The following is a 72,089-nucleotide window of genomic DNA, read 5'->3' on the forward strand; positions in this document are numbered from 1 at the left end:
TGAGGTTAAACTTGGGTTAGCCCTTGATTGTATAATTCAAAATACATGTATAATGTTTTTTAATAAAAAAAATTTATATACTTATATCAAATTTTAAATAGTAAGTAGGACAAAATTTTAAAATAACAAAAAAAATAAAAACAAAGTTATATATCTTTTTTAAAAAGTAAAAAAATATATTATATAATATAATTTGATTTTTTTTTATAAAAATTTAGAAAGAATAAAATTATTATATAAAATAACATATATTGGAAATATTATAAAAGCATTAAAAGTTTGTTCAGTAGTTATTCAAATAAGTGTTTCTATCCCTAATTTAAACTTTGGTTTCAATCTAACTCGAATTGAATTTGAGTTGAAAAAGTTTAACTTGAATATTAAAAATAATTGTCTAAACCAAATCAAATATCAGATTGGATTCGACTAATCTGCCAAAGTTACACTCCTACCAAGAACCATACACAATAAAAAAATTTTAAGATATTTTTTGTTCTAGGAAAGTACTCAAAAAGGAGAAATAAAGAAAAAAAATGATTTTATATGTATAATTAAAATTAGTTAAATTTTATATATTTTAAAATTATTTAATTTTTTTTATATGGAAAAGAAAAAAAAAAAGAGTGAAATAAGTTTGAAAAAACAAGTAAAAATGATTTGTTAACTTTAGTATTTTTTTCTTTTCTTTTCTTCTATTTTTTTCTTTTTAGTTTATTTTTCTCAAATTTTTCAAAAAATAAACATAGAATTAAAAAATAAGAAATAATTACAGAATTGGAAAATCAATTTTAGAAATTGCTTATATGATTGCATTAGTTTGTGTAAATAATAATTTTATTGAATGTTAAAAGAGTGGTATTAAATGCACATTATTTAATATTTTTATATGGATATTTTTATTTCTAAAGAAAGTAATCTTTACATGGATTGGACCACTGTTTATTTATCCATGTGGGCCAGCCTATTAAAAACATCAAACCAACAACTCAAGGGACGACCCTGGTCATTCTCGGGGGCCCACAACCTTCATCTCAAACAAAAGCCCATGGGCAGGATCACCTTCCACACACATCTTCATACCAACCACCACACTACCAACAATCCTCCTCCATGAAAGCCCACCTCCATCACAGCAAGCAGAAAATCCAACACGCCAACTATAAGGATTGCACAGACAATTTGGCAAGAAAGAAAAGCATCTGTATTCTTATTATAACTGGACTATATACAATACAATGCTGTGACTAATTAAGGAATATACATATATAAACAGAAGATAGAAAGAGTGATTACAAATCAATTTACAAAGATAATTCTAGAATGAACGTAAATCATGGAATTGCCGTTGTTATGCAGATTCCCTTATACGGCCCCTCAAAATTAAGGTGCCATCAGCAACATTGATTTTGCTACGCAGTTGTTGAAAGCGAGATCGTGCAAGGGGCTTGGTAAGTAAATCGGCAAGCTGATCATCTGTATGTACATGTGCTACACGCAACTGGCCTCTTTGAACAAAGTCTCGTACAAAATGAAGATCAATGGCTATGTGTTTCATCCTGGAATGCATGACGGGATTGAGACTGAGTTGTGTGGCACCAACATTATCACTTAGCAGTAGTGGAGTGTCACGAAGCTTGACACCAAGTTCATTGAGAAGAGATTGAATCCAGGCCATGTTAGAGGCAGCAATTGCGAGGGCTCGATACTCTGCTTCGGTGGATGAACCAGCAACGACCTTTTGCTTACGGGTGTGCCAACTGATGGGGTTGTTACCAAGAAATATAATGTAAGCAGTTGTAGACTTGCGATCATCAAGATTAACCCCCTAGTCAGCATCGGAGAAGCCACGAAGAACTGGATTGAGTTGCCGTCATAATAGAATACCAAAATGAATGGTATGTTTGAGATATCGTAGGAGTCTTTTAACTTGCTACCAATGGAAGACTGTAGGTTGATGCATAAACTGAGCAAGTCGGTTGATAGCAAAGCCAATATCTGGGCGTGTAAGGGATAGATATTGAAGAGAACCAATGGTGCTGCGATATTCAGTGGCATTATAGCTCGTAGTGCCATCATTAAGGAGAAGTTTGGTAGACACGGACATAGGTGTTTGAACTTCTTTGGCACCTATCACCTTCAGTCGACGGAGGATATCATGAACATATCGATTTTGGGAGAGAAACATACCTTACTTTACTAGTATGACTTCGACTATTAGGAAGTAATGCAGATCACTTAGTTCCTTTAAAGAGAACTTATCACCCAAGGTTGAGACTTTGGTTGGAGCTTGTTTGTTCGGTAAGGAACAAGCCAAGGGTAACATTGGCAACCAAAGGTCCGCAATTTGTGATAGTTAGGGGTACGACCAGAGAGCACTTCAAAGGGACTTTTGTACGAGAGCAAAGGAGTGGGGAGATGATTGATGAGATAGACCGCAGTGGCTAGAGCATAAGTCCAATAAGTGGAAGGGACTGAGGCATGATGGAGCAAGGTCATCCCTGTTTCAACAACATGACGATGGTGACGCTCAATCGTGTCGTTTTGTTGAGGGGTGTGTGGAGCAGTAGTGTAATGGCTAATACCGCGAGTAGTAAGAAAGGATCGTAGTTTGATGAATTCGCCACCGTTATCTGAGTACAAGTTTTTAAGCTTGCATGAAAATTGATTTTCGACCATGGTAGTGAATTGCACAAATGTGGAGTGAACATCAGATTTATGCCGTAAAGGATAAAACCAATAGTACTTAGTGAAATGATCAACAAGCAGTAGATAATAGTGATAGCCATCAATAGAAGAAACCGGTGAAGGTCCCCACACATCAACATACAAAAATTCAAGAGTGATAATACTCTTGAGAGAAGTTGAACTAAAGGGAAGTTTGTGTGACTTATTCCATTGACAGGAAATACAAGACAACGTAGACTTAGAAGAGGCAACGGGTAAATCATGACTTCGAAGTAACGATGACAAAATCTTTGGAGTTGGATGCCCCAACCGATGATGCCAGCAATCAAAGGTGACCCGAGTTCCAGCTAAGCGAATTTGATTTGCTTGAGGTGAGGAAGATTGCAATGCCACAGGATACACACCATTTTCACACCTTCTGCGCATGAGCACTGCCCCTATCATCCGATCCTTCACAAGGTAAAAGAAAGGGTGAAACTCAATGGTAACATTGTTGTCATGAGTGAATTTATGAACAGATATTAAGTTTTTGTTAATAAGAGGCACATGTAATGTTTCTTTTAACATAAGAGAGTGGGACGGAGAAGAAAGGGTTGTGGAACCAATGTGGGCAATTTGCAAACCTGTACCATCTCCAAGAACTACCTCATCTTGTCCCTCATATTCGGAATGAATAGAGAGATTGGCCAAGTCGGAGGTGATATTGTGGGAGGCTGCGGAGTCAAGAAGCCATTTTTTGTTTGTCGAAGTGGCACAGTTCGCAGTAGGGCGTGACTGCAATTTGGCACATGTTTTGGCAGTGTGTCCAGACTGATCACAGATTTGGCAAACAACATGGGACTTTTGTGATCCAGACTTGTTGTTATTAGAGTTTTGCTTGGATCGGGATATGTTGTTTTTGAACCAACCATTGGATGACTTTCTTTGAGAGGAATTTGCTGTGACGACTAGAGCGGAAGCATTGTTATCCATACATTTGATGTAATGCTCATGACCAATGAGCAAATCATGTAACTCAGCAAAAGAGAGAGCAGTTTCTCTAGTGCGAATGGGCGCAACCATATCTCTGAATTCCGAACCAAGACCATTAAGCACGTAGAGCATCAAATCATCATTCGAAACTGGTGCATCAATAAGGGAGAGCTCATCGGCAATCACCGTGACCGCATGAAGAAACTTAGACACCGTGCGAGAACCTCGTTGGATAAGGGTTAAATCCTCCTTCAACTGCATAATCCTAGCTCGAGATTTGTTTGCAAACAAACGGGCTAGATGCTGCCAAGCATCACGACTCGTAGTGGTCATTGCGATGAGAGGCATCACGGTTTCAGAAACCAAGGAGAAGATCGCGTTGAGCAGCAACTGGTCCTGTCGATACCAGTGTGCATAGTGAGCCAAAGCAGAGGGAGAAGACTTCTCAGTGAATGTGGGAGGACACGGGAGGGTGCCATCCAAGTATCCCATTAAATCATAACCAAACAAGATGGTTATGAACTTTGCACGCTAGGAAGGGTAATTTGATGCGGTAAGCTTGTAAGGAATTTGGCTGGAGGTGTTGATGGTGACTAGGGGTAAGTAAGAGGAAGGACTGGAGTCACCCGAAACAGAGTGGGGAGTGGAGTGGACGCTGGACGACATAGTGCAAAGGAGGATCGCTATGGTCGTGAGAGAAGAAGACCTTCTAATACCATATAAGGATTGCACAGACAATTTGGCAAGAAAGAAAAGCATCTGTATTCTTATTATAACTGGACTATATACAATACAATGCTGTGACTAATTAAGGAATATACATATATAAACAGAAGATAGAAAGAGTGATTACAAATCAATTTACAAAGATAATTCTGGAATGAATGTAAATCATGGAATTGCCATTGTTATGTAGATTCCCTTATACCAACCATCAACCTCCGCACAGACCTAACACTGCATAGCCGTGTTTTAGGAGTGTTAGGACGTGATTAGAGAGGATCTACTTTGAGTGTTCATGGAGTTTCGCTATAAGAGGAATCAGTTTACCAAAAATTCTTCATGAAACCATCCATTTATCTCAGGGAACATTTATTAAGTAGAGTCAAATAGATTTACAAATAAGAGATGATTTATTCATTTGAAAGAAATAACCTTATTTCAAATTGCCCTAATGTGGCCTAATAAGCAAAATTACTGGTTATATTTTGGACACATCTCAGTAGAGGTTCGGGGGAGAAAATAGAAGAAGCAGAGATGCTTACTTACTTCAGAGGGGCCACTGCTCGCCACCACCACTTCATGGCTGTGCCCATTTCACTTGCCCAAGCCACTCTCTTCTCCAAACCCTCCATTTTACTCCACAGAAATGCCATCAATGGCTTCTCCTTTTTCATTCCTTTCTCCTCTTCTTCTGCTCAGAAGATTCAGACTCACAAGTGGAGGCAACCGGTGGTCTCGGTTCTGGAGCTTGGTGGAGTCAAGATTGGTAGAGATGGTAACATACACACATCCCAAAATTGCGTTTAAAAAGGATCTTTAGCTTGAATTTTGTGTGCCCAATTTGCGTTTTTGCAGGCATTTGCACTCGAGTCGTGTCGTTTGTTTGCAATTTCACAATCTGATTTCTTTTCTATTGTGCGTTTTTTTTTCCTGCTAGGTTCGAATTCAAGCATCCAATTTGCGTTTTTCTGGGTATTCTTATGCCCAACTTGTGTCATTCAATTTGCAATTGTCGTTATCAGACTTCCTTCTCTCTTTTGAGACTTACATAGTTAGAGACGTCATTTCAGTGAAATTAAGAATGCATGTTCCAACTTTCACTTCTTTCTCTCTTTCCTTTTTTTTAGCATTTAAGAATCCATGAATGTTAAATAATCTGCATTAGCAGCTTGGCTTTCAAGGGAAGCAAGGTCCCACATGCCCATACCAACTGAATATTAATATTTAAGTTTATCTGGCTTGTTCCAATTCATTTTAATGCCATTGAGATTAGTAGTTTCAAGGGAAGCAAGGTCCCACATGCTACTACTTCTTCATGATTTTTTTTTTAAAAAAACAAGTAGAACTATAAATCAATACCCTAAATACAGTTCCATTTATAAAAAATCTTGAGAGTGGGTTGCTCCGTGGCCTGTAACGAGTCTAGTAATAATGTCACACCTCTTTTAAATCTTATTTTCCTATATTTAATCCACATATTTTTTTAAAAGAAGCCAACACAATCCACATACTTGTGAAAGATGACAATAACTTAGTTGCAACTGCAATATTTTACTTAGATATTCTCCCAATATTGCCATTTTTATCATTTGCTCTCCCTTAACAAAGTTTCATCACCATCCACCAACACAGCATTTTAAGATTGCAAAACCAAGTAATAAATCATCACCTATCAAGAAATTAAATAAAATAATAAACCATCACAGAGAGCCACAAAATATATTTAGGATAGAAGAGAAAAATTCTAGCAAGGTGGACTTGAGACCATAACTCAATCAGTTGACTGTCTTGGCATTTGAGTTTGGTTGTAAGGTGGGTGTCCTTCCTTTCTTTTACTTAGCTCTTCCTTTGAGTGCCCCATTGAAATCTATGATGGCTTGGTATGGGGTGGAAAAGAGGCTCTGTAAAAGGTTGACCATATGGAAAAAACAATATATCTCTAAAGGAGTGAGAATTACTTTGATTCGAAACACTTTTTTTAGTATGCTTATATACTTTTATGTCTTTGTTTTGCATGCCAAAGTCAGTCAAATTCAGGTTAGAGCATATTCAAAGGAATTTTCTTTGGGGCGACGAGGCTCTCATTTGGAAGCCACACTTGGTAAGGTGGGCAATTGCTTATTTAGATAAAGGAGGGGCTTGGGAGTTAGGTGTCTAATCAACACTAAACAAGGCTCCCCAATGCAAATGGAGTTGGCGTTTTACTTATGAAAGGGGGGCCCTTTGGAAGCAAGTTACAAAATCTAAGTAGGGAACCTAGTATCCAAACTTCCATCCAAACTTACATATAAAAAAAAAGTCCAGAACAGGCATTCAGTTTACCAGGTTTATCAGTTCTCTCCACTGTTTATTCAACTCTTAAATGCAGTATTCTGGACGTACTCCAAATTTGAAATTCCTTTGGTAAAATAAAGGCATGGTACTTACAGTGGTCTATTAAGGAAAAGGTTTGTTTGACCTAGCTTTTGTACAAAAAATTCAAGGATAGTCTTGCAAATATGTATTGTATGGGTGTATATTTCTCTATCATGATACAAGTGAGAAAAAATTCAGGAAAGTTGTTTTGTTTAAAAAAAAATTGAAAGTTAATTTATGTTTTGAGAGGGATATTAGACAACCTAGGATTCAAAGGGACATGTTGTCTCTTAGGAAAATATAATTCATAGCATTCTCAATCACTTACAGGTTATTTTAGTCCTTTTAAATTGATTTATTTAATTTTTTTCTTTGTTGTAGGCAACCAACGAATATATTTACAACACCTACTATTATCATTATTTTGGTAATTAGCATTGATGGAGATTGTAAAAATTCTCTAATGGTATGCAGGAGAAAAATAATATTTATGAATTTTTGTTAAACACAATTGTCATAATGATAATAATTAATTAGAATAATATAAGTTTGCAATTGGAAAATTTTTAAAAAATAAAAGCTTTTGGAAATAGTTTGAATAGGAGTAGAAATTCTTGGATTTCATGGAGAGCTTAGGTGGGATCTAAAGCATGGGGCTGTTTGCTATCTATTTTAGTATTTGCTGCTCTTCTCTCTTATAGGTGTTCAGTTGCAACTTGTATTCTCTGAGCGTACTTGGGTTGTGCCCCCTTTTGTGTTCTTCAATATAATCTTCAGGCTCATGATTAGTGCAATTTCTACTAATTGAACACTTTTCACTTCAAATAATATTCAGTAATCTAAATAGCATTCATCAAATTATTTTTAACTCGCCTTTAGATTTATAAAGAACCCAAATATGAAATTTTCTTCTTAGGCATGAGAAATTGTCATTGTTATAAACCCCATGTTTGTCTTGTACTTACAAGCATAATTATAAAGCATGATCTGCATGTCTTATCATGAAATATAATAATGTCATAAAATAGATGATTGATAAAATATTAGAAGTCCATTGCAAATGCTTAATGGAACTGAAAATTATTACAAAGAAAGTGTGTATTTCACTCAAACTTTTATGCAGTAGTGGTAGCTTATAAACTCACAACTTTGTAATCATGTGCTTGAATCAAGCAAACGTAATGGATCTCAGCTACAACTGCTCTACATTTTAACCATTGTTTTATGTTATGGGAATAGTGACTGAATTACATTTGTGGGACTTAGTTTTCACATGTGTTCACATGTCATAACTGTAATTTCCCTAATTTTATGAGTAAGAAAAACTCTTTCATTTTCCCTATTTTGACTGAAACTTTTGGAACTTGGACTTTATACGGTGCAAATGTATGTTATCAGCTATTGCTTTTGACTAGTCATGAGTAGATATTATTTATAAAAGGACACCAAAGAGGATATAATCCAAGTGCATTTGTAGTCAACAAGTTACTCTTGGCATCAAAATTGAAAGAAACAACAATGAAGAAAAGCAGCAAGAAAGTGCCCCTACCTCCCAAACTCTCAATGAACTACTGGAAGGATCTACTACTATTCAAGATAACTTCTTCTAAGCACAACTACATGTAACAGTACTTAGCCCAATTTGCGTTTTTCTGGGTATTCTTATGCCCAACTTTTGTCATTCAATTTGCAATTGTCGTTATCAGACTTCCTTCTCTCTTTTGAGACTTACATGGTTAGAGACGTCATTTCTGTGAAATTAAGAATGCATGTTTTAACTTTCACTTCTTTCTCTCTTTCCTTTTTTTTTCCCTGTTATACTCCTCGTTCTGTTTGGCGATAGTAGAATTCAGGAATGGTTTCCCTTTTCTTTTTTCTTTTATTTATTTATTTTTTAATTTTTGGGTTTCTTTTGGTTATATGAATTCTACATTTTTCCTTTCTTTTTTTTTTTTTTTTTTTGTGAAATTGGAATTGAAGAACTTATTTTGCGTTTTACAAGCTTAGCGGGTTACGTTTCTGTTCTATTTGTTGTACTGTTGGAGGTGTTTGGTGCATTTATATAACTAGGTTTGCAATTTCGCCTTCTAATAAAGGTTAAATTTTCTCCCTTTTTATTTTTTATTTTTTTAATGGTGTATTTGTGTTGGGTATTTGGTGAAATGGGGATTCTGTACTGGGTTTATGGCATTTTTTCATTTGGTTTGATATTTGTGAATGCGGGTTTTGTAGGGAAGATGTGCAAACTTTTTGAAAGTAAGAATGCAATTACAACTTTGATTTCCTTTATATTTATATTTAAATTTTTTATGCTTATTTGCGTATTGGTTGATGTCAAAATTCATCTAATGGGTTGTTTTTTATTGCTTTGGATTGGTTTAATGTAGTTGAATGGTGGATTTTGTTTCTAAAACTTGGGGTCAATTTCAATTTTTTTATTTATTCAACTTGAAGACCTGGGAGTCTATGTGATTGGAATTGATCTATCGGAGTGCGACTCTAGGCTGTTTTTGTATGCTCCTTGTATACTTTGAGGGCACTGTTTTTGGTGCTTCCTCATTCTCGTTTAATATACTTACTTTTATCTATCAAAAAAAAAAAAATTTGATTTACTCGAGTTTTTGGATTTTTCTGATTGCTTTGATAAACTTGGCTTGCAGAGCCTTAAAAAATAAACTATACTCACTAAGCTATATCTCAAATAATACTTCGTCAGGGCGTGTAATGCAACTTGGAGTCTTTTTATTTTTAAAATTTTTTGGGTTATTCTATTCTGAATATTTGGTAAAATTAGAATTCATGTACTCAACCTTTTTCAAGTTCTTTTGGTTGGCTTGATATATTTGGTTGTGGGGTTTGTAGATGTGGTGAGGGATGATCCTACAAACAATGTCCCGGATGCAATTTTTTTGAAACTTGGAATGCAGCTTCACAGGAGGGATTAACACCCAATTGGAATTCTGAAGAATGCAATATATGATTATTTCAATGCCAATTACTCAAACAAATTTGATAAGTTTGACAACCTTTGCCCAATAGTCTCCACAAAAGAGGTTTGACCATTAAGAAATAAAATAGAAATTGTATGCATGTTTTTTTTCACTGTTTTGAGCTATACATTGCACTATTTGGAACTTGTATTATCTTGCTAGGACTGGTGCTTGACATTTTGTTGTTGTTTATATTTATTTTGCTACCCATTTCCTGTTGGTTTCTGTCCTGCCCTTGGTGTTTTAACATTTAAGAATCCATGAAAGTGGTATTTGCATTTGTTACCAATTATTCCATCGACGATGTTCTAAGTACATATTAAAAAAGTCCAGAACAGGCATTCAGTTTACCAGGTTTATTGGTTCTCTCCAGTGTTTATTCAACTCTTAAATGCAGTATTTTGGACGTACTCCAAATTTGAAATTCCTTTGGTAAAATAAAGGCATGGTACTTATAGTGGTCTATTAAGGAAAAGGTTTGTTTGACCTAGCTTTTGTACAAAAAATTCAAGGATAGTCTTGCAGATATTTTTTGATAGATAATCATAAATATATTAAAGGGCAAAGGCTACAAAGTATACAGGGAGTATACAAATTAGCCTAAAACAAGAACACAAAAAACAAGCACCCTCACCCACCCTTAAGTGGCCGCTAGCCACTCCAAAAAGCCTAAGAGCGAAGAGGACTCCTCTTTAATATACACCCTAGCCCAACTCCACAAGGTACATACAAAAGAATTTTTGAGTTTCCGTATATCTAAAAAACCACCCCTAAAAGCTAATCTATTCCTCTCCTTCCAAACCGTCTAAAAAATACACAATGGGATGGAATTCCAAATCTTTTTCCTTTTTTTCCCCACAAAAGAGCCTCTCTAACTAAATAACGCCTCTTTAACTAATTTCGGGAACACCCATTGAACCCCAACAAGGGCAAGGACGATCTCCCATAGGCCCCTTACCACTATACAATGTACAAGAATGTAATTTACATTTTCCTCTTCACAACTGCACAAAAAACAGCTATTAGGGAGCTGTCATCCCCGTTTTTGAAGCCTATCCAAGGTGAGAATCTTCCCCCACGACGCTTCCCAAGCAAAAAAGGCCGCTTTGGTTGGGACCTTGTCCACCCAAATGCATTTAGTCGGAAAGGCGCATGCATTAGGAACAGCCAGCAAATTGTAGGCATCCTTAACCCCATATTTTCCATGACCCCCACCTTTCCATAGCACTGAGTCCTCCTCTGAAGATATCCTGAAGTCCCTGAGCGTATTAAGCAATCCTCTAATCAAGTCCAGCTCCCAATCATTAAAATCTCTATGAAATCTAAGATCCCAACCTCCTTGATCAATGCTTGGGTCCAACATCTCATTAACCGTTGCATTCTTGTGAACCGCCAAATAAAAAAGCTGGGGGAAAGTTTGGGACAGCGCTGCATTGCCACACCACTGGTCAGTCCAGAATTTAACTCTAGTCCCCTTCCCCACCTTAAACTTTATGTTATCCCAGCACCACTTTGCCTCCTTCATAATCTCCTTCCAAACCCCCACTCCATAAGTCCTACGGGCTTCTTTAGCTCTCCACCCAAAATCTTCCTGACCATATTTCACCCCAATCACCATCTTCTAGAGATTATCCTTTTCAACGGCAAATCTCCATAACCAATTACCCAACAACGCTTTGTTCAAGGGATCAATCTTCCGAATGCCAAAGTCACCCTTCTCCTTTTGAGTGCATACCACCTCCCAATTAATTAAGTGGACTTTCCTCTCCAAGCTTCCCCCTCCCTAAAGAAAGTCCCTTTGTAATTTTTAGAGTCTATTTGCAACACTCTTTGGCATTTGAAAGAGGGACATATTGTAAATAGGCAAGCTGGTCAGAGTGCTCTTGATTAAGGTGATACGCCCACCCTTCGATATATATTGTCTTTTCCACTAGGCTAATCTTCTCCTCATTCTCTCTTCCACCCCATCCCATATAGAGATAGCTTTGTGATGTGCTCCAAGGGGCAACCCCAAGTAAACAGTGGGCAGAAACCTCACTTTGCACCCAATTTCCACAACCATTTCCTCAATTTCTTCCACCTCACCAACCGGAATTAAGACGCTCTTATCTAGATTAATTCTGAGACCGGAAGACACCTCAAACCAAGCCAAAATCCAGCTTAGAGCAAATAGTTGCTCTTTCCTAGCTTCACAAAAGATGATTGTATCATCAGCAAAAAGAAAATGTGAAACTATTATCTCCGCTTCCCCTTTCCCCCGAATTCTACAGCTTGACAAGAAGCCCCCATCAACCGCCCTTCTTATCAGATTGCTTAGCACTTCCATGCCCAACACAGAGATATAGAGAGAAAGGATCTCATTGCCTTAGCCCCTTGGAATTCAAGAAGAAGCTAGCTGGCACCCCATTGATCATGACTGAAAATTTGGCGGTTGAGATGCACCACCAAATCCATTCCATTGACCCAAAGCCCATTTTAAACAAAACTTTCATGAGAAAATTCCAGTTGATGTTGTCATATGCTTTTTTAATGTCCAATTTACAGATAAGCCCTTTCTCGTTCCTTTTGTGCCAGAAATCAATCACCGCATTGGAAATAAGTGATGCATCCAAAATTTGTTTGCCTCTCACAAAGGCATTTTGATTCTCATAAACCACCTTGTCTAACACCTTCTTCAGCTTATTCACCAACACCTTAGCCAAAAGCTTGTACAAACTCCCTAACAAACTGATTGGCCGAAAATCTCCCAGGTCTTTAGCCTCTCATTTCTTAGGGATAAGGACTAAGAAAGTGGAATTGAGGCTTTTGGCAAAAGATCTCTGGTCATAGAATTCTTTAAACAGGTCCACAATCTCCTCCTTCACAAGCTCCTAGCTTGATTGCCAAAAAGCAACTGTGAAGCCATCTGGGCCTCGAGCTTTATCACCCTTCATTTCCATTAAGGCAGAGTAAATTTCCTCTTTAGTAAAAGACATCTCCAAGACTTCAGCTTCACAGGAATTGAGGCGATTAAGGTGCAGCCCCTCAATATTCGTTCTCTAGCCTGACTCTTTTGAGAGCAAATGCTGAAAAGCATTCACTATCCCCTTCCTCACCTCCTGGTCCTCAGTCATCCACTCCCCATTAATTTTAATTCTATCCAGGGAATTATTCCTTCAGTGGGCATTTGCCATCCTATGGAAAAAGCCAGTGTTCCTATCCCCTTCCTTAAGCCATAGCTCCCTTGACAATTGTCTCTAGTGGGTCTCTTCCATTAGCACCCATTTTTTAAAGGAGTCTTTGGCTTCTTTTTTCAGCTCAGTTTCTCCTTCAGACAGGCTTCTCTCACTTTCCACCCCATCCTAGAACTCCACTTGTTGAAGAGCTGAGTTCTTATTGGCTTCCAGCCTACCAAACACCTCCCTGTTCCACACTTTGATTTTTTGCTTCAGCTCCTTCATTTTAGTGGCTAACCTGACACTGGCCCTCCCTCTCACCTTAAACCCTTGCCACCAACCCCGAAGAAGGTCCGTAAAACCATCAGCTTTAAGCCACATATTTTCAAACCTAAACGGGAAAGGACCCCTCCTTAACCCACCCTCCCATCAACAAGATAGGAAAATGATCTGAGGTAGGTTTGGGCAGCCTGCTTTGCATGACCTCATTGAAATGATCAAGCCAATTTTGGGTCACCAGGAACCTATCGAATCTGGCCCAAGCCTGATTAATCCTCCCCCCACTCCAGGTAAGCACACCCCCTTGCAATGGAAGGTCAATGAGCTCTAACTCATCAACAACCTGGGCAAACCTTCTCATTGCACTCGTTAGCCTTCCCTGATTACTTTTTTCCCTCTAGGACAGGATGACATTGAAGTCACCCCCTAGACACCAAGGATCATCCCAAATGCCTCTAATTGTTCCTATCTCCTCCCACATCCACTCTCTTTCCTCTCTAGAGAAAGGCCCATACACACTAGTAAACATCCAAACTAGCCTATCTTCCACGTTCCTCAGCCTACAAGAGATTGAGAAGTTTCCTACTTCCATTTCAATCACTTCTAGGGTCCTCTTATCCTAGCAGATCAATAAACCTCCCGTAGAACCATGGGCATCCAGGGTACCCCAATCGAGAAATCTACCAATGCCCAAGCTTCTCACCAACCCCTCTGTCATTGCTTGAATTTTGGTCTCCTGAAGACCAAACAAATCCACCCTTTGAATCCTGATCATGGCCTTAATCACCTTTCTTTTAGAGCTGTCGTTAGTTCCACGAGCATTCCAACTCAAGAGTCTTAGCTTCATTTAACCACCATGATTTGACATCATCTTCCTTGCATTTCACACTTCTGTTTCTTCTCCCCCTCGTAATTAATTGAGCACTCTAGTCTTTTCAATTCCCTTTCGAACTTAGATTTTTCTAGAAGGTTTTTATTATGGACTCTTTCCTTTCTATTTCAGATTTTAACCAAAAAATCCAAAATTTCTTTCTCCAGACCTTTTGTCGAAAACCCCAAAAACTCACTAAATTTGGCCAAATCACTCTCCTCCAAACTATCCTCCTCCCATCTCTTTCCTTCTCGTGGCATAGATTGAACTAAACACAACTCCTTTCCACAGTTATCTTTGTAGCCATTAATAACCTCCGTCAATTCCCAATGCTAACATTCTCCTCTTCTAGGGGTCCCGGAGTGAGAAGCATGCGTAAAGGGGTTTCCCTCTAGGAAGTCTCCCTATCATCCCTAGAAAGGTTGCAATACTCCCCCAATGGAGTCCGACCGAAAAAGAAAGAAGGAGAAGATGAGGACCCAGATGCCAACAAACCACTAGGGTTAGGAGCACACCCATACCTCGATGCTTCCTCAATTAGGGCGCTGTCAGTCCTTGATCTCTCCATGGAATAGAACTCCTCCTCAATTTGCTTCCGCCGGCCATCATTTTCCCAGAAGGAAAAGCTTTCAGCATCTGGATCCCTCAGAGGACTTGGGCCAGCCCACACTAGTGGCAAGGCCACCCTAGAGCAACCCACCAAAGATTGGGGTGGGCCTCGACATATTTCCATCCTATCCGGCCCAGGCGCCCCAATGGTCTCCAAGGTATTTAACTTCCTAGAGCCCTTTAAGGACGAAAGCCCAATAGGAGACGACCCAACCTTAGGAGATGAAACTGGATCAAGCCCAATGGGCCCAGAGCCCAAATCGGAGCGTCGAGAAGCCCCAGTAGGGCCAAGCTTAATGGGCTCCCCTTGCAAGCCTTCCTGGTCCCCCACTGATGGCCTAACGAGGCCCCAAGACCGAGCCCAAAGGAGCCCCGACCCACCTGTTTGCCCCCGTGTCCCATCAGCAGACTGCAGATGGGTCTCGATCCTTGCATCGTCCACCTCTTCCAGCACGCGCTTGCCCGCACGTGTAGAGACGTCACCCTCAACCTTTCCTTCTGCTCCGCTGTTCTTCCCCTTTCTCGCTGCCGACAACACTCTCATTATCGGTCTTACCTCCTACCACAAGGTTAGCAAATAACACACCCCTTCGACCCCAATTTCTACCATGCTAGGGATCTCCTCGCCGTTTAGCTTCACCAGGATTCTTGCCCATTGCAGCTCCTCCAGGTTCTTCTTCTGAGATTCAATGGCTAAAAATCTCCCACACTTCTTCCCTACCTTTCTAAGGGTGGCCCGATCTCATAACGAGATGGGTAGCCTCACGATTCTCACCCATGCCTCATTCTTCTTCTCTCCTTCCAACAGACACCCCGTCCTAGGGCTCCATTTCTCTAGTCGCAGAAGTGTCTTCCCTACCAAAATTCCTCCTAGATTTAGAGTTTTTTCGGCTTCCACTACCATCTCAAACTCTAGTAGCACCTTTCCCCATTCCAACTTAGCCAAACCTAAGTTGCCCTTCAACCCCCAACTTCGTGCCATTTGGGTCCCCCAACTTCTCAAGTCATCCCCCTTCACTGACTTTGGATCCCACGAGGCAACAAGGCAGTGATCCAACCTCTTTAGATTTCGACTGAGGTCCTTGTGGCTTACTTCCACCCTAGCCACTAACCTACCATTGCGATTTTGCAGCTTAACCACTTTCGTAAAACTTTTCCCTAAACTGGGCACAGACGACATCATCTCGTCCTTCTGACTCTCCTTCCTCTCCGTAGCAACACCCAAAGCCCTAAGCGTCTCCACCATAGAAACCCAACCCTCTTTTCCTCTTCTTCCTTTGGGGATAAAGATGTTGAACATTTTCTTCTCTAGGTCCTCGACACCTAAACGGATGAAGAATCCCCCCTTATTTTCATCATGCAACAGTGAGTAGATCTTCCATCTTTCCCTCCAATTTCTTACCCATTTGCCTGTTCGTGTGTCCTTAATGCAAAGAGCCAAACTTTCCACAAAAATCCCTAGACTATCTGGACCCATTTTAATCCACGAAGACACCCCTCTTTTTCTTTCCACAATAATGACTTGCACTTTGCCCTTCTTCTTTTCTACATCGATCTCGAAGGTCTTCGACTCCACCTCAAAGCTGCTCTTCCCCCGGCTGTTCCGAGGCTCCAAGCAGACGATGTTTTCTGCACCATCGCTCGCACACAGAACCACTCGCTCTCTCTCTCTCTCTCTCTCTCTCTCTTTCTCTAGCCCTCTCTACATTGTATAGGATTACCATTTGGTCCTTGGACAAAACCCTAGTCTTGCAGATATGTATGTATGGGTGTATATTTCTCTATCATGATACAAATGAGAAAAAATTCAAGAAAGTTGTTTTGTTTTAAAAAAAATTGAAAGTTAATTTGTGTTTTGAGAGGGACATTAGACAACCTAGGATTCAAAGGAATATGTTGTCTCTTAGGAAAATATAATTCATAGCATTCTCAATCACTTACAGGTTATTTTAGTCCTTTTAAATTGATTTATTTAATTTTTTTCATTTTTGTAAGCAAGCAAAAAATATATTTACAACACTTACTATTATCATTATTTTGGTAATTAGCATTGATGGAGATTGTAAAAATTCTCTAATGGTTTTGCAGGAGAAAAAAATAATATTTATGAATTTTTGTTAAACACAATTGTCATAATGATAATAATTAATTAGAATAAGTTTGTAGTTGGAAAAATTTTAAAAAATAAAAGCTTTTGGAAATAGTTTGAATATGAGTAGAAAATTCTTGGATTTCATGGAGAGCTTAGGTGGGATCTAAAGCATGGGGCTATTTGCTATCTATTTTAGTATTTGCTGCTCTTCTCTCTTATAGGTGTTCAGTTGCAGCTTGTATTCGCTGAGCGTACTTGGGTTGTTCCCCCTTTTGTGTTCTTCAATATAATCTTCAAGCTCATGACTAGTGCAATTTCTACTAATTGAACACTTTTCACTTCAAATAATATTCAGTAATCTAAATAGCATTTATCTAATTATTTCTAACTAGCCATTAGATTTATTAAGAACCCAAAATATGAAATTTTCTTCTTAGGCATGAGAAATTATCATTGTTATAAACCCCATGTTTGTCTTGTACTTACAAGCATAATTATAAAGCATGATCTGCATGTCTTATCATGAAATATAACAATGTCATAAAATAGATGATTGATAAAATATTAGAAGTCCATTGCAAATGCTTAATGGAACTGAAAATTATTACAGAGCAATTGCATATTTCACTCAAAACTTTTATGCAGTAAGGGTAATCATGTGCTTGAATCAAGTAAACTTAATGGATCTCAGCTACAACTGCTCTACATTTTAACCATTGTTTTATGTTATGGGAATAGTGATTGAATTTCACAATCCCATCATTATAATTTATGCATTGTAATTTCATTTGTGGGACTTAGTTTTCATATGTGTTCACATGTCATAACTGTAATTTCCCTAATTTTATGAGTAAGAAAAACTCTTTAATTTTCCCTATTTTGATTGAAACTTTAGGAACTAGGACTTTATATGGTGCAAATGTATGTTATCAGCTATTCCTTTTGACCAGCCATGAGTAGATACTATTTATAAAAGGACATAAATGAGGATATAATCCAAGTGCACTTGTAGTCGACAAGTTACTCTGGGCATCAAAATTGAAAGAAACAACAATGAAGAAAAGCAGCAAGAAAGTGCCCCTACCTCCCAAACTCTCAATAAACTACTGGAAGGATCTACTGCTATTCAAGATAACTTCTTCTAAGCACAACTACATGTAACAGTACTTAGCCTGCGCTATGGTGTCAAGAGGTAGGCTCATTGGAACATGCCTATTTTGATGGATTTTAGTTTGTGGGGATAGTTAAAGTGTAAAGTGTTTGATAAAATAAATTTGCTAGTTTTAATAAATTGGAATTACTACTGAATGAAATGTGAAGCTAGATATTAGGAGAAAGAAAGATAATTAATTTATTTGTATGACACTATGACTTACACATTGTGAAGCTTACTGGTTGGGAATTGTTGAACGGGGGAACTTACTTAATAGGGGAGAAAGAACCACACATATTTCTTAATGAGAAAATATAATTACATTAGCAAAAGGCCAAAAATACATGAGTAGTTCACTAATTGCATATTATTGGAAAGAAAGCTGAGCAACATATGATTCATAAACTTTTTACAATTTAAAGGCCTGGGTCCAATGAGATATGTTGCATCATATTACCTAATGAACCAATGAAGTTTATGGATTTCCAAAACTTCTTGGAGAGGTTCATTATTTTATGGTTCTTTTTTTCTTTTTTAGGGTTCTTTATTTTCTTTTTGCCGAGATATCTAGAATATGGCATGGTAGGTATTTTTGCTCCATACCTCTTTGGAGCTCAATTATTTGGCAAAGTAGGAAGAAAACAAATTAGCATCAACTTTGGCTTGACTTGAGATCACAAATCTGACTAGAGATTTTGCAGTAGTGTGTTGAGGTCTAATTCGAATCCAGGTTGTGATGTGTGCATCAAAGAGTCTTTCCATAAGCCATTAAGCTTTGAGGTGTTTTGTGATGGCATGACTGGATAATGAGCTGCATTTTGGTCTGGAATTTGGAGTTCGGTTATGCATTTCTGTATCTATATCTCCAAAATTATTAACTAATTTTAATTATTTTATCTATTTTTCAAAATAAACATTCAAAATTGAAAGTTTGTGTCACGAGTCTTCAGGCTTATCCGTAATAGAATGCCCTACATTAACTCTTACTGTTAATGCATATAATACCAGGTCAGTCATCACAACCATTTGCTTGCTTATGTTGACTTTCAATGGCTTAAAATTCATGGCTTCAATGGTTATTACCATGCTAACACTCAAACTAATTCTTTTTTTTTTAGGTAAATAAGAGCTTGTATTAGAAGCGCCTAAAAGTGGCAAAAACAGTTCACATGAAGTATGCAAACAGATTGCCCAAGAAACTAGGCAAAGAAAACAAAAAACCTTTCCCTTAATTAGACATATGACCACTCTATAAAATCAATCATAGACGAAGTATGATCCTCTATAAACACCCTAGCCCAATTTACAAGAGTATACAAAAAGGAATGTTTTAAAGCTTGGTGGGACTATTGATATCATTAAATGCTCTTTCATTTATTTCCTTCCATAAAGTCTACATTAAGCATAAAGGGGCAACCCTCCAAGACTTCTCCCTTCTCTTACCCACAAAGGCACCATACCAACCACCAAATTCCTTTTAATCAAAGAATGCAAAACCCACTGCACACCAAAAAGGGAGAAAATCAAACTCCAAAGCATTGTAGCCTTTCTGCAAAACAAGATTAAATGGTCACTGGTTTCCTCTTTCTCTTTACACAAGCATATTCAAACTAATAACTAATATTTGCTGGATTTAAAGCTTGTTTGTTAGTGTTCTTCATGGTTGTGCTTCTATTTTTAATTGATTCTCTTGGCCATCACCGTTTCCCCCTTATTAAGATTGGATATTTAAGTTTCAACGAAACAGCCTACTAAATCCTCAAGATAGATCCTATTTATAAGGCATGGGAGTTTTGGTCAATGTCTGCTTCCAAGATTCTTATCCATATTTCTATGAATTCTTATGCCAGAAAGTCTACTTCTTGCAGAATTTTGATGATGTCTTGGTTCCTCCTGATCACGTCGGTAGGAGTTACAATGATACATACTACATTGACTCTCAAACTGTCTTGAGGTGCCACACTAGTGCTCATCAAGCAGAGCTGTTGAGGAGGGGACACACTCATTTCCTTGTGACTGGAGATGTTTATCGTAGAGATTCCATTGATTCAACTCACTACCCTGTTTTTCATTAGGTTTCTTATCTCTGATTTTATCAATGATTGTTTTCTATTAACAAGTTTCTTAATGTTTTCTTCAGTTCAATAACTTATCATGCAGATGGAAGGTGTTCGTGTCTTCTTTCCAGGTGATTGGGAGCATGGTTCAAAGTCGCGGTATCGGTCATTGACTCGGAGGGTCATGAAGCATATCGGTCTCAATTCGGTATCGGACGATACGTAAAATAAGATAATTAGAAATTTCAAAAAATTATAAAAATATTATATAAATTAAAAAATAGATATAATTGAATAAGTTGAAAATTTTAAGAAAACAATTTTTTTTTTTTCACATGTAGCTCAAAATTATTTGTGATAATATTCAAAATTGAGGATTTAATTCTTACCTTGCCATATAAACACTTTAATTTATCATTAAACCTCATTCATACCTTTCATATCATTTTACTTTAGCAAATCGGGACCCAATTCTCCTAATATGTTACTATTAAATCATATCTCATAAATCCATATAAAATGCATTTTTTACTTTACTAATTTTAGCTTCTCCCACCCTCGCACGCCACCATTGCTATCAAGAGTCAAGACCCACAACACCACATGCAATTGCAAATTTGCAACCGTGCAAGACCCAACACAGGAGGGGGAGCAATTTGATTGTGAGGGGGTTGTCTTGTCGATGTCGCTGGTGAAAGATTCAATCCACTTTATGAGTCACCACCGTTGACACCAAAGCTCCACCCTCCGGTAATGCTCGATTTTGAGGAAAATCAGGTAAGTAAATCCTAAATCATGCCCTCATCCTTCAATGGTTTCTCTGCTTATTTCCGAACGGGTCACGGGTTGGTTTTTTCTTCTTCGTCTTCTTTGATCTTCTCATTGATGGTTTAAAATTTCATAATAGGTGTTTGCTTTTGAAAGGGCAATCTTTGATTTTTTTATTCTCTATAACCTAACTGAGTCAACCGAGTTAACTCGGAAAATCAGATTAGTCAATCGAGTCTTACCGATTCCCAGTCGAGTTCATGCATAATACCGTATCTGGTATCGGTCTCGTCGTGGCAGGTGTCGAGGCCGATACGACTTGGCTGAGTTGTATCAGACTCGGCCGATACTTTGAACCCTGATTGGGAGACATCTGGAATGGATGACATGTCTTATGCGGCTGAGGATTTAAAGAAATGTCTTGAGGGTTTGGTGCAGCACTTGTTTGGTAAACTTAGATCAGGAGATTGTCTTAATCAGATGCGAACTTAATACTATCAGTTGATGCTACAGTGAGAAATATGGGTTAAGGAATTATTTACCAGGTCTAATAATTCAAAATCTGGGAAATACTTCAAGTAAAAGGGGGAAAAATAATGAAATAATAAAATAATAAATTTAAGTGGGGAAAGCAATTCATGTTATGCAAAAGCAGTACAGGTTGGTCATTTAGAAGTCAAATCAAGATAGTCCAGAATAATATAGGGAATTATTTGCGATTCTCAAGGTACTTGTTAAAAATCATTGACAAATTACCTAAAGAAACATTTAAGAGTGCTATTATTCTTGAAATTTCTGAAATCTATCAGAAAGGTAGTTTTCATCTTGGGGTTTACAATATACTGTATAGAATCTGCGTGGGCTAAATCTGTTGAAATTTGCAGGTAATCTGGAAATGCGCTGGATTGATACATATTTCCCTTTCACCAACCCATAATTTGAACTTGAGATATGTTTTCAGGTATGCTTTTGATCTGGCTGGTGGTTACATTTTAGCACTATATATTTTGAATTTCTTTAAAACTTTGTTTTTGAACTAATTTTAGTAGAAACAGGCTCCATTTCATTTTTCTGTTTTCATCTTTTGCAAGAAAGGGTAAAAATCATTTCAAAAATGTGAACTTCAGTTTATTCCATTGCTGGCATGTGTGGCTTTCATCTGTTATTGAAGACACTAAGATTCATAGACTGATAATATTCCAATGCTTATAATAACAGTAATGTTGATGATAAAATAATATAAAAGTAGAAACAAAATTAGTTGTCTCCCTTTTTTTTCTTTTAGTTTCTTTGTTCTTCTTACCCCTCTGATGTGGGGAAGGGGTGTGGGGCTCTTTGTTGTCGCCAAATGTGAAAAAAAGATGCATTATGTCCTTTTATTTTGGACTTACAGGACCTATTATGAAGGCATTGCTTTCTTCAATGTATATTTATGACTTCAAGACATTTTTGTATTTTATTTTATGGCAGCATTTTTATATTGAAGGAGAAATTCATAAACATATATACACACATGCTAGTGAGCATACACAAACACTGATGTTCCACACAGTAATTAAAAAATTCTTGCTTTGAGGAGTATTTTTTTCCAAAACTCATTTCCATGTCAGATGGCAACATGCCAATGACTATTTGCCAGCAAATGGAATGCTGGCAACACTTTTATGGATTGAATGTTTTCCTTTCCCTTTTCCTTGTAGTGAATGATGTGTACACTTTAGTTGCTCTTACATATTTGATGCATTGTGCTTCATGCCCTAACTGATGCAGAACAGAAAAGTACCAGAAAAAATGATGGGAGTCTAGGAATTACTTCCAAAAACCTTAGGCTTCACATATAGGTTTGGTTTTCATCACACAAAAAAGAAAACATTGAAAGTTGGAAGGTTTTGTGTTTTCATTCATTAATCCTTTTAGAAGATAGAGTGATCAGCTTTGTTAACTACAACCCTAAGACTCTTAAGACCCCTAACACTCTTTGGAACCAATCACAGTAATGATTAGGCTGAGAAATCAGAAACTTGAACTGATAAATAAAAATTAAAAGGCACTTGCAAATATAAAGCAATACCCCCCACGCCCTTCGGAAAACTCAACCTTGACAAGTTAAAGGCATGAAATTTCTCATAAAGATCACAATTCAACTGCTGAAATTCATTGCTTGTGATCCACATACAATCTCAAAGTGGCCTTTCTCTCCATTCCACATGATACTTTTGATAACCTCCTCTTTTGGTTGAAACAATTTAGTGACCAACAACTTTTCAATCTTCTCTTTCAATCAAGGGGCTGGTAGAAGATGACCATTTGGACCATTAATTGATGTAGCAGCTTTAGGATTAGGATAAAGGGTGTGGTCTTCAATATTAGAGATCTTATTAATGCCCATATTTTCTGGCAAGTCAAGCACATAAGCGTTGGGACTTGTTTTCCTGAGAATTTTATAGGGACCAACATTCTTTGAGTGGAGTTTCTTATTGGCACCTCTAGGATATTGTTCAGGCCTTATTCACACAATAACCATGTCACCTTCAATAAGTTCAGCAAATTTTCTTTTCACATAATCGTATGACTTGTTTATTTATTTGATAGGCAAGCGGGAAAAACATGTAATCCATATGACTTATAATTTCATTGATGAAAACAATTTTCATTGAACATGATAATGTATGTCATCTATATGCGCACTAAAAGCATCAGCTTCAATGCTAGGTCATGCATCCATTGGTAAAGGAGCCAAATCCATAGGCTTTCTAGGAAGCGATTCAGTCACAATCTCAAAAGGACTGTGACCAATAGACCTGTTCAGTAGGCAATTGAGGCCTTGCCATAAAATCTATAAGCTTGCTGAATGTTGCACAGAGAGGAAAGTTTTTGAGCAACATCTATGGTAGGTCTTTTCGAGCAACATCTATGGTAGGTCTTTTCGAGCAACATCTATAGTCATCAGGATCATAGGCTCTATAATCAAATGAATTTCGGTTTCTTCATCTTTTTGTTGTTCTTGTTCTTCTTCAGGCTCCATTCCGATGTACAAATTGTTCTTTGGACAATTTAGGTTATTTGGCCGGGTTGTTGACACTTAAAACACCTATTAACCTTACCCTTAGGATCAACAGCATTAAAAGAATACAACTTAGATCCTATAGGTTGGATAAATGGCTTGAATTGGCCTATTCTTGCACTGCAACCTACATCAGTGAACCTTCTCTGCACTGGTTCTATGGATGAAACTCACATCCCAAGTACTCCTCCATATCTAATGCAAATTGAAAAGCATGTTCTAGGATGTATAATGGCTGATTCATCAACTCTCTTCTCATTTTAGGTCTCAATCCAGCTTTGAATCATGCAAGAGTTTGCCCTTGGGTCTTCTACTATTTGACTCCAAGTCTTTAGCTCATGAAATCTTTGCATGTACTTTGGTCTCTGCAACAGACATGTTGTTCTGATTCATAGTAATGAGGTGATTACATAACCTATTACAATAATTGGTCCTGCATGTATTTTTCACATAGCTTATCCTTCATCTCCTGTCATGTGCTGACAGGTGGTAGCCTCATCTTCCCATCTTCCTAGTATCTCTTTCAATTTCTGTCCACTAATCTTTTGCTAAGCCTACTAGTTTCATTTTAGTAAACCACCCTCTTTGTTCATCATTCATGCATACCAATCAAAACGGTCCTCAATTGTAGCTAGCCAATCAACAAATTGAGTAGCATCACCCCTCCTTCAAATTAGGAACTTCTCCTTTTACTTTCCTTGTGATATCTTCAGCAGTTTCACAAGGTTTACACCTTGTTTCAGGTAGTTCTCTAGCCCATTCAGATATAGGATATTGTGGTGCATGTCCGATGTTCCTCCAAGTTTTTGTTATTAATTTGAGATAATTCTCCTTGCACAACACGTGCTAAATCATTAGTGGGCTGAGATATTTGTGTCTCAATGTTGCTTAGTCGAATATGCAGGCTATCAAGCTGTTCCATCACCAAAATAGTATCTCGTCATTTTGACTATTAGATAAATCTATTTTGAAACTCCTAGGTCTTGTAATCATGCTCTCAGCTTGCTCTGATGCCAAAATTGATGCCGAACAGAAAGGTAAAAGAAAACATGTTGGGACTTTAGGAATCACTTCCAAATTTTAGGCTTCACACTTAAGTTCAGTTTGCATCACGCAAACAAGTTGAACTATCACAGTACGATTGGTTCATAATAAGGTGTCATCTGATTGGTTCTCGTGGAGACAACCTGTGATCGTTCAAACTAGGGGCTGCGCCTGATTGATTGCATTGAAAGTTGGAAGGTTTTGTATGAGATAAATGAACCAACTTTATACACTATAACTCTAGACCTTAGACTCTTTTGGAGCTAGTGGCAATACTAATGAAGTTGGAAAATCAACAATGTGAACTGATAAAAAAAAATGAAAGACTCTTGAAAATGTGAAGCATTAATGATTTTGGAAATAAGAACACTTGTGATCCTTTGACTAGACTCATAAACAAAACTTAGACTGAAATCCACATTGAAGTATATAAAATCCCGATTAGGCCTATTATCATCCAAAGTATGCCAAATCATAATTTGGGCCTTAAGAGTCCAATCTCTATGCATTTGTTAACCTTTCATAGGTGATTGCCACTTGTCTTCATCGCTAACAAACACGATTATAGCATCAAAGAAGGGCCATGTCCCCAAATCTGGCAATAAAAGTTCTTTTTACAAGCTAACCTTAGGGGTCCAATTACTACATTATTGTGTTAACCATGAACATTGGTGCTCCTGTTCTGCTTGCATGGTTACACTGAACCTGCTATCCAAATATGTTGGTTGACCAAATAAGAAACTCTAGGAAAATGAATGAATTCATAGCGACATAGCTACATTGAATGCAACTTGTGTGTTTGTGTGAACAGGATTGGGTGAGTTAAAGAGAGTTTTTAGAAGGGAGAATACCTTTTTAATTGGTCTTAGTGTTCAGTATGCAGCTGGTTCAGTGATCATGAGGCCAGTTTATAATACAATTTTCTTGAGATTTTTATTGAAGTGATCCCTTGAAAAGTCAGGCTACTTTTTCAAGAAGTAAATGTTTTATCTGTTGGGCTTTGTGGAGCCTAGTTTTGTTTGATCCGGTCTGACGACTCAACCCCGAATAATATTGCATGGTTTTTTAATGGGAGATTTACTGAGGCCTGTTAGACCCGTTTAGCCCATTGTGGAACCACCTTTTGTAATTAGGGTTTTTTTTAGTGTGAGTGTGGTTGCCGTGTTATATATAGAGAGAAAATACTGTAACCGCCGAGGTTGTACTTTGTATTCTTCCCTGATAATAGTGATATCCCTGCAACTCCGTGGACGTAGGCAAATTGTCGAACCACGTAAATACTATCTTGTGCGTGTGATTGTTTTTCTTTGACGTGTGTTTTTCTCTATTTTTCGTTTCTCACAGGTTGGGAATTTGGTTTAATTCCCTACAACTGGTATCAGAGCCTAGGGTTAGGTTTGAGTGGGAGCAATGACAGAGGAAGCAGGAAAGGCGTCTGGAATAGAAAAGTTTGATGGCACAGACTTTGCGTGTTGGAGGATGCAGATTGAAGACTATCTCTATGGGAGGAAATTTCATTTGCCTCTTTTGGGGACAAAACCTGAGAGTATGAAGGCTGAGGAATGGGCGCTTCTTGACAGATAGGTTCTAGGAGTTATTAGGTTAACTCTATCTAGGTCTGTTGCACATAATGTTACAAAGAAGAAGACCACAGCAGATTTGATGAAGGCTTTGTCCGGTATGTATGAAAAGCCGTCAGTAAACAATAAGGTGCATCTGATGAAGAAATTGTTCACTTTGAAGATGGTAGAGAATGCATCAGTAGCACAACATCTTAATGAATTTAATACAATCACAAATCAATTGTCGTCTGTAGAAATTGATTTTGATGATGAGATTCATGCTCTGATCATCTTGTCTTCTTTGCCAAACAGTTGGGAGGCAATGAGGATGGCAGTAAGCAATTCTACGGGAAAGGAAAAGCTCAAGTACAATGATATACGAGATTTAATTCTGGCTGAGGAGATTCGCCGAAGAGATGCAGGTGAAACCTCAGGATCTGGTTCTGCCCTAAACCTTGAAACAAGAGGCAAAGGTAATGACAAAAATTCAAATAAGGGTAGATCAAATTCCAAAAATTCTAATCGGAACAGAAGCAAATCTAGATCAGGCCAACAAGTACAATACTGGAATTGTGGGAAAACAGGTCACTTTAAAAGGCAATGCAAAAGTCCTAAGAAGAAGAATGAAGATGATTCTGCTAATGCTGTAACAGAAGAGGTACAGGATGCATTACTTCTTACAATAGATAGTCCACTTGATGATTGGGTTTTGGATTCAGGAGCTTCATTTCATACCACTCCACACCGAGAAATCATACAGAATTATGTTGCAGATGATTTTGGTAATGTGTATTTGGCTGATGGTTTAGCCTTGGATGTTGTGGGTTTGGGAGACGTCCGGATATCATTGCCCAATGGGTCTGTTTGGTTACTGGAGAAGGTTCGACATATTCCTGACCTGAGGAGGAATCTGATTTCTGTTGGACAACTTGATGAAGAAGGACATGCAATACTATTTGTTAGTGGTACTTGGAAGGTTACAAAGGGAGCTAGGGTATTGGCTCGTGGAAAGAAGACTGGTACTTTGTATATGACCTCATGTCCAAGAGACACAATTGCAGTTGCTAATGCAAGTACTGATACAAGCCTATGGCACCGCAAACTTGGTCACATGAGTGAGAAAGGGATGAAGATGTTGTTGTCAAAAGGAAAACTACCAGAATTGAAGTCCATTGATTTTGACATGTGTGAAAGTTGCATCTTAGGAAAGCAAAAAAAGGTGAGCTTCTTGAAAACTGACAGGACACCGAAGGCTGAAAAATTGGAATTAGTACACACTGATTTGTGGGGGTCTTCTCCGGTTGCATCCCTAGGAGGTTCAAGGTACTACATCACTTTTATTGATGACTTAAGTAGAAAGGTATGAGTTTATTTTCTGAAAAATAAATCCAATGTATTTGAAACTTTTAAGAAGTGGAAGGCCATGGTTGAGACAAAAACAGGTTTGAAAGTAAAATGTTTGAGGTCAGATAATGGAGGAGAGTACACAAATGGAGGGTTCAGTGAGTATTGTGCTGCACAGGGAATTAGGATGGAGAAGACTATTCCTGGGACACCACAGCAGAATGGTGTGGCTAAGCGCATGAACAGAACTCTCAATGAGCGTGCTAGAAGTATGAGGTTGCATGTTGTTAGCACTGCAGCTTACTTGATAAACCGAGGACCATCAGTTCCCATGGAGTTCAGACTTCCTGAGGAGGTTTGGAGCAGTAAAGAGGTGAAGTTTTCACATTTAAAAGTTTTTTGTTGTGGTTCTTATATTCATATTGATTCTGATGCTCGTAGTAAACTTGATGCAAAGTCAAAAATATGTTTTTTCATTGGCTATGGTGATGAGAAATTTGGCTATAGGTTTTGGGATGAACAAAACAGAAAAATCATCAGAAGTAGAAATGTGATATTTAATGAACAGATTATGTACAAGGACAGGTCAACTGTAGTGTCAGATGTTACAGAGATGGATCAAAAGAAATCTGAGTTTGTCAACTTAGATAAATTGACTGAAAGTACTGTCCAAAAGGGGGGGTGAAGAAGATAAGGAGAATGTAAATTCACAGGTAGATCTTACTACACCTGTAGCTGAAGTTCGCAGATCTTCCAGGAACATTAGACCTCCACAACGTCATTCACCTGTTTTAAATTATCTCCTATTGACTGATGGTGGTGAGCCAGAGTGTTGTGATGAAGCCTTGCAAGATGAGAATTCAAACAAGTGGGAGTTAGCCATGAATGGTGAGATGGATTCTTTGTTGGTGAATGAGACATGGGAACTGACTGAATTGCCAATAGGAAAGAAGGCTTTGCACAACAAGTGGGTATACAGAATAAAGAATGAGCATGATGGTAGCAAACGTTACAAGGCCAGATTAGTTGTTAAAGGGTTCCAGCAGAAGGAGGGCATTGACTACACAGAGATATTTTCTCCAGTAGTGAAGATGTCAACAATCAGACTTGTACTGGGAATGGTGGCTACAGAAAACTTACATCTTGAGCAGTTAGATGTGAAAACAACATTCCTTCATGGTGACTTGGAGGAAGACCTTTACATGATTCAGCCAGAAGGGTTCATTGTTCAGGGACAAGAAAATCTAGTCTACAAACTGAGAAAGAGCTTGTATGGCCTTAAACAAGCTCCTAGACAGTGGTACAAAAAGTTTGACAGTTTTATGCATAGAATTGGGTTCAAGAGATGTGAAGCTGATCACTATTGCTATGTTAAGTCTTTTGACAATTCTTACATCATATTACTGTTGTATGTGGATGATATGCTTATTGCAGGGTCTGGCATTGAGAAGATTAATAATCTGAAGAAGCAATTGTCCAAACAGTTTGCAATGAAGGATTTGGGAGTTGCAAAGCAAATCCTTGGTATGAGAATCATTAGAGACAAGGCTAATGGTACATTGAAGCTTTCACAGTCAGAGTATGTGAAGAAAGTTCTCAGCAGGTTCAACATGAATGAAGCTAAACTAGTGAGCACACCCTTAGGGAGTCATTTCAAACTAAGCAAAGAACAGTCACCAAAGATAGAAGAAGAAAGGGACCATATGAGCAAGGTGCCCTATGCCTCAGTTATTGGCAACTTGATGTATGCTATGGTGTGTACAAGGCCAGACATTGCACATGCAGTGGGAGTTGTGAGCAGATTCATGAGTATGCCTGGAAAGCAGCATTGGGAGGCAGTCAAGTGGATTCTAAGATATCTGAAGGGTTCATTAGATACATGTCTTTGCTTCACAGGTGCAAGTTTGAAATTGCATGGTTATGTAGATGTTGATTTTGCTAATGATATTGATAGTAGAAAGAGTACTACTGGGTTTGTTTTTACTCTAAGTGGTACAACTATATCATGGGCTTCAAATCTACAGAAGATTATTACTTTGTATACTACAGAAGCTGAGTATGTTGCAGCAACTGAAGTTGGAAAGGAGATGATTTGGATACATGGTTTCTTAGATGAATTGGGTAAGAAGCAGGAGATGGGCATTCTACATAGTGACAGTCAGAGTGCAATTTTTCTTGCCAAAAATTCGTCTTTTCATTCAAAGTCGAAGCATATACAAACAAAATACCACTTTATCTGTTATCTTGTTGAAGATAAACTGGTAATACTTGAGAAGATTTGTGGATCTAAGAACCCGGCAGACATGTTGACTAAGGGTGTCACTATTGAGAAGTTGAAGCTATGCGCAGCTTCAATTGGTCTTCTAGCTTGAGGACAGGAGGATGAGTTGCAGGAATGAGGGATTGTTTCTTGGATGATAGCGGTTTGATGTTGGTGATTGAACTAGTCTCCAAGTGGGAGATTTGTTGGGCTTTGTGGAGCCTAGTTTTGTTTGATCCAGTTTGACGATCCGACCCGAATAATATTGCATGGTTTTTTAATGGGAGATTTACTGAGGCCTGTTGGACCCGGTTAGCCCATTGTGGAACCACATTTTGTAATTAAGGTTTTTTAGTGTGGGTGTGGTTGTCGTGTTATATATGGAGAGAAAATACTGTAACCGCCGAGGTTGTACTTTGTATTCTTCCCTGATAATAGTGATATCCCTACAACTCCGTGGACGTAGGCAAATTGCCGAACCACGTAAATACTGTCTTGTACGTGTGATTGTTTTTCTTTGGCGTGTGTTTTTCTCTATTTTTCGTTTCTCACAGGTTAGGAATTTGGTTTAATTCCCTACATTATCTTGGAGGTTGTAAAAGATGCATTCTCATAATAGATGCCTTGATTATGTTTCTTCAGTAGAAGAACCTACAATTAGGGTCCTGTGTATATCCTTTCTTGGAATTTTCATAAATTTACCATTATTAACTTTCTATTTTAGGACTAACTGTTCAGCAAATCTATGGAAAAGACTAAATAGTAAATACTAAGTAGTTCCTCCAAGGGCTGCTAAAAAGCACTTCCCAGGGCCATGAGCCAAAACTAGGCCACATGGAAAGGGGTTGTAACAAGTCACTTGACTTGGGGTTGTTAGAGGCCATCATTAGTCAAGATTGGTTTTAGATTCAACTTTAGGAATTTATTTATTTTCCTGATTTCTATTTTATTTTTAGTTACATAATCATATTTGACTCTTGTTTTCCACTCTAAATTCACAATATGTGAACCTTATGATAGAAATTTTTAACTTCAGAACATGAGTTGGGATGTATCATAGAAGAAAGATTCAAATCCTTGGACTAGCATTTCTGTAATGCCTCAATGAAATTTTATTGTATGATTATCTACTTGAAGTAGCGAACCATCATCCTTTTATTTATTTATTTATTTTTGATGGGAAACGACAAAGAGATATATTGATAGAAAAAAGAAGTACAAGAAAAGGATGAGAAATCCTCCCACCAAAGAAAATCTAAACTACAATAATACAAAAACAAGAATATACAATGTAAAAACAAACAAACTCTCTAGATTAGACCAACCCATTGGAATTACACACTGCTAGTCAATCAAGTTGTAACATATTAAGGGGAATCCGCTTAAAAACCATTATCTTTTTATTGGCATTGAATTGTGAAACCATTATGCCATTACATTGACATCTCCAAATGAATGGTTTTAATTTGAATAGTTTTGTATTAACTTATTATTTGACAATTATTGCCTATAGTTTTTTGGCAGAACTGCTACGATCTCACTAAGCAACATCCATTGATAATTTATCAGGAGAACTGGTTGGAAGTTTTAGGTTGTGGGGTGACAGAGCAAGAAATATTAAAGAAAAGTGGTAAAACAGGTAATGTTGCTTTGGCTTTTGGGCTTGGATTGGAACGGCTAGCAATGGTTCTGTTTGGGATACCTGATATTTGGCTTTTCTGGTCAACTGATGAGCGGTTCACCTCTCAAGTAATTCCCCAATTCAGTAAATGATATTCTATTTTATTTTATTCTCCTTTTCTTTGTCTTTGTGGTTAAGTAATCATTTCCAAAATTGATATCCTTAGGAAAATAAAGCATGCTGAAAATTGACCTTGTTGACATTCTTAATGTCTGATTTGGGTTCCCTGAATGTTTAATTTAAACACTTTGTATGCAGTTCTCAAAGGGCCAGCTTGGGGTCAAGTTCAAGCCATTTTCAAAGGTATTGCTTATAATTTTCTCAGTTTGATAGTAGTAGTATCTTCTTCTGATGTTGTGTAAATTGAAACTCTTGCATAATTTTCATGCAAAAGGATCCAAGACATTTTGGGGGCCTGCATTTTTAAGTATAACCAGAAAAAGTCCTTTATGCAAATTTGTCTTTTACATTCTGAAATCGAAAAGATTAATTACACACAACATAATAACTAAATATTTATACCTGTTAGAGCCCAATGTAACCTTCTCTATTGGCTGCTAGAAACTGACTATCGTCTTTTTGCAGTATCCTCCTTGTTACAAGGACAAGAGTTTTTGGATTAATGAGTTGTTCACAGAAAACAATTTATGTGATGTTGTAAGAGGAGTTGCTGGAGATCTTGTCGAGGGGGTATTGCCTTTTTATGTTTCTTATTGTAAATTGTTCATTAGCTATAGATCTCTTCATGGTTCACTTGGTAGAATTTTCCTAATCATTTGTATAGTTACACTGAAAGCACCGTACCAATTTGTGTTTTAATTAGGGGTGTTCAGGGTTTGGTTTGTTTAGTTTTGAACTTTAAAATAAAACCAAACCAGTCTAATTGGTTTTATGTATTAGGAACCCAAACCGGCCTAATCGGTTTTATGTATTAGGAACCAGACTAATTGAACTTAAAGAGGGAACTGATCAGTTCAGTTCAGTTCAGTTAATTTACTATATTTCGGTCAACAAATAAAACTGATTTTTTTTTTTTTTTTTTATAATCAATTTGGGCCAAAACCAAAAAGCTCATAATAGGACATTGTTGGTCAAAAAGCTTAAAATAGTTTATTACAACAAGTTGCTTTAGAGTGCTCAAATTACATCATTGTAACTCATTTCAAATCATATTATTGTAACACAGCCGCATGAATAACTATTGTTGTAGTCTATGCTTATCATACTAAGTAGTTCAAAAATACGAAAAACTATGTTTGGTTTGGGATTCTATCGAGTGTGAAAGAAGTGTGCCAAATTAAAAATGTAACTAATGGTTATTGTGTATGTATATAATTTTTGGTTTGGTTTGGTTTATTATTTGTTTTCTAAATGGCATAATTCGGTTTTTTTTAGAAAACCCAAATTGTTGAAAAATCTTTAAAAATTGATTGGTTCAGGCCAGTGTGGCTCAGTTCTATCATTTTTGTCCATTTAATCGGTTTTTTACACAACCCTAGTTTTATTTCACTTTTCAGTTCTTGGACTTTCCATGAAAATAATATTGTTGTCATGAAGCTACTGAGGCAGTTATTGGACCAATTCCATCCTCTGAAGCTGCTCATAAAAGAGATCCTCTCTCTTCTTTTCTATCTACCATCAGTTGCAATAATAGATCCAGTTTGCACAAAGCCAAGCTTAGAAAATCTGTTCATTGACAACCTGAATAGTCTCTGGAAGCATCCAGTATCTTTTCTCCTTTGTGAGGGTGGATAACCGGTCTGGGTCCCCTGCATCATTTTTCATAGGCTGCAGAGCTGCTGTGTCCGTATAGGAAGTAACATGTTCTTCCTTCATAGCTTTAAGTGCCATCAGGAATTGGATATGCTAATATGAGTGGGAGGACTCCAGATGGTGGACTTTCGAAGACCTCCACTCTGATTCATTGATGCCAAACATATAATTGTGATAAAGCGAGGCTTTGGAAGTTAATATTCTTTTAAGGTGTTTCATATATTGAAGGTTTATAAAGAGGTCAAAATTGAGAAATTACTATTCTCTAAATAATAGGATAGTAGTCAATTTTTCGTTCAAAATTTGTCATATATTCCAAGAGGATTGTTAACAATCTGATCTATATTGAAACAGTGGCCATAATAAGTCCCTATTTTCCTAGTGCCTGAAAGTGAAGCTCCATTCTGAAGTTTTCTGAACTATAAGATACATTTTTGACTTCCAGGTGCAATTGATCGACAATTTCACCAACAAGAAAGGAATGACCAGTCAATGTTATCGGATAGCATACCGGTCCATGGAGCGTTCACTTACAGATGAGGAGATAAACGAGTTGCAGGTATTTCATGTTTAGGGGATTTGTACAAGTGATTAGTATTTCGTCTTGATTACGGGTAATGACTAATAACCTGAAATTTGGCTTTGATTCTGGGTGCAGTGGAATGTTAGGGAGCAAGTGCAGAGCAAGTTGAAGGTTGTTCTTAGATGAGATTTCTGATGCTGACAACCTAATTTTACTATCTCACTCTTGTAAGTCTCCTTATGGACATTTTCTATTATTATTCTTTTTGTTCCTACCTTGTACATTTTACAATTATCAACAAGAGTTTGAACTAGTTACAGTGGGGAAATTAGGCATTCAAAACCAGCTTTAATGGGAGAAACACTTCAAGGAAAATAAGGAAAATGTACTAGAAAGAATAGTGCATACGTTGATCAATGTGAAATTTATTTTTGTATACAATGTTTCTCTAATAATTTTAACAATGCCTGACCTTAAATATAGTAATTAATTGCTCTTTTGCAGTTGTATTCCCTTTTATTTTAGTTTTAAAATTTTTTTTTAAACATCATCAACAACCATTTTATTATATTAAAATAGTAGGTGCAATATTTATGAAAATAGGTGTATACTAGTCCAAAAATATCAATTTATCAATTTATCTTATAGGCAAAGGTTGGGATCTTTGCCTCAATGGCTAAACTCTGACTTGAGTATATAGAGAATTCTCTTATTATTAAACCAAAGTGGTCATTGAGTAACTCTCTAATCCCCAACTCCCCTAGTTACCCAAAGAACTCCATTAACAATTAGCATATAACTTATGCAGCACATGCTACTCTGATGGAGCCTTTAGGAACTATTTTCATGTTTGTTTGGCTAATTCATCCTCAATATTATGGAAAGGAAATAAGATAGAAAGAAACATGAAATTCTCTTGTTTGATTTACTATGAAAAATATGAAGAAAAATAAAATATAGTAGAAATTATTTAAAACCCGTTATATGTTCAAATTCTTTAGTTTTTCTATGATAGAAAATAAATTTGAAGGAGTAACTTTATTGGGTTTGAACTTGTATTGCACTTCACATTTTATTTCTTTCTTTTTACTCCCAATTTTCTTTTTCACATACTTTCCTTAATCTAATTCAAGCCTTAAGGAGTCTAGTGCAACTCATAGAAAATACCTAAATACTAATGCCCCCTTATACCCAAATGCAATTAGCAAGACCAATGGGTTCAACCAATTCTATAACCTGCACTGAAACATTTGAATAAAGCTTTATTTGAGAAAGCTTCCTAAACACTTAGAGGAGAGTTTGGAGGTCATAGTTCTAGACAGTTTGAAATAGAAATCTCAAAAGTAGACCCTACATTTCCTAAAGAGACCCCCATTTTTCCTAAAATATGATATGGAAAGCAGATTCTTATTTACTTCAATTTTTTGGTTGTTAACGTTATCCTTATTTTAATGAATAAATGAAAACAATTTTAAAAAGCAGATGTTAAACTTAAAACAAATCACACAACACCAGTAGCTTGTGGAAGAATCAGACATTCCCAACCTTCCTTACATTCAAGCCATTGTTAGGGAAACACTAAGGCTTCACCCCGGCTTTACTGTACTCAGTAGACAATCCTCCCAAGACTGCACTGTTGCGCGTTATCACATTCCTGCAAACACAGAGATCTCAGTTAATGAGGACGGAAGTATAAAGAAGGGGTTGGATGTAGAGGGACAGCAGTTTTTTCTGCTGCCGTTTGGGAGTGGAAGAAGGATTTGCCCCGAAGCTTCTCTAACACTGCAAATTGCCCCCTCAACCATTGGTGCTGTAATCCAGTGCTTTGATTGGAAGGTCGGCGATGGAGGAAATGGTAGCATTAATATGGAAGAGGGACATGGTAGGATAATGCAGAAAAGTTTTCTTGAATTTGGGTCAGGCCACTTCCAAGGCCCAGTAGTAGCAATTGGTTTTGTTGAAAGAGATGGGTGTCAAGATTAGTACATCATGTGCTATCTGGGCTCTCTTACCTTGCAAATTTGACCAAAAATATATATATTTTTTTTTTAAATTCTACAAAGTAAATCCTCTTGCAAAATAATTCTTAAACTAGTACTTCTCATCTATGTGGATATCCATGTCATAAAATCGTAATTGATAACTATAGCTTTAAATTTATTTTAAAATGGTTAAAACTATAGTTACCAACTATAGTTTTAAATTTAAACTTAAAACTGTGGTTAATGATAATGATTTTAAAGATAATTTAAAATATTTAAAATTGTAGTATCTAATTACGGTTTTGTGATGTACAAAAAATTAAATAAAAAATTCTTAGGCCACCATATGGATGCCTAGGTGGCTGATTTAGATGCATTAGTTTGGAAACTATTTTGATAAGAAATTTATTTTGTAGATTTTTTTTAATATATTATTTTTGTTCAAAACTCAATTTTAAATTTTAAGCCACCCTATCCAACCACTGGCCATCAACCTCCACATGTCTCCTTCCATTTATTGTAGAATGAGGTGTTTCTAAAATAGTTTTCTATTCTTAAAAACTGAAAATTGTTTTCAAGACTTAAAAACATGTTTTGTATTTTTTTTGATGAAAAACAATTTTATGAGAACTTGTTCTAGAAATAGGGTATTTCCTAAGAACAAATTTTGATTGTTTTTAGGTGCTTTCACTTGTTTTTCATAGATTGTTTTAAAAAATATTTATAATAATTTGTAAGAAATATAGAGAATGATTGAAAATAAAACATTATCAATAAAAGACATTTTTAGAAAATATAAACATAGAAAATAGATTAATAACATTTTAAATTCTTAAATAGATCCTTCACATCCTAAATTCATTGTCATCATTAGTATCAAATTTTGTCTAGTGTTTTTTCAAGAGCCACTTCTCATGTTACCTTCAACTTTATTACATCCCACTAATATTGACATAAAACTTGAACAATATGTTGCTTAATTAAAGTGCAAGTGTTTTGAGTATCGGTTGACCAAGAAATTCATGAGGGAGACAATAAGGCCTGCTATATAGGGCAAATGTGTAAGTCTAGGGTATTATTAGATGCACATCATTATTGGGAGTCAAGATGTTGATATATATTTTCATAACCCTATCTAATTTATCTTTTTATAGAGGATTTTGATGTATTCCTCCTCCATGGAGAAGTAAATTGTTTGACTATGCTAAATTATGCTCTTATTAGATAATTGTTACCTTGTACTTATATTCACTGTCATTGGACTGCTCAAGTTTAGACCCGAAAAAATAGCAAAGAATGAACATTTGCTTTCTTGTTGCATGTATTTTGATCAAATCAAGTTTTAGTAGTAGTTGAATCTGTGTCTCTGAAACCAGGTTCTCTGACATGAAAATGATATTGAATTGGCTTTACTTGAATATTTTATGAGCATAACTTCCACTGTCATTGACAGAACATTACATGGAAATTATACAAGAATTTAGTGGCCAACAACTTCACATTCGATGGCTCAAGCAGAAGGTGACTTATAGTCTCTTTAATATAATTTAAGTCAAGGAATAGCATAGATGAGAAGCATAATAGATTCCAAAATTGTTGAGACATACTTATTCTTTGTGCTTGTAGTCTTTTGCTAGAATTGAATTGTCTTCAGAGAAACTTCTCATGCAATAAGAATATGCACACTAGATGTAAGTCTCTTATCTCTTACATAAACAATATGAAAATAAACATAGAAGCAATCATTTAGAAAACAATAAGATATAAGTAATGGTAGACACCAACTTCTTGATCAAGTGTGGTGGCTCATAGATGAGAACTGCCAAAGGCATACTATATGAGGCTAAAAACTCAATTCTTAAAGCGACATATGATGGGATTGAATCCTAAAAAGTATGACATGATGTAATAGATTGAAATTCATTTATAAATTTATTTATTTATGTTCTTTTGGCTTCTCTTTATTATCTTATTTGCATTAATTTGTTATCTGAGCATATATATACTCATATATCTCACATTGTACATAACTTAAGTGCATTAGGAGTTGCATAAATGATACAAGTCATGGGTTCCTTATAAGTAGATAAGTTATTCATAGTTAGTTTATAGATTTGGGCAATCTAATAGAGATTATAGTGTATTACCTCCAAATAAGAGAGATGACTTGTCTTGGTCATTGGGATGAGTTTTTCATTATATGAGTGCATTAGTGTGTATGATTACAAATTGGACAAGATCTATGATGGATCATAACGTAAGGTTATTGATTGTCATGATTCATTAAACTACTATATTGTATGGACTCCTATCCTTAAAGAGAATATTGAGCTTGGACCAAAGTCAATAAGCGGCTTTGATCTACGGTGAAATCCTAATGTGGTCACATATCTCTATGGATTGGGTCACTGTTGATGGAGGTTGGTGGTAACATGTATTCCCAATGGAGGCACCTGATATCTCATGGTATTGAGACAATGTGTCCCTTTGCATAATCCAAAGAGCTTGTAATCTAAAAGACTATAGCTATAGCATTTCCTTTAGTGGAATTTTTACATATACTCTTTGGAGTTAGAGTATGTCAATTGATCACATAATAAGATTTGTAACTTAATGATTGTAGAGATGATCTTGATAGGTAATAACACTACCTTGTTAGATTGTACACACCACTTCATGGGGAGTCTGCATGTTGTGAATAGTAGGTCACGAACTTGAGCTTCATCTTGTTGTTATTTACATAAGGTATTAAATGCAATTGATTCTCTATAGTGGGATATTGTATCAGCTTCAAAATTGGATTTTGAGGAAGCCAATACTCCTATGGGTTCCAATGGTCCTCATTTGAACTCATATACCTTGATGACACGATTTATGAGGATTGGATTAACTCTAACTTCACTTTTATGTATAAGGGCATTTTGGTAATTATGCAAAGTTGCACAAGGGTTAGCAAACAAAGTTTTTGGATTGGGCTAATTAATTAATTAATTAATTAATTAGATGATCCTATTAGGTTAATTAATCAATTAGGACCCATTTTGAGTTAGATTAAATAGTCCAAACCCTTGGTAGACTTAAGTCACTTAAGCCTAGTTGGAGAACCCTATAAATACCCCTTTAGGGGTTAGGATTTCCAAAGAGTTGTCTTCCACCTTTAGAGAGAAAAGAAAGCTATAGCCTCCATCTTCCCAAATCTCCCCATTGGTTGTGTGCCAAGATTAAGTTCGAGCCATCGAGTGGAAGATCTAGGGTTTATGAGACTTCCTGCAACTACATGTTAGGATAGAGCCCTTAAATGCATGACATGATGTAACTAATTTAGGAATTCATTATTTATTTAATGATATTCCAGTTTCAATTTTATCTATCTTTATTCCAGGCATTATACTTTATAAGCATTCTTGTCTAGCATCTCTTGAATTGTACATGACTTAGGTACATTACGAGTTATACAAAAGATCAAAGTCATGGGTTGTTTTTACAAGTAGATTACTTGTTCACGACCGGTTCATGGACTTAGATAATTCATTAGAGGTTGTAGTATACTACATCCTAATTAAAGGGATGGTTGGTCTTGACCATAGAGATGAGTTTCCCCTAATGAGTGCATTAGTGTGTATGGTTACACATTGGACATGACCTATGGTGAGTCATGACGTAAGGTTATCAAGTGGTCATGACTTCACCAAGCTACTTCATTGTGTTGTCTCTCAACCTTGAGAGAATATTGAGTTTGTGCTAAAGTTAGTAGTGACTTTGACCTACGAGTGAGATCGTAAACTAATCATATATTCCTTATGAATTGGGTTAGTGTTGATTAAGCCCGTAGCAATAGGTATTCTCAAAAGAGGTACCATGATATCTCATAGGATTGAGATAAGAGTGTCCCCTTGGGTGATCCTAAAGAGGCGTGTTCATGAAAACTATGGTCATAGTAGTTCCTTAAGTGGAACTTGACATAAACTTTTGAAGAGCTAAGATATGTTAATTAAACACACAATAGGAGGATTTTTAACTTAAGGATAGTAGAGGTAGTCTTGAAAGGTTGATAGCTTTCACCTTGTTAGATTATAGATGCCATTTCACAGAGAGAGTAAATGTAATGAATAGCAGGTCACAGATCCGAACACTTAGTGTCTTTTTGTTATTTACATAGGATACTAAAGTGCAATTGATTCTCTGTAATGGGATGTTAGATCAACTTAAGAATTAGATTCTAAGGGAGCCAGTACTACTATGGTCCCCATGGTCCCCGCTCTAAGCACATATACCTTGTTGGCATGGGTTATGAGGGTTGAATTGACTCTAGGTTCAGTTTTATGTATAAGAGCGTCTTGGTAATTATGCAAAGTTACATAAGGGTAAGTGAACAAGGTCTCTAGATTGGGTTAATTGATTAATTAGTAGGTCCCGTTAGGTTAATTAATCAATTATGACCCAATTTTGGACTAGATTAAGTGACTTAAGCTCATGTGGGTTCAAGTTACTTAAGCCTAGTTAGGAACCCTATAAATACCTCCTAGGGGTTAGGATTTCCATAACTTTTTATCTTCCACCATTTAGATAGAAGAGAAAGTCATATCCTCTACCATTCCAAGCTCCCTATTGTTTGTGTGCAAAGAAACGAGGTTGAGTTATCGAGTGGAAGATCATGGGTCTAAGATACTTCCAACGACTTTGATTTGGTTTTTCAATACTTGTATTCAAGGTTTGGAAACATCCAAACCTAAAGGTTAATATTTTAACCCTAAAGGTTATTTTTTTTGAAAAATTGGTATTGCTTCCATTACTTAGATCTAAGACGCCAACACTACGAAACTATTCTTCATCAAAAGAGTTGATTTGGGAACATCCAAATAAGAGGTAAAGTTTTCTAATGCACACATCTAGATTTTTTTTTTTTGGTTAAAAATGTAATTTTTGTTTTCGTTGTATAAGATTTAAATGCCCTAAAGAGTATTCATGTACCCAACCTGAGCTTAGGATAGGGAACATAGAGATCTAGGATTCCCTATAACATCGTATTATGTAATGAGTATAGAAAAATGGCCACTTAGTAATACAGGACCTTACATTGTAAGTTTGGAATTTGCAAAACATTGTTTAAGGATAATGATACACAAACATGGGAAAGTTTAGGAATGTGTGTTTTGATATGTACCTTCATGTAACAATTGTAAAAGCCAAAAATCTAACATCCTCATTTGGACTTCAACAATCCTATGAAATTTCTTTCATTTACAATCCCATTTGATTATTTTAATCTCTTTTCTTATTTTGTAGGGAGCCCTTTAATTCAAAGACTTTGACATGTCAAAAGAGCTTGGTGAGGTTGAGAGAGCAATTTAGAAAAAATTTAATGCTACTGTATTATAAAACAATCTTAAGTCATTTGCCTTGAGTTGGTAAGAGAACTTATTGCAATTCAATCTAGGGTTATTATAGACCATCCATTTCAGCTCTCAATGTTGTTTCAAGTAACATATCTGAATGATATTTTATGAATTTCATTTAATATAATATGTGTTCTAAATGATGCTTCTTTTTTTATAATTAGAGTTAGTCCCTATTTACTTTTCTTAGATTTTACCAACTATAACTAGAATTCCACCAATTCCTCTTTTAAAGAAAAAACATCAGATTGATTGTGGGTGTTCAATTTCTATTAGATGTGTGAGCATCAAACTAATATGTGAAGTTTTTTTATATAGAAATAAAATCTTCAGATGTTAATGAGGATGAAGGCACTTCTTTTGCTCAACATTACTAAATTTAAGCTTCAGATGTCAATGGGCTCTTTTCTTTAGATGTCATGGTAGCATCTTCAGTTAGTATTATTTGCAGCCCAGTTACAGAAGACCCAAGAAGCTAGATGGGCTTGAGATGCATGGAGTGGTAGTTGAGTGATTTATCTTAATGTTGTTGATTCAACTTTTTGTATATAATGTAGCAATGACATTTGCCTAATAATAACATCATAGTTGATTCAACACAACATAATTAAGCTTAAACTTCTATATTAGGCTCAAACGGATCATGTATATTCTTATATTTAATAAAAAGGGGTCATATCATGACCATTTATTGTTCAGCAGATCATTTTTCACCAATGAAAGCGATAATCATTTTAATGGTTACTAGGCTATGTTTGAGTAACATTCTTCACCTAGCCATTACCTTGTCCACATGATAACCTATAGTAGCAACAAAGAAAAATTGCATCCATATCAAGACTTATAGTAGCAGCCAAAGCATATCCATCTCCATATTAGCACATATGGTTGTGACCAAAATTAACTCACACTTTTAAGCATTATAGGCTCAAATTTTTTATATTTTTACAACCTTATAGTTGCAGCCACTCTTAACTGCAACTATACACTACCTTTAGTTGCAAGTAAATTGAGGTTGTGGTCATAGTTTTAATACTTATGGCCATACTTTTACATGTGGCTGCAACTATAACATTTCTCTATACCCCCATATGATCACACCTTGTTGTGGTCTCTTTTGTTCACACCCATATCTTATAGTTGGGCTAAATTTTTCTTTTAGCCGCAATTAGTGGAAACTACTAAAAACCCACTTTCTTGTAGTGATTTAAGAGTTTTGAGATTATAATAACTCTTTTGATCTTCTCTCTCTATGGATATAAGTGTATTTTCATTAAATCCCATGATTCTCATTTATTTATTTATTTTTATTTTTTGTTTATTGTTCCCTTAATTGAGCATAACATATTGAGATGATTATATTTTAGAGTTTTCAATAATATATAATAGGCCTAAAGGATATGGAAGTTTGTGATATATACATGAATAAAAATACTCTTTGACTTATAAATGATCTAAATATGGTAAAAAAAGAAAAAAAAATAAAAACAAAACAAAAATTGGAATAATTAAATGTTTTTTAAAAGGGATAAAGATTCCATAGATTTTTTTTCTTCTCTTTTCATAATATAGGCAATATCTGTGTATTCTCTTCCATGGATATATTAGTTGGATTAAGAATATTAAACAACATGCAAAATATTTATTAGAGAAAAAAAAATGCATTTCTTGAATATTCAATATTTATAAAAAAATTGAACAAAATAAAAAACTCTCTTATTGCTAATTAATGTCTATGTTAAGCACTAAAGAATTCAAATTTTAATTTCTCACTAACAATTATTTTTTCTCATATTATGTGTACATACTGGAGGAAGAGATTACCTATCCATATCTTATTTATCTTCTTTAATGGGAAGAAGATGTTAGATAGTGAAAAATATATGAACAATTGAGGGGTAAAGGTTCTTTAGTCTACAAGTGAGTATGTCATTTTATCCGTCTCTAATATTACACCTGAGGGATAAGAGGTCTCTACTATACAAGTGAGTATGTGATTTTATCCATTTGATATTTGATCTCGGATAGACTAGTGAAAATTGTCTCATATATATATATATATATATATATTATAGATCGTGAATTTGGTTGCTATGGCTGGAGATATGATCTATGACTTTTGCTTTTATAATTTTATGTTTCTGAAATATGGAGATTTTAATATTTATTATTATATATATTTTGCATACTCTGGTAAGGTAATATATTGTTATTATACAAAGGCAAATTAAATTTTAAATGCATTTATTATATTTTGAATTAGAAATTTAAATGTATTTTCAACTTCAAACCCAAGTTGATTTTAATTACTTTAAAAAACAAGTTGTTCTTACAGCCTAAATTAACTTACAGGAAATCAACTGTCTAAATTGAATCAAATTGACCTTAAATAAGATTCATTTTATTGTCGATGTAGCACAACTTGAAATAGGAGTCAATTTATAGGAAGCTTTTGAAAACACAGTGCACCACATCCAAGGAAAAAAGAAATGAGGGTTTTTCATTCATCACTAAAAGATTAGTTTGATTTTGATTCAAGTATAAACCGACCATGTTAATTTAGATTTTTTTTCCTAGTTATATAAATTTTTCATCCATTAAAACCTATAAGTCTCAATCCAATGGCTGGATTTTATAATCTTAATGATAATAGCTTAGAAATCAATTATATATAAAGATGGTTAGTTCATTGAAAAAGTTGTTGGCTCATAGTTCATAACCAATAAAACTAGTGGTTCAATTGTAATCAAACTATCATGTCATCATAAATATTTAACTAATATATTATTTAAATTAAAATAATTATAAAAAGTTAAAAATCTATAAATAATTGAAAATTTAAACATATTTTTATTATAAAATTTGAGAATTTATTATATCGCAGGAAGTTAGGGATAATCATCTTGTCGAGCTGTCAACCGATTCAAGAAATTGTAGTATTTGCTAGGGTCAATTAGGATTTTAGCCTTAGAAAGTATATATATATATATAAAGAAATTGAATGAGAAAAAATATTCCCATTTTATCACATCTCTTAATTTCCTATAAAACGAGACTTGATAATGACATATTATTCAATTTCTTTGTTAGCATTTTATTTCGCCTTTCTAAGTTTCTTCTCTTTCTACTTTCTTTTCTACAACATGTTATCAACACAAGCCTATAACAACTGGTTTGAAACATCATTTTTTTTTTCCTTCTAAGATTTCTACATAAAACATTATGAGAAGGTATTTCATAATGTAGTTTTTTTTTTGTGATTATTATAATTATTCATTGTCTTGTGTGATATAGAAGATTACTTAAATTTTAATTATTCATAGTCTTAAGTTATGTAAAATATTTGTTAAATTCATATAGTAAAAAGCTATATGAAAAATATTGTGTTTATAGATAACCAAAAGTTATGTAACTATTAATATTATTCATAACTAGAGGTTATGAGAAGTCAAAAGCTATATGAAAAATATTATATTATTATACATAGTCAATGCATTATTATTATTATTATTCATAATAAGAAGTTATAAATATGAGAATATTAATTTATAATGTTTATATTAGCTAGAGACTATGTCAAAAAAAAAAAAAGTTGTGGCTTGGAAGTATTAAATTTTTTCATTGTTGTATGATGTCTATCAAAATGGTAATAGTTATAATTAATTAATTATTGACATCTGTGCTTACCGTATGTGCATACAAGTTGGAATGAGTTTTATGCACTTGTAGAGCTAGCCAAGGCCTAGGAGGGGCACATAACGCCCCTAAAAATTAAAATCATAATAAGGGTTTTGAACACCCTTAATCTTCTATTTAAGGGGAAAACATGCTTTCCACTACACTATATATAATTATCTCTCCATATTTTTCCCTCCTGAAATAATTCTTTTATTTGTGCCCCTCCTAGAGCATATTCCTAGCTCCGCCACTAGTTTTATGTATGAATTATGATACTTCTATTTTATGTTTTTTTTCATTTTACACTTTAAACTATTAGTGGGAATTCTAAAATATATATATTCCTAATTCAATGAATCAATGAAAATAAATATTTTATTTTTGTGAAAACTATACCCAAAAGAAAACTTTTTATTATTATCTTACATTAAAAAAAAATTTGGATGGTTCTTGAGATTAAGGTTTGGGTATAGGAATTTTTTATTTTTTATTTTTAACCCTATGCAATCATTAGAAAAAAAAAGGTTTATTGCTTGTTTAGTTTGACCTTATTCAACCACCTAAGCCATTACTTGAATTTTTCCAATCATGCTACTCTAGTTAGGATTATTTATTTATTTATTTTGAATGGTGTATGATTTCTTTTATTTATCATAACGAGTTTAAACTAGTAGAGGATTAAAAATCCATTGTTAGATAGACTTTTATAATTTTATTTTTATTTTAAAAAATATAAAGCATTATCTAGGAGATTTTTCAATTGTTAATTAAATTTGTCTTAGGCATTAATCTTCTTTTGAGGACTTCTATGTTTGTTGGATCAACATCCTACATGGGGTTTTCTAGTACTTTTCTTTTTAGAAACTTCAAGCTTGTTTAACAATATAGCATTCTTATAAACAGTCCTACTAAATCATGTAGCATAGTCATTGGATACTTACTATAGTAATAATATATGTAATTCTAGGTTGCTTACATGTTCATTTTGGGGTTAATAAAATAGGATATGGTGAACCATTTTTATGCACTCTTTTGATCTACAATAACATTGGTTTAAGCTAATTTTATGTTATAGTTAATCTAGCTTTGGCTATTGTATGACATATATATATATTTTAAATTATATTACTCTTCTATGAATTTGGGTTTATTTTTTTTAATACTTTCTTATTGCAATATTTCATACATAGTTCTCTGATAATGTCAAACCTCATCAAACTGGAGTTTGACGCCCTTGATATCTTAAGAAAAAACTACTTGTCATGGATATTAGATATTAAAATCCACCTTGATATCATAAACCTTGGGATAACCTATAAGGAAAGAAATGACATGCCCTTACAAGATCACGTAAAAGCCTTAATATTCCTTCAACATCATATTGATCAAGGGTTAAAAGGTGATTATGTCATGCTAAAAGAGACTCTCATTCTTTGAAGCAATTTGAGAAAATGATATGACTACCAAAAGATTGTGATCTTGCCTAGAGCCCATTATGATTGGTTGTATTTAAGATTACAAGATTTTAAGTTTGTCAACAAACACAATTGTAATATCCTTGAAGTATTAAAATATATACAAATATTAAAACATTGATATTAGTATGTTAAATTATGAGAGTTGGAAGTAGAGATTTTGTATAAAAGTTCTAGCTAAATTTGAGGATTTATAACTTGATTAATAATCTTATCAACAGAATGATTAGCCACAGAATGAGAAAATGATAATTAATGATTTATCACTGGTAGTGATCTATAGGGATGGTGGTGGAGGTTTGGAGTTAGTTAAATTTGATAGAGAATTTTTGGGTTTCTTTAAAGAGAAATTAATGTTCTCATAAATATGAATGAGATAGTAATTGAAATTCTTAGATGAATTGGGGATATAATTAGCCATGTACTTAGGATGATAAACTAGTTGTGAAGTGGCTTAGAGATGTACTAAATGTAGTGAATTTTTTTTTTTTTTTTTTTGTAAAGGAATTGCTAGCATCAACAATTAGGGTAATTATGATCCTATGAGTTAGTTGAAATATTGTTTGAACTATTGATAATTGTTGCTAATAGTAGATATGTTCTTGGTTGTGATATTCTCTATTATTAAGACTTATTGAAATTTGCAGTATGAGCAACATGGAGAGTGTTACTAGCACTTATAATTCATATTTAAAGTACCATAATAAGTGTCCTTATGAAAAGTAATAGAGGGCAAGGTCCCTAGGTGAGAGTCCTTAAAAGAAACATTGTAAAGTAACCTAGGGTGAAAGACTTAAAAGATCCTTGCAAGATCCATGTGTTGATATAATATGGGGCATGCATAGATGTATATCCCTCAGTGAGAGTCCCTAAAATATAGGTACCCATGGCTACAGACAAATGATGTGCTACCTAAACAATATATGAAAGTCTTATAAAAGACATATGATAAACTAGAAATTAGTGATTTTAAAAATATATATTTATTTGGGTGATAATACATACTTTTGAATGAATTCTTGTTTAGTGTTACTAAAAAGCATGAAGATCGATGACATTTTGTATGATCCATTTTGTGAACAAATCATTTTCTACTAAGCTATGACTTACCTTTATTTAAAAGTCTATATATCAAACATAGCTTAAGGGATTAAGAAGAAGAAAAAATAGTTAAAGTATTATGCAAAGCTTGAAGATTTTCTATCGTTTGTGTTCACTATAATTTTTTATTGTAACTATGTATATTAAAAGCTACTTGGTGTTGTACATGGTAGGAAAATGAGAGTTAGAAGTTGGTGAAGTATTGTACAGTTGTGTGTAGGAACCTACATTGAAGGATTTTATTTTAAGGTTAATAAAATTTGATTTTGATTACATAAACTCAAGATTTTCAATTGTAAATGAGTTTTTAGTGTTTATAATTTTTCAATTGAAATTTATGGAAATTTAAGAATGATGTTTTAGAGGTTTTGATATGTTGAAAAAGGAAGAAAATATGAAAGTGGGAAAATCTTAGGGGGTCTAGTGGAGGTGTTGGAGGTACGCAACTTAAGTGGCATGCCTCTCTTCCCTTGTGTTCTATAGGTGTGCAACTTAAATGGTGCATAATTTAAGTGGCACACCTCTCTTCCCTTGTGGTTGATGCACCTTTCTTCCCTTATGTTCCATAGGTGCACAACTTAAGTGGCACACCTATCTCTTTTGCCTTAAAATGGTTATTTTTTTACCTTAACATAGTTGTTTTACCCTAGCATAGTTATTACACCTCTCTATTTTACTTCAACATAGTTATCTTTTTATCCTAACACAATTATTTTACTTCAACATAGTTATCTTTTTACCCTAGCGCAATTATTGCACCTCTCTGTTTTACCTTAGCACATGTAGTTATTTTACCTCAACATAGTTATTTCCTTAATACTATATTTATATTTGAAAACTTAAAAGTAAATGGAGAGATAAATGATAAAATAATAAATTTTAATTACAAATTAACAATTTTTTTTTTCAAATTTTCTTCAAAAAAAAATTCTCCCAAGTAAAATTGTTGAAGATAAAAATCCCATAAACTCATTTTGAGTATCACCAATATGAAAACAATAAAATTTGTCATTTTTTTTTTATCTTAAATTGCGAAACTTTTAAAAATGAAATATTTCTCATACTTAGTCAAATTTTCAACACAACTAAGTCCACAAATAAGAAAGACTTGATGTTTTTCCAACTCAACAAGCTTTATTTAAAAAGCTTTTAAATGAGAAAAATTTGGTCTCAAACACTAAAATTCCCTTCTTAATTTACATCTCAAGTACTAAAATTGTAGGTTAGTCTTTAATAATATTTTAGAACCATAGTTTTAGAATTTAGGGCATGATAACCACTTTGCATGATGATTCAAAATTAACACTCAATTGAAGCTATGTGGAGAAAAGGTTATTGAAAAAGACATGATAAAAAAGTTATTTATTACTTTTCATACTTCAAATATTCAAAATTAATGTAGATTTACCAAATATTCAAAATTAATTTCATGCTTTCTAATTGTATTCATTTTTATCCTTCATAATATTTTCTATCATATAATATAATTTTCTCTCTCATCCTTGGAGGTAAGCATGGTTGATCGAACCACACTAAAACCTTGTGTACCTTTTTGTGTGATTGTTTTATTCTTATGCTTCTTTATTAATTTGTTTGCATAAGAACTTTTTGCATACCCAATAAGTGGTATCAAAGCTTCCACACAAGGATTAAAATATCGGTTTTTATGAATATATTAGTAACTCGATTTTACAGATTTATCAGGAAATATTGACGGATATTTTGACACAAAATATTAATAAGATGAAAATTGATCAAAACTCATGAAAATGTTGGAAAAAAAATCTAAAAAATAATAAAAGAAGTAACAATTGACATTTTGAAATTATTTTATTGAAGAAATTGATATATATATATATATATATATCAAAGCTGTCCTTCTGGATACCGAGGAGAAGCAGCAGCAGAACAATCATGCAGTCAAAGATTGGGTCCAGAGGCTCAAAGGCGTTGTGTATGATGCAGATGACTTGCTGGATGACTATGCGACCTATTATCTACAGCGAGGAGGATTGGCAAGGCAGGTGAGTGAGTTCTTCTCATCTTCAAACCAAGTTGCATTTCGTTTTAAGATGAGTCGTAAACTCGAGGATATCAAAGAAAGGGTAGATGATATTGCAAAAGATAGCCGCCTGTTAAATCTGATTCCACGGGACACAATACACACACGGGTAGAGAATACCTGGAGAGATACGCACTCATTCGTGTTAAAATCTGGAATTGTGGGGAGAGATGAAAATAAAAAGGAGATAGTAAACTTGTTGGTGTCATCTGGCGATGAGGAAAATCTTTCTATTGTTGCCATTGTAGGTATTGGGGGATTGGGTAAGACCACTCTTACTCAATTGGTATACAATAATGAAAGAGTGGTACAACACTTTGAGCTTAAGTTCATCATGTGTCATTCTTTATACCATTGAATCCTTTGATAAAGGCTTCAAAGGCAAAATCAATAAGAACCCTTTTAAGGCTTGATAGAATTGATTTTAAAGATGATTCAACTGTAAATGCATTATTCCTAAGTTTTAAGTGTTTACGTGCCTTGAGCCTAAATTCGTTGAGTTTGTATGAGGTCCCAAAATATTTAGGCAAATTGAGTCATTTAAAATATCTTGATCTTTCCGACAATTATTTTGAGATACTTCCTAATGCTATTACAAAGTTAAAGAATTTGTTAACTCTAAAAGTCCGTAATTGTCCGAATTTGAAAAGTTTTCCAAATTTTACAAGGAAGTTGATCAATCTTAGGTACTTGGAGAATCATGGGTGTCATAGATTGGCTCACATGCCATATGGCATAGGAGAGTTGACTTTACTTCAAAGGTTACCATTGTTTATTGTTGGGAATGACAGCGAGGGGTCAAGGGATCATAAAATTGGTGGTCTGATGGAATTGCAGAGGCTTAACGAACTAAGAGGATGGCTACACATAAAAAATCTTGAAAACGTGACGGATGTTATACCAGTATCCAAGGGAGAAATTTTGAAAGAAAAACAATACCTTCGGTCCTTGATATTAGAATGGCATCAATAGGGTGAGAATGAGAATGATGAGTTAGTGATGGAAGGCCTCCAGCCACACCCGAACCTAAAAGAGTTCTTTATAAATTGTTATGGAGGTAGGAGATTTCCAAGTTGGATGATGAATGATGGGTTGGGTTCCCTCCTTCCTAACATAGCTAAAATTGAAATGACGTATTGCTCAAGATGCCAAATTCTGCCACCCTTTTCCCAACTCCCTTCTCTCAAGTCTCTGCTGCTTAATGGTATGGAAGAGGTGGAGAATGTGAAGGAGGGTTCATCAGCAATGCCATTCTTCCCATCTCTTCAATCCCTCACACTCAGTTGGATGCCGAAGTTGAAGGGATTGTCTTTCAAAATTATATATAAATTGGTGGCCTAATTTCACATCAATACGACTGGCGTCATGTCCATCTCTTTCTAAATTGTCTATTGATTTTTGCTCAAACTTGACATCCTTTGAACTTCATTCATCTCCTCATCTTTCTGAATTACATATCAAAGAGTGCCATAAATTAACATCCTCGGATCTGTATTCATCTCCTTGTCTTTCTAATCTATCTATTTGTGGTTGCCGTAACTTGACATCCTTCAAAGCGGCTTCATTACCTTGTCTTGAGCAACTAATTCTGAAGAGAGTAAAAAATGAGGTATTACAGCAGATAATGTCTGTCTCTGCTTCTTCATTGAGGTCTCTGTCTATCAAGGGCATAGATGATATGATATCTCTCCCAGAGGAGCTGCTTCAACATGTCTCCTCTCTCGAATATCTCAACATTAAAGACTGCTATAATTTGGCAACATTACCACATTGGACAGGCAGCCTCACCTCACTTACATACCTTGGAATACATAGTGCCTATAAATTGACATCACTGCCAGAAGAGACACGGTCCCTCAAAAACCTATGGCTACTTGATATCCTTGGTTGTTTGCAGCTAGAGGAGAGATGCAGAAAGGAAACAGGTGAAGATTGGCCCAAGATCGCCCATATCCCAGAAATTCCCAACCTTTTTTCTCATTTTCATTTGCTTCATTTTTATTATCTTACATTCAAAATGCTCTGGCATCATTTTGTTTTGATAATTCTTCATATAGCTTGGAATTCATGGCAACCCTGAATTCACATCATTACGAGAAGAATGTGTTCTCTCAAAATTGACAACTATTACCTCACATACAGGGCCTAATATACATTCATAATTGCCTTGAATTCACATCACTTCTGGAAGAGATGCATTCCCTCAAAAACCTGCACACACTTGATATCTCTAGTTGTCCACACCTGGAGGAAAGATGCCAAAATGAAACAAGTGAAGAATGGCCCAAGATTTCTCATATCCCACATCTTTGCCTCGAGGATGAAGTGAGAACTGATACAGAATGGCATGTCAGGTCCGAAATCCTTTATCTTTGTTTCGTTTTGGTATGTCTTTTGTATTTGAACCTACTGTGCTTGACTAAATGCTCACATCAGTAAGGTTGAAATTTTTTGCTTCTTCAAACTAACTGTTGATGCTGTGTACTAAGCTAGGCATTTTACTTCAAAAGCTTTGATTTCACCTTGCTGATATCAATGTATTTGGAGCATAGATGGCATGATATCTCTCCCAGAGGAGCCACTGCAACATGTTTCCATGATCCAAAGTTTCAACATGGAATACTGCTCTGTTTTGGCAACATTACCGCACTAGATAGCCAGCTTCACTTCATCTATACACCTTCATATTGGTGATTGCACTGAATTGACATCACTGCTGGAAGAGATGCATTCTCCTGACACTCAAAATCTTTCATTGTCTGCACTTACTTGAAAGATGCTAAAAAGGAAACATGTGAAGGCTGACCCATGATTGCTCATATCCTAAGAATTCATACATGGTGAAGATTCCATCAATTGAGAGAGCCATTCCACCCGTCGCATTTTCTTATAGCTTCAATTTAATTCAATATTCATTAATTATATGAATTCTGTTTTCATAATCATAGTATGTGTTAGCATATACAGCAATAATGATTTTGTTATTTATGTTCAGACCTTAACCATTTGATGAAATTCTTAAACAAATAAGTTTCGAAATTTTGCTCTCCAATCAATTACTAATGTGATGTAAACTTAGACATAGTAATGAATTGGTAATTGAAACCTAAACTATTTCTTGTTTTTAAGTTTTATATTCTAAAAACTTCAGAAAATTCTAGGGTTGATATAATTAATATTTTGTAGCAGATTTCATCTTACTTAAAGATGTGATTATTCCTTGGCCCAACTTGAAATCCGTGTCTGCATTCGTTCCTTCCCCGAAATTCATATTTACTAGATGCAAAAAAGACTTCTACTCTCCTTTCAATTCTTGTCTACTCTTCGCCATATGTTTCAGGTAACTCTCTGCCTGCTATTGATGGCTATGTCATCTTTCATTTTGCCATGATTCTATCAAGAGTGTAATACAATTTGTAATTATATTTGTTGATTCTAGTACATACTAAAATAGTAACAAGATTGAGCAAGTTAGCAATATGTACAGTATAAATTTTCTACACTGCTTCCATTGAATCTGCTCCATGTATATACTAGCACAGACTAAACAGAACTCCATGTTGTGCTTTTCATTATCTTTAAAACTGACACCAAACATAACACAGGCAAAATTTAGTATGTTAGTCACGTGGCATGTTCAGTTTTCCCTCTTCTTTGGTGGGCTAGTCCTATATGATTTACAGTCTTCATGTCTAGAAAATTTCTTAGATTAATATTTTCTTTTGGCAGATGTAATGCTCCCAAATCAATGGGAAAGGGACAATTGTGGGGCTTGGACACCTGACTTCCTTGAGTAATTGAACTGAGGGTCCTTAAACTATGTCTCAGTATCAGTGGCTGCCACACTTGACTTTCTCAAGTATTTGAAAATTCAGAGGTGAGATAGGCTATGTTTATGTGTCAACGGATTCTAAATTTCATTACTCTTGAGACCTTTGCATAGAAGGACGATGAGGTTGGCATATGAACCCCAAGGACTTAGAATTGAGTCTATCTCTGCTATTCTGGAAATTCTAAAAATCATCTATAGACTGCCTCACATCTTAGCTTCAAATTGCTGTGTGCCCTGAATTGAAATCAATTCCAAAAGGACACACCTCTCAGCACTCTCATGTTGACTAGAAATGGATGGATAATTCAAAAGCACCCATAGGCTCTTTAATCATGCCACCTACAATGTATTTCAGACTCATGATCCAACCTCTCTTCCTGCTTTCGTTGGCTTCATTTTTTATTGCATTCAATGATCTAAGAAGGTTATTTTTGTTTATCTTCTAGATTAGCCATCTTTTGTATACTTTGTGTGTACATTGGGAGCCTCCTTTTAGGTGTTTTTAGTATGTTTTCTCTTTTACCTAACAAAAAAAAATGATCGAAGAAAGTTATATTCTGCTTGTAATTTTGTTTACTTGGTTCGTATGCATTAGCAAATATGAAGTGAAAGCAAATATGCTGTGTTTAGAATACCACTTGTATTATACATAAAAAAGTCATATAACACTTTGTATGGTGCAAGCTGTTTCCATCATTACTTTAAGATTTTACTTTGAGTTTGAGAAAAATTCTGGGTTGATTTAATTTCTATTTTCTTGCAGATTTCACCTTGGTTAAGAATTTTTTACTATTAATATCTACCAGATGTCTAAGGCATCTAATAGTGTTCAAACTTTCTGATGTATATTAAATTCAGGAGGGATGTCTGCAATACATTTCATCCTTACCCAGAGCTGACATCAGTGCCATAAGACATGGTTGTCCTCAACACCCTATGGACACTCAGAATTGGCGATTGTTCTGGTTTGGCAACATTAACAGACTCAATATGCAGCCTTATATCATTTACAGAGCTTCAAATGCATGACTTCCCTGAATTAACATCACTGCTAGAAAAGATGGTTCACTCAAATCTCTGCAAACACTTAGAATTGAGGACTTTTCTGGTTTGGCAACACGACCAGACTCGATAGGCAGCCTCACTTCACTTACATACTTGAAATTCATAGATGCCTTGAATTCACATCACTGCCAAAAGAGACTGGTTTCCTCATATCCCTGCAGAAACTCATAATCTCTTAATTGTACATGTCCATTGGAAAGATGTTGAATGGAAACAAGTGAGGATTAAACCAAGATTGCTCATAACTCAAGATATTGATATTTGGTGAAGATTGAAGTGATATAAAAGGTTGTTTCAGGTTTGAAATCCCATCCTTTCTTCTCATTTGTTATGGTTTCATTTTTATCAATATGTTCTATTTACATTCTATTTTGGTAATTCTAGCCATTTTCCTGCTCTAGAGCACTACTTCATTTTTATTTTACTATCAAAATGTTAAGAGTGTTACACTTTGTTTCATAATTTTGTTTTCTTAATTATCATATGTATCAAGAGGTAACCAGGTAGTACAAATGAGCAATATCAGTTGAGAACTAGTAACTATTGCATAAACCAGTTGCCCTCCCCCAATCAATAAAATTTGAATTTCGTTTTCCAAAGCTATTAATTGCTAGTGCTTTGTAGTTTGATGGTTATAGTTGATAATCGTTTGCCAAAATGGTCTTGGTACTTCCCAAAAAATTTAATTGTAGATGTAATTGTTGCCAAGAAAAAGCGGATATTAATGTCCATACATTGTACTCATATGAGGAACCTGAAAGTGAGGGTTTGTCATAAACTAATTGTCTTTGTCTCAAGTGACTTTGCACCTCATTGCCCTTGCAACCTTAGAAGCTATCTGTGTGGTTGGTGTCTCAGCATCTTACAATTCTAGAAATTCTAAAAATTTTCAACTGTTCTGGTCTTGCAATTGCCTAGAAGTAAAATCATTTCCAAAAGGGATATACTCATGACCATTCTACAGAAACTCTGAACACTTAATAGAGAAATGCCAAAAGGAGAAGTTGAACACTGCTGATTCATAAAATCTAGGGACAATTGTGTTTTGAATCTAGCTGGGCCCAAAAATTAAGTTTTGATCCATATAAGTTGCATAATTGATGGGGAGGATATAAAATATGAAGAGACCAATATACCCTTCAAAACTATTTTCTACCATAATGTTTGACAAACTTTTTTATCTTAATTTTTTTTAAATAATTATTCTAAAAATTTATTATTTTTAGAAAAATAATTTAAAAAAATATATATATATTCTAAAAATATATCATTTTAAAAAAATAAATTTGACATATTTTTAGCTATTTTTTATATACACAATTTTAAACATATATATTTTTCAAGATGTTTGATTTTAAAATAATAATAATGATAATAATTTATTTTTATTTTTTTTGGAAAATGATGTATTTTTTTCCAAATCATTAAATTATATTAAATTTTATTGAGGTTTACAAAAGAAATAAAATTTAAATTAATGTTTTTTTTTTCATAGTGAACAAAGGTCAATTTTGGAAAGATAAAAAATTAATATAATTCTTTTTAATTTTCACACTTTTTCTAGGTTTTGGGCCTAAATAGTGAACTTATATGGATCAAAGCTTAATTTTTTAGCCCAATTGGGTCCAATACACAATTATCCCAAAAGAAAAAAATATCAATCTTCCTAAATAAGTTGAAATGGTGAGATTGGAGGAGTAAACTACATATGATGTAATATATTTCTCTCTTCCAACATAGGCCCAACTAAATAATGGGCTTGAGGCAAAGCCCTAACTACTGAACTGAATGGACTGGGCTTGGTTATCTAAGAATTTCATTTTTCCTTTAAATCCAAGTAATTCACCAATTAAAACCATGAACATATTTGTCTATAACAAGGGATTGCAGGAGCCCTTTAAACACTAAAAGTGGGGTTTAAAAGTCAAGAAAGGTTTATTTCCTTAAAAATTTTAACAATATAAAAAAATATATCTTTATTTTAAATGAAAGTATTTTTAAAATTAATTATTCATTACATCTTATTAACACTCACTACTTATTAATAATTATATTTATATGGTTTAAAAAATTATTACTCTTTTTAAAATAAGTCCTTGACAAGTTTATAAAATATAGGAGTCGCTAGTTTTTCTATTTTTAAGAACAAAAGATGTATTTAAACGACACCTAATTCATTAAAAGATGTCTCGTAACTAATTTTATGAAATTTTAAAATTACATTAAATTTAAATGACACACCTAAAATTATATAAAATTTAAATCTCATAAATTGAAAACTTAAAAAATGTCAGACCAAAATTTTCAAAATTCTTTCTTAAATTCCCTCAATTCCAAATCCCCAACTTTAAGATTCTGAATCCATTTTTTCCTTTTCCATATAAATCCCTTGACTCCATAAAGACGGTAAAAGAAAATAATAACATTTAGAAACATACAATTTTTTTTTTTTTGTTTTTTTTTTTTGTAGATTTCCCTTCAAAAAAAGTTGCAAGATGTAAAAGTTTATAAATATTAAAAAGGTAATTTTTGAAAATAAATAATATAATTTTTTTATTTATTCCTTTATTCATGCATGCTAAAAAAAGAAGATAATATCCAAAAACCAAGTAATAAGAAAAAAAATCATAATGGAAATGTTTATTTCTTTACTTATATTTAAGAAACAAGGTTAGTTCAAAGAAATTAAAAGAAACACATTAAATAAATTTTCATTTTTTTTTAAAAAAGTTTTATTTCGATTTTTTGGTAGTATTATAATTTGAGATAGATTGGAGGAGCAAAGAAGAGAGTCACCGTGAGTAGGTCACACGGGCTTGGGGAAAGGCCCAACTACTCAACTGAATGGACTGAGCTTGGTTATCTAACAACTTGTTGCTAGTGCCATCATCTTTATTTGTGGGTATCTCAGAATTTCATTTAACCCTGAAGATATTTCTCTACAACAAGGGATTGGAATAGCTTTTTAAATGCAAAAAGTGGGGTTTAAAAGTCAAGCAAGTTTTTATTTCCTTAAAATTTTTAACAAATAAAAGTATTTTTAAAAATTCAATATTATTTAAAAAAAAGTTAAATCAAACCCTTATTAAGATGTTAAAAAAATATATTTTTATTTTGTTTATCATTAAATCTTATTGACACTCAATACATATTAATACTTATATTTTTGAAATAGCTTTGAAAAATTATTACCTCTTTAAAGTAAGTCTTTGATAGTTTTTTCTATTTTTAAAAATAAAAGTGGTATTTAAATAACACCTAATTTTTCATTCATTAAAATTATATGCCTCCCAAATAGTTTTGTACTGGGATTTTTTAATTCCACTTTCATTATAATGCTTCTTATCATTTTTATTTTTTTATTTTATTTTTATGGTTAGAATCATTTAACATTGAATACATATTCAACAAAGCTTTAGCCAAACAATGGCTATGAAAAATTATAAATTGAATGAGTCTAGACAATGCTTCTTAAATTTTATGACTAAATAGAAAAAATTAAAATATTTGACTCCTTACTAAATGCTAAATTAACTTTTTAAAATAACAAAAACACAATTTCTACATATTAATGATTAATATTTAAGAAATATAAAATAAAAAAAATAAACAACTTAATACTTAAAGTTATTAAATCATATTTAGAATTAAATTAAATTAAATTAAATTAAATTCTATTTAAATTTAAGTAAAACAATACAAACACCACATAAGATTTTCAGCTCTTGATGTGAGTTCTCTTTAAAAGATAGTAGAATTATACACAAAGCAATAACATGAAGAGGTAGTCTACAAAACTCTATGAAGGAAAATTAAGATTTTTAGCTCCTCTCTTTTTCTTTCATTCAAATGCTCAAAGCTTAAGTTTTTGTTTATATACACAACTTATAACATAAAATGAATGACTCAACCAAACTATGATTCTAAAATAATATCTAAAAAAATATAGCACAATAATTCATCCTATATAAATTTATGATTTAATCAATTTGATCCCAATTAAGTACGTGCATTATGAGTCACATTCATCTTTGTCTTCCAAATATTAAAAAGGAAATTATATCCATAATTAATTGCATGTAACCTTTTGTAAAAATATGATGGATTTAGAACCCCACTACTTGATAATGGATCCATTATTAAAGGTTATTTAATGCCACTTTTGCATTCTATTCTTTGAATAATTTAGTATTATTGAGGGGTCATTGTCTTCCCATGAGAATCTTGAAAAATCCAACCCTTTTGAAAGGGTGTGAATAAGGTTCCATATATCAGGAGGCTTATTCGTTATTTTTCCACCCAAAGCATCGTTATGCATTCAAACTTTTTTTGGTAGGAAAACTGCTCTCTCTCTCTCTCTCTCTCCTTCCCTCCCTCCCTCCCTCCCTCCCTCCCTTTTTCACTAAATGCTACTGCCTTCACATTGTAGCCTCACAAGTCAAATCCATAGGACCGATAAGCATCACACTCTTTCATATCATTTTACTAAGAATTTAGTCATTGTAAAATAGATTATGTATGTGTGATTGGACAAAAATTTACTTTGGTGTAACTTGAAGTCTTATTATGTCTGAATCCAAATAGAAAATGGCAAAAAACTATTATTTATACTTTAGATTTCATAAAAAAAAATTTACTTAAACAAAATATGTAAAAATAAAATTTAACTTAAAAAAGGAAATGGTTTTGCCACTAACTTTGAATATCTAGCTGTAATTATATGATCTATAGTTCTCATTAAAAAAGCTCAAAAAGGAATATCTAAATGTAGTAAGAGTGTATTTGATATTGTTTTTATTTAAAAGGATTTTAGTGGAAGTGTTTTTCTTTACAAGTGTTTTTGGGAGAATCACTCATGAAGTGCTTCTCCACTAAGCATTGCAAGTGATTCTCTTATTGATCTATCAAAAAATTACCTACTTTGTAATTCTATTATAATAAATTTGTTAATTTGATAGCAAAACAAAATGATATTTTACTTTATAAGTTTCTTTAGAAATAAATTAATAAAATGAATTTATATTTGTAATATTATTAGTTGTGATCGAATTTGTTATTTTTTTATGTTATATTATGAATTGCTTTAATATTAACTACTTTACATAAAATCTCATAACATGTTGTATATATAACTCATTTTTTAATTTAGTAGATTGTGTATTCGTTTAGAGAAATAAGTTGATAAACTTATTATGATATAAAGTATACAAATTTAATGTAAGAATCTTTTGCTTTGTGTCGCATGAACCAATGATTTTTAAGTTCTAACATAGTTCCTTTACAAATCTCTCTTCTAAGTTTGGTGGGAAATGGAAATAAGCATATTGATGCCTACAAAGTTTCTATAATGGAAATGTGATCCTTTTCTTTTGCAAAAAAGAATTATGGAAAATAAGAGGATTTTTTTTTTTGTTATACATTTTTTAGAATAAAAATAAATGATGAACAAGCATATTTAATAACACATTTATAAACTTAAAACAGAATTTTATATAAGGTTTATTAAAAAAAATGTTATAAATATTATTTCTTATATTTAAAAATATAAATACTTCAATTACTAAAATGATCTAAAAACAATTTATTGGCGCTCCCATTCTCCTTTAGATTAAAAACTCTTGTTAACAATGATTTCCTATTAATTTTAAAAAATCAAACACTAATGAATGATTAATTAGAGAGAAATGTTTCCTTCTCTTTTCCTTAGAAGTGAACACTTTGTAAACTAATGTTTTTCTAGAAGTCCATTGTCATTTCCTTTCTGATTGCAACACATCCATATCAAAGGCCTCTTGGATGGTATGGTTAGCTTTAGAAATATATATTTGGTGTTTCTCTACAACACTCAACATGTTGGTGGGTTATTACGAGGATTGTATGACTCTTATATCTTGTGTATATATTAAAATGATATGAATGAATATATGATTAAATCAACATGAGCTCAAATACGTATGGGCATGGTGAATCAAATTCTCCTTTTCATCAAAGACGCAAAAAATAGATTAAATTTAGTCCACAGTCACATTGAACCTTTCCCAAATATGACATAATTAGAATCTTTATCGGAGTACATGATATACATTATGGATTAAAATCCTAAAAGTGTAAGTTTTCTTGAGAAAAAGGATTGTATAACATAGTGTTGGATCATTGTCTTGCAAGAGTTTATGTATTTTAAACTTACGTATGCTTATTTAAGTTCATGTGTTCTTCAAGATGGTTAATTTGAGAAACAAGTACACCAAAAAAGAAAGGAGACTAGAGGTTGATGAAATTTAAGAGTTAATATGTGAATGCTTTGAACATGAAAGAATTTTTAAGAAGATGACAAAGCTATTCCATGAAAAGTTAATTTTACGTAAGGAATTTCGTCTAAGTCAAAGTATTGTTCAATTCCCATATGCATGTCTTATCTAGGAAATTGAAAATAAAGTAGACAAGACCATATGAGGTTACATAAGTCTTTTTGAATGGGACAATGATCATTAAATATCTAAAGTTCAAGGAGATGTTCATGGTAGACAACCATCACTTGAAAAGGTTCATGGATAAAAGTGAAATATTAGGGAATTTATTACCTCACAAGTAATAGAGGGCAAGACAAGGTAATTATAAACAAATAACAATAAACAACAACAATAATAAAATAATTTTTGTTATCCTATTTTGCTACTTAGAGGATAGTGGAAATTAGAACCTTGCCTAGAGAAATCAAAGAAAAAAATAGCTTCTACATCCATAGAATATAAGTTGATTTTGAATTCAACTTCTGAATTTGAAATGATTTCAAAATTTAACCCATAATTTTGAATTCACTTCTTCAACACTCTACATACCTAATTCAAAATTACTTCCAACATTTGGAATTTGTAATTTTTTAGGGTTTTTTTAGACATTTTGATGTAAATTTAAAGTGGTCAATTAGGATTGGCCACATTTCATGGTTTTGATTGTAATATATAAACTTACTTAGTTTTAGGGTTTTAAGAGTCTTGGATCTAAAGTTTTGTTGATTCAATATACCTAATTAGCTTTTTCAATAGATATTGTGTGACAAAATCACCCATGAGGTAGTTATCTTGGGTTGTAAAACATGAAAGTCTAGGTTTACGATTAGAGAGGAATAATGGGTAAAATATAGGTACCTAAAATGAATTCTAATAATTGTTTGAGTAAAGAAATTGAATAATAAACTCTTTATGTAGATCCGATTTTGAGAAGGCACAATAGAACTTTGTAGAGCTACTAGAGATTCTTGGCATTTCTTGATCCCTAATTAACATAATTTATCTTATCGTTACATATCCTAAAAGCTAAATCTACAAGAGGAGTGAGAACTTACACGATGTGACTTATACCTGAATTTGATGGTAATTCTTAGGGATTAAGATTAAAAAAAAATATGTTTTAAATGCAATTATGATAATACTATTGGAATACTCTCCTCTTTGATAGGTTGAATCATATCCATACAAATATAAGCCAGCATTTGGATCAAACTTTCTCAAATGTAAGTTTTCATCATTAATTTGAATCAAGATGCTTGATTAGAAAATTGGAAGTTCTTCAAAGAACTTACAACACAATATTATAGGCAATCATTAAGTAATTATGAAGATTTGAATGGAAATAAATTTTATTTTAAAAAAGCTAGTGATAAAAAGAGAAAATTAAAAATCATGGAATTGCTTTTAAAACTAATTCAATGGACGGAAATTTGAGAAAGCCTCCTAACAACCAAATTAATTAACCCTAAACATAACAATAAAGAATTAAGGGCATGGGGGCCTAAACTTCAGTCAATGTAGGCCTCCATCTGCATATCTAATTCATTCAATGGGCCATACTTCTATACTTTTTGAAGAGAAGACTAGACTTTTGCTGCCCCTTGTGTTATCGAAGGCTAAAACAAAGACTAATTGCTTTCTCTATTCCAAGTCTTCTGCATATCTAAGCCATCCAAATGGATCATACTTTTTATGGATAAGACTAGACTTCTGGCCTTGTGATATGAAGGCCAAGACCAATACTATTTGCTTTCTTTATTCTAAGTCTCTGTGTACCTAACTCATCTAATGGGCCACACTTTCCATGGATAAGACTAGACTTTTGCCCTCGTGATATGAAGGCCAAGACTAATTGCCTTCTAAGTAGGGTAATAACATAAGGAAGTTTCATATGGTTTTGTAATGAAAGTCTAGATTATAAGCATATATTTGATATATATTTTCTCTCAAATAACATGTATATTTTTTTGTCAAATGCTCTTTAACAAAACTTTTATCATACATTTTTTTTATTGTTGTACTATTTTCCTATATCTAATATTTTCAAAGCTTCCATCCTATTATGCTATTTATATCTTAGCAACATTCCTTGCTACCTTACAACAATTACTTTTATTTGGAAACCAATATGTATTTAGATAGATGACTTCGAACTTCAGAAAAATTTTGTTCGTCAATGTAACTTCATGTACGATATATATGCATATGTTCTGAAAAAAGAAAATGAAAAATCGCAAAATATACATGATAAATGTTAAGATTCATATATTGATGCAAGTACAAAACAAACAATTCAACAACAAAACTTTCTCCCTTTGAAAGTAAAAATTATTTTTACTTGGAAACAACATTTGTATATAATGAAGATTTGCAACCTTAAGTTTTTGTCTCTCAATCTAATCCACTAGACACATTTGTGCTTTAAAAGCTCGAACTACTTTATAGGAAAGACCAAGACTTCTAGCAATTGATATAGAGTTTTCTTTAAAAGCTAAGACTAAGACTACATAATTCTTACTTTGTGGATGAAAATCAAGATTTTCAGCTCCTTTGTTTTTCTTTCTTTCTAGTGCCCAAGGTTTAAGTTTGTGTTTTATATACATAACTTAAAACACAAAATAAATGACCCAACCAACCTATGATTATCTAGATAGTACTTTAAAATATATATAAATTTATAATTTAATCAATTTGATTTCAATTATGTATGGACACTCTGAATCACATTCATCTTTGTCATCCAGATATGAAAAAAATAAAAAAGTTCAAATCCATAATTATGCATCCTAATCTCTTTTTAAACATGAGGGATTTATAACCCCCCCACTACTTGATGGACCCTTTCCTAAAGGTGATTCAATGCCACTTTGTTTGATCTTCACAATCTTTATCACATTCTTTGATCTTTTGCATTCTTTGAATAATTCAATATTATTGAGGGGTCATTCTCATTAAATGAGAATCTTGAAAAATCTAACCCTTTTGGACGGGTATGAGGAAGGTTTCATATTAGGGGACCCATGTCTTACTTATCCACCTAAAGCATCATAATGCATTCTCCACCTATTGTATTATAAAATCATGCACGATTTCAAACTTGATTCTTTAATACATTTGAGAGAAATTAGTAGTTGAATTTTTTTGTCTTAATATGAGTAGTAGAAGATGTTTTCCACTTCTCCACCTATTGTATTATAAAATTCATGCCACAAGTGCGTCTTCAAAAACCACATCCACTACATGCGATATGTCCACATTAGCTTGAATTTTGATATATGTGAAGTTGTTCAATTTCCCTTTATATATATATATATATACTTTTTATTGTAATTTTGTGTTACTTTTATAAGGTTGAGTTTTATTTTTAAAAACTTTTCAAAAAATACAAGAGAAAAAAATTAAAAGAAAAATAAAATATAAAAAAGTATATAAAAGTAAAAAAGAAAATAGATTTAAAACTAATGAATTATTTTTAATTAGTTTCTCAAATTCATTTCATTTAATTTCTTTATTTATATAAAATTAAATAATTTAAAAATATATAATTATTTTGATTTGATTTTTCTATTATAAATCAAATACCAGAAAATAATTTTTCTTAGTTTTTTTTTCGTTTTTTCTATATATCTTTCATATGTATAAATCAATGGAGCCACACCCCTTCAACAACCCTTAATCATGTTGTATCCATAATAATAATTCACTTTTTTTTTTTTTTTTTCATATCAGTTCACATGTGACCTGATCATGAGCAACTAGGCATCGTCTAAGCTGTACCTCTGGATGCTGAGGAAACACAACCATATTTTCTATCATGTCACATTGGACTTGGAATAGTTCCAGGTAGACAAGTTAATAATAGATTTGAAATCTTCACCCATTAATTTAAGTTCTTCATCTAATGTCCATATTTTTCTACCAGGCCACATAGGACTTTGAATAGTTTAAAGTGACCATGTTACCTAATTAATTTGGAGAGTACTTTGCATACTGGATAGATCACTAACCTCATTTAAATAATAAAATCTTCTAAATTCTTTTTTTTTTTTTTTTCTGATTTGACATGATTATGCTTTATTTTATAAATTAATTAATAATTATATTTATTTATCTTGGCTTCCCGTACACATTTTATGAAAATATTATCCATGTATGTAATACTCAAGATGAATGCACCCTTACAATTAAATTCATCTTTTAAATTTGAAAAAAAAAACTAAAAATTAATATTTTTTTAATTAACATTTAAGTAATAAAAATAACATAACCAATTTAATTTTTGGTTTTTCATTTTTAAAAAATTACTCTTATATTTCACAACTTTTCATCCTTAATGTGCTACAAATCATTTTACCACTATAAGGGTTATGAAATAAAAATCATGTGTGTGGAATAAATAAGGAAAAGAAAATTAAATTATCTTATTATTTTGCCATGTAATTTCGATTCCTAAACTTTCCTCAAATCTTTTTGTTTATATTTGATTCTTGGAAAATGACACTAAAAAATTAAAAAAAAATTATTTTCTAATGTTTGGTTTTCATATAGAAGATATCGGATATAACTAAAATTAGTTAAAAAAATTTGTATTTTAAAATTATTTATTTCTTATGTTGAAAAGTTAAAATAAGTAAAATGAGTTTAAAGGACATACAAATAATTTATTAAATTAAAAACTATTTTTAATTTTTATTCATTTTTTCTTCACATTTTCTATTAAACTTACGGAGAACCAAACACATCCTTAGTATTTTCCTTCTTTATTTGTTAATGTCGTTTTCCCTTATCTTTTTCCATAGTAATTAAAAATAATAAATTTGTTCCCTTTTCTTTTAGGTTATGTTTGGTTTTTAGAAAATTTGAGGGAAAAAAAATAAAAAGAAAAAATGGAAGAAAAGAAAAAATAAAGGAAAATAAAAAAAGATTTAAAATTAATAACTTATTTTTATATGTTTTTTCAAATTCATTTCACTTAATTTCTTCTATTATATAAAGATTAAATAATTTTAAATTGTATAAAATTTTAACTAATTTTAATTATATTTAATTATTTTTAAAAATTTATAATAAAACCAAATATGAGAAAATTATCATCCTTTTCATTTTTTTTCTTTCCCGATCACCAAACATAACCTTACCATTTTTCCAAATTTCGGATTCGTACGTTTGAATAATCAGCCTCATGTCCATCCAAAAGGAACTGAATGAGCATAAATGGTACATCAATTTTATATTGACGGCCTTCAGTACCTTTAATTGCAGCTTGTTGACTTGTCCACCGAATCCATGATATCAGCCAGTACCCACGTGACTTGGCCCATCTCATCCACCCCGATAAAGATATCTCTTACTTTGTTCCCTATTCTCTCACAATTCCCTCAGCTTCTCATCTTGTACGTGCTGTATTTTCTTGGCTTTCTGCAACTTTGAGTTGTTCCAAAATGGCTGGCCAAATTCCATTCGGTGTTGTGGAGCACATTTTGACCAAGTTGGGGTCCAAGGCGTTTCAAGAAATTGGATCCATGTATGGTATTCCAAAGGAGATGACCAAGCTCAATGGGAAACTGGGCACCATCAAGGCTGTGCTTTTGGATGCCGAGGAGAAGCAGCAGCAGCAGAGCAATCGTGCAGTCAAAGATTGGGTCCGGAGGTTCAGAGGTGTTGTTTATGACGCAGATGACTTGCTGGATGACTATGCAACCCATTATCTTCAGCGAGGAGGATTGGCAAGGCAGGTCAGTGACTTCTTCTCATCTGAAAATCAAGTTGCTTTTCGTTTTAAGATGAGTCATAGACTCGAGGATATCAAAGAAAGGCTAGATGATGTTGCAAACGACATCCCCATGTTAAATCTCATTCCACGGGACATAGTACTACACACACGGGAAGAGAATAGTGGGAGAGAAACCCACTCATTCTTGTTGCCGTCTGAAATTGTAGGAAGAGAAGAAAACAAAGAGGAGATAATAAGGAAGCTGTCATCTAACAATGAAGAAATTCTTTCCGTTGTTGCCATTGTTGGCTTTGGGGGATTGGGTAAGACCACCCTCACTCAATTGGTATACAATGACGAAAGAGTAAAACATTTTGAGCATAAGACATGGGTTTGCATTTCTGATGATTCTGGTGATGGTCTTGACGTCAAACTGTGGGTCAAAAAGATTTTAAAATCTATGGGAGTTCAGGATGTGGAGAGTCTGACCTTGGATGGTTTGAAAGACAAGCTTCACGAAAAAATAAGTCAAAAGAAGTACTTGTTAGTACTTGATGATGTTTGGAACGAAAATCCTGGAAAATGGTATGAAGTGAAAAAATTGTTGATGGTTGGTGCTAGAGGTAGTAAAATTATAGTAACCACCCGAAAACTTAATGTTGCATCCATTATGGAAGATAAGTCTCCCGTTAGTTTGAAAGGTCTAGGAGAAAAGGAGTCTTGGGCTTTATTTTCAAAATTTGCATTTACAGAACAGGAGATTTTGAAGCCAGAAATTGTAGAAATTGGAGAAGAAATTGCAAAAATGTGCAAGGGAGTTCCTCTCATTATTAAGACTTTAGCAATGATATTGCATTCTAAAAGAGAACTGGGATTGTGGTTGTCTATTAGAAACAATATTAAAAATTTGTTATCACTTGGAGATGAAAATGAGAATGTTCTACGGGTGTTGAAACTAAGTTATGATAATTTGCCAACACATTTGAAACAATGTTTTACATATTGTGCTTTATTTCCAAAAGACTATAAAATTGAGAAAAAGTTGTTGGTACAATTATGGATCGCACAAGGTTACATTCAATCTGCAAATGGGAATGAGCAATTAGAGGATATAGGAAATCAATATTTTGAGGAATTATTGTCAAGGTCATTGTTGGAGAAGGCGGGAAAGAATCCTTTTACTAATACATTAAGTTGTAAAATGCATGACCTTATACATGATCTTGCATAATCAATTGTAGGATCTGAGATCCTTGTTTTAAGAAGTGATGTAAATTACATTCCAGAAGAAGCTCATCATGTATCATTGTTTGAAGAGGTAAATCCTATGATAAAAGCTCCAAAGGGAAAAGCCATAAGGACCTTTTTACCATGGGAATATAATTTTGAATCTGATAGTAAAATTGTGAATTCATTTATTTCAAGTTTTACATGTTTACGTGTGTTGAGCTTAGATGCTTTTCATGTAAAGAAAGTGCCAAAGTATTTAGGCAAATTGAGTCATTTAAGGTATCTTGATCTTTCCTTCAACGATTTCAAGGTACTTCCAAATGCTATTACAAAGTTATAGAATTTGCAAACACTCAAACTTGAAGGGTGTAGTAATTTGAAAAGATTTCCAAAAAATTTAGGGGAATTGATCAATCTTAAACACTTGGAGAATGATGTATGTATTGCCTTGACTCATATGCCACGTGGAATAGAAAAGTTGACTTTACTTCAAAGTCTACCATTGTTTGTTGTTGGGAATGAGACAGGGTGGTTAAGGAATCACAAAATTGGTAGCTTGAGTGAGTTGAAAAGCCTGAACCATCTAAGAGGAGGGTTATGCATACGAAATCTTCAAAACGTGAGGGATATTGAACTGGTATCCAAGGGAGAAATTTTGGAACGAAAACAATATCTTCAGTCCTTGAGATTGGAATGGAAACGGTCGGGCCAAGATGGGGGGGATGAGGGTGATAAGTCAATGATGGAAGGCCTTCAACCACACCCACACCTAAAGGATATCTTTATAGAAGGTTATGGAGGTACGGAGTTTCCAAGTTGGATGATGAATGATGGGTTGGGTTCCCTGCTTCCCTGCCTAATTAAAATTGAAATTTCGAGATGTTCAAGATGCAAAATTCTGCCACCCTTTTCTCAACTCCCTTCTCTCAAGTCTTTGAAGCTTCAAAACATGAAAGAAGTGGTGGAGTTGAATGAGGATTCATCAGCAACGCCACTCTTCCCATCTCTTGAATCGCTCGGACTCTTTAACATGCCAAAGTTGAAGGAATTGTGGAGGATGGACTTACTAGCAGAGGAAGTTCCTACATTTTCTCATCTTTCTCAATTAGAGATCAGAAATTGCCATAACTTGGCATCCTTGGAACTGCATTCATCTCCTTGTCTTTCTCAATTAAAGATCATCGATTGCCCTGGCTTCTTATCCTTGGAACTGCATTCATCTCCTTCTCTTTCTCGATTAACAATTGATGATTGCCCAAACTTGACATCCATGGAACTGCCGTCATCTCTTTGTCTTTCTCAATTAGATATCAGAAAGTGCCCTAACTTGGCATCCTTCAAAGTGGCTCCATTACCTTCTCTTGAGACACTATCTCTGTTTACAGTTAGATATGATGTGATACGGCAGATAATGTTTGTCTCTTCGTTGAGGTCTCTGTCTATTGGAAGCATAGATGATATGATATCTCTCCCAAAGGAGCTACTTCAACATGTTTCTGGCTTGGTAACGTTACAGATCCGTGAGTGTCCTAACTTGCAATCCTTGGAACTGCCCTCATCCCATTGTCTTTCTAAATTAAAGATCATAAAATGCCCTAACTTGGCATCCTTCAATGTGGCTTCATTACCTCGTCTTGAGGAACTAAGCCTGCGTGGAGTCAGTGCAGAGGTACTGAGGCAGTTAATGTTTGTCTCTGCTTCTTCTTCATTGAAGTCTCTGGGTATATGGGAGATTGATGGTATGATATCTCTCCCAGAGGAGCCGCTTCAATATGTTTCCACTCTCGAAACCCTCTACATTGTCAAGTGCTCTGGTTTGGCAACATTACTACACTGGATGGGCAGCCTTTCCTCACTTACGGAACTTATTATTTACAACTGCTCGGAATTGACATCACTGCCAGAAGAGATCTATTCCCTTGAAAAACTGCAGACATTTTATTTCTGTGATTATCCACACCTAGAGGAAAGATACAACAAGGAAACAGGTGAAGACCGGGCCAAGATTGATCATCTCCCACGTATTTATTTCGAAAAGGATTTTCCTATGAGATATAAGGTCCGAAATCCCTAACCTTTCTTCCCATTTTTATTATTTAAGAATCAAAATGCTCACATTAATAATTTTGAAAATTTTTTCCAGCTTTACTGCGTTTTCTGATGCTGTGCACTAAACTAATCATTTTACTTGGAGTTGTACATTCTAAGAGTTTGAGGAAATACTGAGGTCTGATATGATAACTCTCAATCTTAAACGTTGTTTTGTGTTTGGAACGTTACTACACTTGATACATACCCTCACCTCACTTACAGAGCTTTGAAATCGTGGCTGCCCTGAATCGACATCACTTACATACCCTCAAAAACCTGCAGACACTTAACAATCTGCATCTGTTCACACTTAAGAGGAAAGATGCCGAAAGCAAAGGTGAAGACTAACCCAAGATTGCTCATATGCCACAAATTGATATCATACATCCATGAAGATTGAACTGATACACAATGCCTTTCAGGTCCGAAATCCCTAACTTTTCTTCTCATTTTCTATGACTTCATTTTCATATCTTACTTTTAAAATGCTCTGTTTTCATTTGTTTTGGCAGTTCTTTGTATTTGCACCTTACTTGTTTGATTAAATGCTTACTTCAGTTGAGTTTGAAAATTTTTACATCTTCAAATTATTTTACTGTAAGTGTTTTGCATTCTAAGAGTTTGAGGAAATACTGAGCTCTAATATTACTAGTAGAGTCCACCGTTCCTAAGAAGCTTACCATTGCCTAATGCCCAAAGGATCCCGAAAGGAGAGAACTTTGGATTGGCTTGAAGATTTCACATGGTCCAAAAATTTGTATTTACTAGACGCCTGATACAAAAAGTAGTTTAAATTTAGCCATTAATATAACTTTTTTATTAGAGAAATAATTGTCAAACAAATGCAAAATAGAAAATGGTGTTAATGAATTCAGTACTTCATCTATGTTGCAGTTTAGCAGCTTTTGTTAGATAAAGAGTATGGGGTTGGGTTTATCATGTTACCATTCCAAATATTCTTAAAAAAAATCATCAAGGCTTTGTTTGGTTTCTTGAAAATTTGAGGGAAAAAATAAAGAGAAAAAGTGGAAGGAAAAAAAAAAGTGGAAGTCAATAAATTATTTTTCTATTATACTTTAAACTCATTTCACTTTTTTTAACTCTTTGATTTAAAGATTAAATAATTTGAAAATGTATAAATTTGTAATTAATCTTAATTATATTTGATTTTCTTTGGTATTTTCCATAGGACAATTAAACTTGAGAAAATCATTTTCCTTAACATTATTTTCTCAATACTTTTTGGAAACCAAACATAACCTAAATGTTCTAGTTTAGTTTAGCAGCTTCATCAAATTAGATAGACAACCTCACATCTCTTATTCAGCTGAGGTGCTATGTTAGTTAATGTTTTGTCTCTACTTCTTCATTGAAGTCTATCTATTGGGTGCACAGATGATATGATCCAAACTCAAATTGAACACTACTCTTGTTTTGCAACATTACTGCACTGGAAAGGCAACTTGAACTCACTTATAGACCTACCTATTGGTGACTGCATTGAATTGACATCACCTTGGAAGAGATGTGTTCCACATGGAAAATCTTTCATTATATGCACCTACTTGCAAGATACCAAAAGGAAACAGGTGAATACTTGCCCAAGAATACAGAGGGCCACACTTGGTGAAGGTTTCATCAGTAAGGAGAACCATTTCAAGTATGAAATCCTCCCTTCTCATTTTCTAATGACTTCATTTTTATTCAATATCCATTTGAAATTATTTAAGTTCATTTTCTTTAGATATTATATTTTCTTGCTTGCTCAATAATTTCATTCAAGTAAGATGTTTGGATATCACATTTTCTTTGGGGGGTTTTTTCTTTTTAGAATAATTTCAAAATGTCATTTTTAACTATTCACAAAATTTGATCATAGTTGAGTGATTAAAATTCAAGTTTATTCTTATTATCATTAGTAGTTATTTGATATATCCGTTTGCTAATACAAAAATAAGACTAACAAGTAATGTGCATAGAGTTTGTAGAAGAGAAGAAAGATTTGATCCAAGATATTCCTAAAGATTGGAAACTTTCAGAGCCACCCAAGATCCCACAGGTTGAATTCAGATTCATCCAATTTACAATCCATTAATTCTACTTATATCATCTTTGTTATGTTACAATTTGCCTTTACTTGTTATGCAGCCTATCTTAATAATTTGGGGAGACCAAGATAAGGTATTCCTAGTAGAACTAGCTCACAAATTGAAA

General features: G+C 34.0%; 1 protein-coding gene, 2 long non-coding RNA genes and 3 pseudogenes across 3 annotated transcripts in view; all 6 read left to right on the forward strand.

Annotated features, from left to right (window-relative positions):
* Positions 1-4,590: 4,590 nt before the first annotated feature.
* Positions 4,591-32,375, forward strand: LOC100253035 (phenylalanine--tRNA ligase, chloroplastic/mitochondrial-like; annotated as a pseudogene).
* Positions 20,695-32,457, forward strand: LOC132252609 (phenylalanine--tRNA ligase, chloroplastic/mitochondrial-like). The gene is made up of 7 exons (XM_059735148.1): positions 20,695-20,718; positions 21,594-21,670; positions 26,434-26,495; positions 31,497-31,732; positions 31,923-31,967; positions 32,250-32,354; positions 32,449-32,457. The coding sequence occupies exons 1-7, from the start codon at positions 20,695-20,697 to the stop codon at positions 32,455-32,457; spliced, it is 558 nt and encodes a 185-aa protein (XP_059591131.1).
* Positions 32,458-32,991: 534 nt separating this feature from the next.
* LOC132252586 (uncharacterized) lies at positions 32,992-34,463 on the forward strand. Its single transcript, XR_009465306.1, has 2 exons — positions 32,992-33,996; positions 34,096-34,463. It is a non-coding gene; the product is annotated as an uncharacterized LOC132252586 (long non-coding RNA).
* A 2,984-nt stretch (positions 34,464-37,447) lies between these two features.
* On the forward strand, positions 37,448-53,062 carry LOC104877776 (putative disease resistance protein RGA4; annotated as a pseudogene).
* Positions 53,063-66,186: 13,124 nt separating this feature from the next.
* Positions 66,187-69,858, forward strand: LOC100263303 (putative disease resistance protein RGA4; annotated as a pseudogene).
* Positions 69,859-69,943: 85 nt separating this feature from the next.
* The window catches only part of LOC132253466 (uncharacterized), a 2,631-nt gene continuing 485 nt past the window's right edge, over positions 69,944-72,089 (forward strand). The window contains exons 1-4 of the long non-coding RNA XR_009465320.1: positions 69,944-70,297; positions 71,271-71,535; positions 71,855-71,934; positions 72,024-72,089. The exon at positions 72,024-72,089 is cut by the window's right edge and continues 2 nt beyond it. This is a non-coding gene — a long non-coding RNA (uncharacterized LOC132253466). The remainder of the gene's footprint in view (positions 70,298-71,270; positions 71,536-71,854; positions 71,935-72,023) is intronic.

Source organism: Vitis vinifera, chromosome 19 (genome assembly GCF_030704535.1).
Source record: "Vitis vinifera cultivar Pinot Noir 40024 chromosome 19, ASM3070453v1".
Taxonomy (NCBI): Eukaryota; Viridiplantae; Streptophyta; class Magnoliopsida; order Vitales; family Vitaceae; genus Vitis; species Vitis vinifera.

What these genes read in the sequence shown, in the direction of transcription:
- LOC132252609 (XM_059735148.1), top strand. Translation starts at nt 20,695, where the DNA reads ATGCTCGATTTTGAGGAAAATCAG. An exon ending in TCGATTTTGAGGAAAATCAG is followed by an intron (nt 20,719 to 21,593) that starts GTAAGTAAATCC and finishes TGAAATTTGCAG; the next exon opens with GTAATCTGGAAATGCGCTGG. An exon ending in AACTTGAGATATGTTTTCAG is followed by an intron (nt 21,671 to 26,433) that starts GTATGCTTTTGA and finishes AACTCTATCTAG; the next exon opens with GTCTGTTGCACATAATGTTA.